The 70,513-nt window shown below is 32.0% G+C and overlaps 8 protein-coding genes and 1 non-coding gene across 16 annotated transcripts; 4 read left to right on the forward strand and 5 right to left on the reverse strand.

Annotated features, from left to right (window-relative positions):
* The first annotated feature begins 478 nt into the window (after nt 1–478).
* Nucleotides 479–3,829, forward strand: LOC11440392 (pentatricopeptide repeat-containing protein At5g08510). The gene is made up of 2 exons (XM_003627479.4): nt 479–1,493; nt 2,972–3,829. The coding sequence occupies exons 1-2, from the start codon at nt 576–578 to the stop codon at nt 3,572–3,574; spliced, it is 1,521 nt and encodes a 506-aa protein (XP_003627527.2). The 5' UTR covers nt 479–575; the 3' UTR covers nt 3,575–3,829.
* A 125-nt stretch (nt 3,830–3,954) lies between these two features.
* LOC11439860 (calcium-transporting ATPase, endoplasmic reticulum-type) lies at nt 3,955–8,981 on the reverse strand. 2 transcript variants are annotated; one of them, XM_013589129.3, is made up of 8 exons: nt 8,687–8,981; nt 6,710–8,197; nt 6,489–6,610; nt 5,950–6,228; nt 5,479–5,862; nt 5,244–5,353; nt 4,927–5,155; nt 3,955–4,756 (listed from the first exon to the last, which is right to left on the reverse strand). In XM_013589129.3, the coding sequence occupies exons 2-8, from the start codon at nt 8,184–8,186 to the stop codon at nt 4,196–4,198; spliced, it is 3,162 nt and encodes a 1,053-aa protein (XP_013444583.1). In that variant the 5' UTR covers nt 8,187–8,197; nt 8,687–8,981; the 3' UTR covers nt 3,955–4,195. The 2 variants fall into 2 exon arrangements, with proteins under 2 accessions (XP_013444583.1, XP_024629680.1); XM_024773912.2 differs by lacking the exon at nt 8,687–8,981 and adding an exon at nt 8,571–8,660.
* Nucleotides 8,982–18,728: 9,747 nt separating this feature from the next.
* Nucleotides 18,729–21,638, forward strand: LOC11445062 (serine/arginine-rich splicing factor RS31). 3 transcript variants are annotated; one of them, XM_024773617.2, is made up of 6 exons: nt 18,729–18,881; nt 19,019–19,132; nt 20,328–20,440; nt 20,562–20,785; nt 20,889–21,164; nt 21,248–21,638. In XM_024773617.2, exons 2-6 carry the CDS (start codon nt 19,027–19,029, stop codon nt 21,276–21,278), a joined length of 750 nt encoding a protein of 249 aa, XP_024629385.1. In that variant the 5' UTR covers nt 18,729–18,881; nt 19,019–19,026; the 3' UTR covers nt 21,279–21,638. The 3 variants fall into 3 exon arrangements, with proteins under 3 accessions (XP_024629385.1, XP_003627532.2, XP_024629386.1); XM_003627484.4 differs by having other exon boundaries at nt 18,752–18,908; XM_024773618.2 differs by lacking the exon at nt 18,729–18,881 and adding an exon at nt 19,761–20,201.
* A 2,477-nt stretch (nt 21,639–24,115) lies between these two features.
* On the reverse strand, nt 24,116–24,780 carry LOC11439861 (calcium-binding protein KIC). Its single transcript, XM_003627483.4, has one exon. The coding sequence runs from the start codon at nt 24,647–24,649 to the stop codon at nt 24,272–24,274; it is 378 nt and encodes a 125-aa protein (XP_003627531.1). The 5' UTR covers nt 24,650–24,780; the 3' UTR covers nt 24,116–24,271.
* Nucleotides 24,781–29,876: 5,096 nt separating this feature from the next.
* LOC25500647 (protein yippee-like At4g27745) lies at nt 29,877–31,983 on the reverse strand. 2 transcript variants are annotated; one of them, XM_039829610.1, is made up of 3 exons: nt 31,965–31,983; nt 31,131–31,256; nt 29,877–30,392 (listed from the first exon to the last, which is right to left on the reverse strand). In XM_039829610.1, exons 2-3 carry the CDS (start codon nt 31,221–31,223, stop codon nt 30,165–30,167), a joined length of 321 nt encoding a protein of 106 aa, XP_039685544.1. In that variant the 5' UTR covers nt 31,224–31,256; nt 31,965–31,983; the 3' UTR covers nt 29,877–30,164. The 2 variants fall into 2 exon arrangements, with proteins under 2 accessions (XP_039685544.1, XP_024629387.1); XM_024773619.2 differs by lacking the exon at nt 31,965–31,983 and adding an exon at nt 31,514–31,661.
* A 1,247-nt stretch (nt 31,984–33,230) lies between these two features.
* LOC25500648 (probable serine/threonine-protein kinase WNK10) lies at nt 33,231–38,101 on the reverse strand. Of its 4 annotated transcripts, none has more exons than XM_013589133.3 (7): nt 37,375–38,101; nt 36,573–36,610; nt 36,119–36,346; nt 35,813–36,033; nt 35,547–35,704; nt 34,715–35,111; nt 33,231–34,369 (listed from the first exon to the last, which is right to left on the reverse strand). In XM_013589133.3, the coding sequence occupies exons 1-7, from the start codon at nt 37,489–37,491 to the stop codon at nt 33,522–33,524; spliced, it is 2,007 nt and encodes a 668-aa protein (XP_013444587.1). In that variant the 5' UTR covers nt 37,492–38,101; the 3' UTR covers nt 33,231–33,521. The 4 variants fall into 4 exon arrangements, with proteins under 4 accessions (XP_013444587.1, XP_024627903.1, XP_024627902.1 ...); XM_024772135.2 differs by having other exon boundaries at nt 37,385–37,520; XM_024772134.2 differs by lacking the exon at nt 36,573–36,610 and having other exon boundaries at nt 37,385–38,101.
* A 1,202-nt stretch (nt 38,102–39,303) lies between these two features.
* Nucleotides 39,304–39,377, forward strand: TRNAV-AAC (transfer RNA valine (anticodon AAC)). The gene has a single exon. It is a non-coding gene; the product is annotated as a tRNA-Val (tRNA).
* A 2,954-nt stretch (nt 39,378–42,331) lies between these two features.
* Nucleotides 42,332–48,464, forward strand: LOC25500650 (ORM1-like protein 3). The gene is made up of 3 exons (XM_013589134.2): nt 42,332–42,775; nt 44,426–44,574; nt 48,007–48,464. The coding sequence occupies exons 1-3, from the start codon at nt 42,590–42,592 to the stop codon at nt 48,143–48,145; spliced, it is 474 nt and encodes a 157-aa protein (XP_013444588.1). The 5' UTR covers nt 42,332–42,589; the 3' UTR covers nt 48,146–48,464.
* A 5,702-nt stretch (nt 48,465–54,166) lies between these two features.
* On the reverse strand, nt 54,167–56,335 carry LOC25500651 (dof zinc finger protein DOF3.7). The gene is made up of 2 exons (XM_024773701.2): nt 56,173–56,335; nt 54,167–55,510 (listed from the first exon to the last, which is right to left on the reverse strand). The coding sequence occupies exon 2, from the start codon at nt 55,498–55,500 to the stop codon at nt 54,691–54,693; it is 810 nt and encodes a 269-aa protein (XP_024629469.1). The 5' UTR covers nt 55,501–55,510; nt 56,173–56,335; the 3' UTR covers nt 54,167–54,690.
* Nucleotides 56,336–70,513: the final 14,178 nt, after the last annotated feature.

The raw sequence follows: 70,513 nt of genomic DNA on the forward strand, positions 1-70,513 counted from the left end.
GCACTCAAAAAAATAAAGTTCCAAACCTGCACTAAATTGGCCTCTTCAATGTTTAGGTGTCCGTGACTACTCTTGAAATTTGATTTTGATTTTTGTTTGGGTAGTAGTGCCGCTATGTTTTGGTGGTTTTTTTTTTTTTTTTTTTTTTTTTTATGCTTCAATCTTAACATTCTTATGCTTTGATTGTTGTGTTTAGTATACTTTCATTTTTTAGCCTAAATATATATCCTCTGCTATCTCCTTAAATAATGAAATGTGATTAAATAGGTACATAGAAAAAAAAAATTGTACTAATTGTTTACCAATTAAACAAATAAAGCCGTTAAATTCTTTTGACCATGAGAATGAGCACCTTTAAATTTTTTTAAAGGAGAGTTTTGTCACTCATTGCATTTTTATCTAACTCGAATGATTAGTGTTTGCAGTTGCGCGCAGAGATATCTGATTCACAAAAAAAAAACCTATTAAAACCATATTGAAAAATGTTATTTATGGCTTTGTTTGTCCTGTGAAGTACCAAAGACGAGACCAAAACTTTCCAACGTCTTGGGAACAAAAACTAAAAAAACATTGTAATGAATCAAGTGAAACAATTTCATGGTTACACACTAAGAAATAACATAGACAACACCAAAATCCTCATTGAAAAACTACTTCAAATCCCAAACCTAAACTATGCACAAGTACTGTTACACCATTCTCAAAAACCAACCACTTTCCTCTACAACAAACTCATTCAAGCATGTTCCTCAAAACATCAATGTTTCACCCTTTACTCCCAAATGTACCTTCATGGTCACTCACCAAATCAATACACTTTCAACTTCCTTTTCACTACATGTACCTCACTTTCCTCACTTTCCCTTGGCCAAATGATCCATACCCAGTTCATGAAATCTGGTTTTAAACATGATGTATTTGCTTCAACTGCTTTGCTTGATATGTATGCCAAATTGGGTTGTTTGAAATTTGCACGCAATGTGTTTGATGAAATGTCTGTGAAAGAGTTGGCTACGTGGAATGCGATGATGGCGGGGTGTACAAGGTTTGGTGATATGGAAAGAGCGTTGGAGTTGTTTTGGTTGATGCCTTCGAGGAATGTGGTGTCATGGACTACTATGGTATCAGGTTACTTACAGAATAAGCAGTATGAGAAGGCTTTGGGATTGTTTATGAGGATGGAAAGGGAGAAAGATGTGAGTCCGAATGAAGTTACGTTGGCGAGTGTTTTGCCGGCTTGTGCGAATCTTGGAGCACTTGAGATTGGGCAGAGGGTTGAAGTATATGCGAGGAAAAATGGGTTTTTTAAGAATTTGTTTGTATGCAATGCTGTGTTGGAGATGTATGCAAAATGTGGGAAGATTGATGTTGCTTGGAAGGTGTTTGATGAGATCGGTAGATTCAGAAATCTGTGCTCTTGGAATTCGATGATCATGGGTTTAGCTGTTCATGGACAATGTCACAAGGCCATTCAGCTTTATGATCAAATGTTGGTAAGCTACTCGCTTTACCTGTTATTCATTTCCTTCGCATTTATCATGATTAGGGGTGGGCATGGTTTGGTTAACCATATTAACCGAACCGAACCGAACCTAAGTGTTGAAATGGTTCGGAATAACCGAACCGTTTAAGGTTTGGAACTAACTGAACTGAACCAAAGTTATGGTTCGGTTAACCGTTTACTTGCTTATTAACCGAACCGAACCAAAACCAAAATTTTGAACCGAGATGTATTTTTTTATCCTTTTGCTAATTTAATTGTGTTTTTTTGTCTTTTTAAATTTAATTGTGGGGTATTCAAAACATTATTGTTATATTAAGTGTAATCCATTGATAATAAATTAGCACTGTGTTGATAAGCATAGGCTGATGAACTCATTTACGAAAACTACAAGTTTCAGATTGTTATACATAATACATATAAGTTATACAATCAGCTCAAAGTTAATTTTGCAGGAATTATAAATCATCTAAGCTTGAACAAATAAAGCTAGAAACTCAAAAAGTTGTTGTCACATAAAGCCAGCTACTATGTAATTTTATATGATACTCAGAAAATTCATATCTACGGATTATCCCTTGAGATCAACTACCTTCTGCAGAAAAGCATGAAGCTACAAGCTTCACTTACCTTACATCATAATTCATAGCAGGACATACCACAAAATGTTATTTGTTGACACATATGTTGGTGTTTTTTTAAAATGATTTATCCAAATAAAACTAGAGAAAAAGAGACATCCTGCATACGAAAAACAGTATAGAAACTCAAACTGAAACCAACACTTGAAGCAAAACACATGACATCCTGCATCCTTTATTAATAAGAGGTGTTGTGTAATTGTGTTATATGGTTATGGTTTGGTTCGGTTCGGTTTGGATAACTGTGGTTATTAATGGTTCGGTTCGGTTAATTAACTGTTATCAAAATAATGGTTCAGTTCAAAAATTTGTGAAATGGTTCAGTTAATTTTGATATGGTTCGATTCGGTTCGGTTATTGGTTAATTTTGCCCACTGATAGACCCTTTTTTGAAGTAATTTTAGGGTCAGTTTGGATTGGCTTATTTGAGTCTATCTACTGTGTTAGTGTTTGGGAGAGCTTATGGAAACATCTTATGACATGTCCATAATTTGTGTTCAGCTTATTTTCAAAAGCTCTCTAGGATAGCTTATGAAAATAGGTTGACTTCAATTTTATCTTTTGCTATAGAAATAGCTTATTTGAGTCTATCTACTGACATAAGCACGTGTATTACTGTTTGGGAGAGTTTATGAAAACATCTTATGACATCCATAATCTGTTTTCGGCTTATTACCAAAAGCTCTCTAAGATAGCTTATATAAAAATAGTTTGACTTTGTTATAAAAATAGCTTATAAATAAACACTTATATGAAGCGCTTAAGCAAACCTTACGAATTTCTATGTAATACTAACATTGGTGTTTCTTTGTGTCGCTAATGGTGACAGCGAGAAGGAACTTTGCCTGATGACGTGACATTCGTGGGGCTTCTCTTGGCATGCACACATGGAGGCATGGTTGAAAAAGGCAAACATGTATTCCAGTCAATGACAAGAGACTTCAACATTATTCCCAAACTAGAACATTATGGCTGCATGGTTGATCTACTTGGTCGTGCCGGGCGATTAACAGAAGCTTACGAGGTCATAAAAAGAATGCCAATGAAGCCAGACTCGGTAATATGGGGTACTTTGTTGGGGGCTTGCAGTTTCCATGGTAATGTTGAATTGGCTGAGGTAGCAGCTGAGTCTTTATTTGTACTTGAGCCTTGGAATCCAGGAAATTACGTCATTCTTTCGAACATTTATGCATCCGCTGGGAAATGGGACGGAGTTGCAAAGCTCAGAAAGGTGATGAAGGGAAGCAAAATTACAAAGACAGCTGGACAGAGCTTCATTGAAGAGGGAGGTCAACTGCATAAGTTCATTGTGGAGGATAGATCACATTCAGAAAGTAGCGAAATTTTTGCTTTGCTAAATGGAGTTTATGAAATGATAAAGTTTGATAAAAATGAATATGAATGGCATTTGGATTTTGATTTGAACAAATAGTCATAGGGAGTAGGATTCATGGTTGATGCACTAAAATGAAACCATGAAGTTTTCTACAAACCCCATTTTTGCCAAGCAAATGAGTTGGCTTAATCAGTTTATAATACTCACAAATGTAAATGAAAAATATTAGAATATCCATCATTGTGCCGTCATAGCAGAGTCATGGATTTTATTCTTTAAAAGAGCTCAAGGCCTGCCTTGAAAGATAACCATCTTTTGGATATAATGAAATTGTTCAATATTGCTACCAACATGATTTACTATCCACTATATTGGCTTTCTGATTTGGTGCTTTATGTGTGTTTGTGAAGATAGAATCATAATCCTTGTACTATAGCATAATTGCAGGTACAATAGCATGTTAAGGTACAGTAGCATTTTAAAACTGCTTTTATTGGTGTAAAAAATTTATGAGAACTTAATTGTGAGAAAATCAATACTCATGTTTTAGTAAGACTTTCTATAATGATTACAAAAGGTGACAAATTTCTTGTCGTAAATTAATGAACTGTAATTTTCCTAAAAGTTAAAGTAAAAATTTATCAAAGAATTTGGCTTTATACTTCCAAGTCTTGTGTTGCACTTGCATTCTGTGGTGGCCATTGAACTGAGATTTCATCATGCTTCTTTCTCTTTTGTCTTCCTCCTTTGACTCCTCACCGCTAATTTTAGAATCTCATCAATAAGAATAACAGGTGCTGATATCAGAATCACCAAAAACCACTCATTCAAACTTAGTGGAGCAACACCAAACACCTCAGAGAGGAAAGGGATGTAGAGTATGAGACAGTGTAGAGCAAAAGATATTGTCATGGCTGCCAAAAGCCATGGATTCCTCCAAGGTGGTAATGTCCTCAAACTATTCTCTTCTGATAGGGCATTCAAAGAATTGAACATCTCAATTGCCACCAAGACAGAGAGAGAAAGAGTCATTGCCTTAACTTTGCCAACTGAAAAATAGTCACAAGGATTTGAAAACGCGATCACGCGACCGCCACCAGCGTCAAATGAAGAAACATTGAAATTAGACCATGAAGGGCACTCCCTCCAGTTGAGAAGCTGTGTCAATTCTATAACTGTGTGTCCATCACTAACAAGATTGATGCCAAGGAAAGATGCTTGTGTGTACCACAATACAAAAATGCCAACTGTTGCAATTCCGACATAGGAACCAATTACCTGATATGATGAGCATTAGCTTAATGAGTTTATGACAGGCTTTGGTATAGACATGCAAAAGGATGTTATGATTGATTGACAATGTAAAAAATCTTTATGCTGACAATATATATGAATTAAATCCTGCAAAGTTAATTGATGAAACTGAAGAGATTTTGAGCTGAACTTACTAGGTAGCGGAAAAGAACCCATGCACTTATAAGAGCATCGTCACTTTTTCGAGGTGGCTTCTGCATGATATCAACATCAGCGGGGTTGAAACCAAGAGCTGTTGCAGGTGGACCATCAGTGACCAAATTCACCCACAGAAGTTGCACTGGTATCATACATTCTGGGATCCCCAAAGCAGCTGTCAAGAATATGGATATAACTTCCCCAACATTTGATGATATCATGTACCTGAAGAAGGTTGAGTAAATTTGAATGATTTGTATAGATCAACAAAATGTAAAACGTGGAAGAAGAAAAAAAAAACCAAGAAGCATACCTTATAAATGCTTTCATGTTATTATAAATAGCGCGACCCTCAGCGATAGCTGAAACAATGGTACTAAAATTGTCATCTGCAAGCACCATATCCGAAGCTTCTTTTGCAACCTGTGGTAATGCAAGGTTATAAATAATATTTTGATGAGATGGTGAAATATTATTTTAACCTTTAATACCACAATAAATAGGTCAACTGCATAATCGCGGCTGCAGTATAACAAAAGTCAGGTTACCTCAGTTCCGGTTATTCCCATAGCAATCCCTATGTCAGCAAGCTTAAGTGCAGGTGCATCATTCACACCATCTCCAGTCATTGCAACAATCTCTCCCATTTCCTTCAGTAGTCTCACAATTTCTTGCTTGTGTCTAGGCTCGGCTCGCGAGAAAACCTTGCCTCCATTTCTCAACAATAATTTAACTTGTTCTGAATGAGAAAGAGACATGAATTCTTTACCTGTCAAACTTTGACCGGTAAGATCCTCATCTGTAGAAAACAATTTGATTTCCTTACAAATAGCCTCAGCTGTTGACTTATTATCTCCGGTTATTACCATAACTCTAATACCAGCTTGCTTACAATCTTCAATTGCTTTATGAACTTCCTCTCTAGGAGGGTCCTAATCAATTCAATTATAAACTAAATTAATTAATATCCTCTAAAAGTTGCATCACAAGAAATTGATAAAGGTATAATGCAAACTTACTCTTAAACCAACAACACCAACAAAAATTAAATCACTTTCAATGGAAGAATAGTATGTTGGATCAAGCAATTTCTTGTGTGCAGGATGAGTATCTGCATAATAGTCTGAAAATTCTCCCAACTCATCTTTACATGCCAATCCCAAGCAACGCAGTCCCTTCGAACTCATCTCATGGAGTCTTTGAAGAAGTAGTTCCCTACATTGATCATCTATTGGAACTAGAGATCCATCGGCAAGTTGCACATACGAGCTTCGCTCCAATAAACTTTCAACAGCACCCTGTGATTCAATTACTTTAGAGCTTGAAAATGTAGCACTATAATGAAATCAGGAATAGAAAGAGGTCACATTTTATATTTGGAAACTTGTACTGATGCATATATCTTAAGCTATATGCAGCATAGCATAATATTATTTTGGTAATGGTGATGTACTAATTCGAAATGATTTGAATAAGATTCAATTTGAATAGATATTTTCTGATAAAATTTATTTTATGATTAACTTCAATCTAGTGATAAAGCATCAAATCAAATCACCTTGACAAGAAGCCGATTTTGTCCATCTGGTTCGCGAACAATAACACTCATCGACTTCCTAACGCGGTCAAACTCCAATGTAGCTACTCTTTTGGATCTTCTATTCCACCACTCACAACAACCTGAACAATAAAAATCAAATAGTACTTTGTTATTCTTAGTACAATAGTATTTTGACAATTAACTTATCTAATCTTTCATAAATTAGTCCATTTACCAACCTAGCTTCAAAGTGTTGCAATCCACCATGTTGTTTGTCGCAACTAGCGCATCGTGAGTTTTGTTCCTTGATTTGGTATCTGGAAACCCCATTTTTTCAACTAAAACTTTGAGAGCAGCTTCAGTAGGCAAACCTGTGGCTCGAAATAAGCGACCATCAAAATAAACACCGGCATCATTACAAACAGCACAAATTTCCGCCATGGCTAACAAGTTAGCATCCATGTTATAGCAAGTCCAATCAACAATCCCTCCATCTTTTGGATCATATGTTGTCCCTTCAACACTAATGACTCTACAAGCAGTTGTTTTCCCTCCCAAAGTAAAGAACTCCGTCGCAGACATTTGATTTGTAGTCAGTGTACCGGTTTTATCTGAACAAATCACAGTGGTACATCCCAAAGTTTCAACACTTGGAAGCTTTCTCACAATTGCATTCTTTTGTGCCATTTTCCTTGTACCAAGTGCTAAACAAGTTGTAATAACCGCCGGAAGACCTTCTGGAATTGCAGCCACAGCAAGAGCAACAGCAATTTTGAAATAGTAAGTGCATTTCTGAAAAGAAAATTGAATGTTTGTAGGCCATCCATCAACAACATCCCAAGATATGAAATTTTTGTAGTTTATAATCCAAACAACAAGACAAACTATTCCAATAGAAGTTGTAAGCCTGCCACCAAATTCGTCTAACTTCTTCTTCAAGGGAGTATCGCTTTCCTCCAACGAAGCCTCGTGTATTTGCTTCTGTATCTTTCCGATTTCGGTGTTCATTGCCGTGGTAATAACAATGCAAATACAGCTTCCATTGACAACAGTTGTGCCTGCAAATACCATATTTTCTTTGGCCTGCAATTCACAATCATCCATGAAAATAGGATTGGTTCCTTTGAGAACCGGCATTGCTTCTCCGGTTAACGAGCTTTGTTCCAATCTCAGTGTTGATGTTTTCAAAGCTGCAACTCTCATGTCGGCCGGGACTTTATCTCCAACGCGCAACTCAACAATGTCGCCTGGAACAAGCTCCCGTGCAGGCAAATCAGGAACAAAATATCCATCCCTTAACACTTTTATAGATTCACATTGCAACTCTTTAAGAGCCTCAAGAGCCTTTTCAGCATTGTTCTCTTGCCAAACTCCGACAATTGCGTTAAGTACTAAGATTAAAATGATCACGAGCGGCTCTACATAAGCCTCGAATCCAGATTCACTTCCTTCAAAGTATGCCAAAAGAAATGATATAAAGGCTGCTGCCAAAAGTATCTTCACCAACATGTCATCAAATTGTTCTAACACTAGTTTCCATAACGGCTTTCCCTTCTCTTTTGCTAGCTCATTCCAACCGTATTTCTCACGCCGCTTCTGAACCTCATTAGAACTCAAACCCTTTTCCAGTTTCACACCATACTCTTCCAAGCACTCATCAACTGACCATGACCATGCAGGGAATGGCTTTTCCTCCATTGGAACTTTCATGTGCATGTAATTCACAACTAGACATCAATAAAAGACAAAAATTAAAATAAAGATTTGTTACAACAATTGACAAACAAATAGTAAAAAAATCTTACTGCTATCTTTGGTATTACAGTGAGTTTGCCATAATCACGGTGGCTCACATGATTCTGGTAAACTCATTGTGATACCAAACATAAACATGTTAGAGAAGCACAAATAACACGTATTAGATTGGACACGGTCACAAATACAATCACAAGAAAGAATAAACAATATTTTATAACAAAATTAATTTTGTTTTTTTAAGATGAACAAAGTAATTGTTACAAGGCAAACATAAGAGGACAATATCATATCATACATCAAAAAACATCTTGAAAGGACATGAAATAAAGACAAATTGCATACATCAATCACTCTTATAGAGATACAAAAATATGTTGTATGATAAAACAAGAATTTGTGTTGAGTATATATAAAAAAAGATATAAATATAAAACAAAAACAAAAACAAAAAGTTGTACCATTAGAGGAAGCAGATAAGGTTAGAATTTGTCAGCTTGGAAACCAAGCAAAGGTAAGGAATTTTCCTGGTGAGTGAGGAAACCTTTTGTGCAAGAAATTAATTGTACTTTGTGAAGACTAAGGACAAGTCACTGGTCTTTGTGTTTGAACAACTTTTAGACAAATTGTGTTATGTTTCTGAAAGAGAATTTTGGAATATGATGCTTTCAAAATTCTTCTTCTTCTCAAGTGGAGACAGTTACTTTAGAATTTTCTAAAGAAATGTGTGAGTTGGAACAAACTGCACAACCCCACTTTCTCTTCTTTTGACTTTCTGTACTATTTAATGGTAACGTTACACACACACTTTTTTAAATCTTGTTTCTCTTTTTATTTTCATATATTGAATCATATATAAACACTTTATAGTTTATATTTATTTATCATAGAATTCAAGCACATAGCTTTATTGCTTTCAGATTGGTCAAACTCAAACATATATAATATGAGTTATATTGTTTCTTTTTTTACAGGAATATGACTTTTATTGTTATGTAGCATGCAGTGTAAATATTTTTCACAAATACATCTAATAAAATTATACGAACCTTCAACCCAAAAAAAAATATACGAAATTTAACTGACAAAAGAGTTGAGGTTGTTAGGTCAGAAATTGTGATCAACGTTCGAATCCTGACTCTTTTACATGTGTCTGACTTTTTAAATGGTTATCGTCTATTTTGTCAATCTATAAAAAAAAAGAAAATTATATGGATGTACTTTGACAAAAAAAAAATTATATGAACTATATTAGTTTTTAAAATATCTCTTTATTATTTATATGGTCAAATGTGATTAAATGAATGTTTTTGGTGGTCTAAAACCATTTTTCGCAGTCGGGAAATGTGATTAAATGAATGTGTAAAAGGGTTTTGTACCAAATATAAACAAATTAATTCCATAATATATATTTGAAATTCAATATTGGTAAATGAAATACTCTCTTCGTCCCAAAATGCAAGAAAAATGAGTCAACATAAGTTGATGTATTTAGTACAAATTTTGAACCAAATATAATAATTTTTGTTGAACAATTTTTGTTTATATTTTAAGACAAATGGAGTAGACAGTTATGAGATATATTTATCCTTTAAAGAAGGTTGGTAAATTCCGGTTGCAAGTCGTAAACACTACCAATCTGAAAATGGTTTTGTTTTATAGTTCTATGTTGTGATATATTTTTAAAATTTGTATTTTATTTGACTAAGTGTTAAAAAGGAATTTTTGTTAAGAGTCAATCATAATGAAATGGGATCCAGTAGCAAACATGTGCAATATTAAACTTATTCGGTTTCAATCTAGTCACATAACATTTAAGAGTGTTTTATCATGTATTATGGTTCTATATCATTCGAGTGATTAATGTCTACCGTTACGCGTAAAAGGTGTCTAGTTCACATTAAGAAAAATTAGTCACATAACAAAATGGCAGGAAAAAGGTTAATTAACGACAATTTCATTAAACGTGAAATAAAAAAAAATTGTATCATGTTAATGGTACGGACTTTTTCACATCTCGTCAAAAAATTAGTCATCACATTAAAGATGAATTCTCCCCATTCAATTAAATTTTCTCCTCATCCAAGAGTCAATTAAAAAGTTCTTAATTCTTAAGCAAATATGATTATCTCTTATTTTTATGCGAACATATGATTATCTTTTATACTTAAAAACATGAATGTTGGCACGTTAGGCAAGTCATGTAGCTACCAAAAAATATGTTAGGCCAAGTGTTACTGTCATGATTATGATACCTTATTCTTATGTAGTGCTGCAACAATGAGCATGTAATTTCTTGAAAAAAATAATGATTTTTTTTTATTAAAAAAAAAAAGGTGATTGCTTTTGCTTATATGCGACCAAACTTTATGGAGGAAGTTACATGCTCTTTTTCTTTTTTTTTTGAATAAAAGTTGCATGTTCGTTTACCACAAAAGTGTGCAACACAAAAATAATAAGGTATGCAACACTAAATAACATTATGTGAGTATTATTTCAACAATTATTTGGTTGACAACTTTTTAGACAACCATAATTTACAAAGGAAAAATATGTATTTAAACAAAAATCAATGCAATAGAGAGATAAAGTAAAAAATAATGTGAGTATGAGAGAGAAAATTGTCACAAAAGTTGTCACAAAATGGATGTTCAAATATCATTTTTCTAACATAATATCAATTGTTTACTAAAAAAATCATTATATCAATTGTAAAAAAATATAACATTGTATTTTCTTTTTCTTTTTTACCGAAATAACATTATATCTTTGACTTTTTTTATTCTCTCTCCTCTTATTTTCTTCTTTTTCCCCTTCTTATGTGTTTACATTTTTCCTTTCAACCGTTAAATATTAAAATTTCTAATTTGTCAAAAAATATATATATAAAGGTCAGGTTAACTTGTGTCCTAAACACACAAGTTAAACAATACAAAAACAACAATTTTACATTAAAAAACATAGTATATTAGTAACTTTAAAGAAGTTGAATCTACGACTTTTAAATTCCTTAATATAGATCTTGCATGCACAAGTTAGTATTTGCCAAAAAAATGAATCTTTTATCAAAAACATAAATTTACTCCCATCCAATTATTAAATATGGTCGTGTTTATATAATCACATAAATTTAAATATTTAACAAGTAATTTCAAGTTCCTTCAAAAAAGTAATTTCAAGTGTATTTGACTAATAGCAGTACTATATTTAATATTTGTCGTGTCTATCTTTCTCACTTGTGGAAGCTTCCAAGCAACTTCCTTAGCCATCACCATCATGTACTAGTACTTCTTCGGCCATTGTGCTCCCATTTTTTATACCGAGAATAATCACTTTAGTTTTTGAATGAGAAAGAAATAGTCAGTGTAGTTCTTGAATACAGAGAAATAATATTTATTTTATCATTAAAATCAACACAATTAATCATTTCATTAATTATCGTGCATAAATCTTAGTAAACAACTAGTCCTGAAGAAAGTTTACATTCTTACTAGAAAAGATAAATACTCCCTCCGGTCTTTATTATAAGAAATAATTGATTTTTTAAATTCATTGGGTAAGTGATGTATCTAGTCTATATTTATTACGAGATACATTAGTTATTCAATAAATTTAAAAAGTCAATTGTTTCTTATAATAAGGCCCAAAGGGGGTATTATTTAGAGACGAATAGAGTAAGTCACAAAATATATGCATCATTATCCTATTGAGTAGTGATATATGTACAACTCTTTGATACAACTTTCATGACAACTTTAATTTTCTATCTTTTGATAGGTCAAAAATAATAGAGAGAGAATAAGAAGATAATGTGAGTATGAGAGAGAAAGTTGTCAAAAAGTTGTTAGAAAATGATTGGACAAATATCATTTCTCTATCTTATTTCTATCAAAGTCTGTCAAAAAATGCTTATGTGGATTTTATTGCTAAGTTGACAACTTACCTCTCTCAAAACTAGGATTCATAAGTGTAATATTTAGTCTTATTTTGAAACAAAAATCATTTGATTACTTGATTATAATGTTGTTAACAAAATATTTATCTCTAAAATTAGGATTGAATTAACAAACAAAAGAAGAAAATGTATAAAAGTAATTATGTTTGGTGTCATAAATATTTTTTAACCTTCCACCTCAATGTTAAATGGTCATATAATCACTTTTTAACAAAGTTGTAGAAAAAAATGATCATTTTGTTAAAAAAAAATAATAATTAAAGGACTAACTTGTTTACTACTATAAAGGACCATTTTGAAACTAAAAAAACTAAAATATGGTATAAACGTTAAAATTAATTGACCCTGGGATGTATTTGGCCTATATTTATTTATTTTTTAATCAGATCATCTTTGCGTGAAATAGAAAAGACTCTCTTTTAATTGGTTAGAATCATGATAGCTGAAAAAGTTATTCCTCAACAAATTCTCATAGTTGAATTTAAACTCAAAGGACCTCTGGTGAACCGGAAGAAATTGGTTATAGTCTCATTCAAGTGATTATGGATTAGTATCTTTTTATGTTTTTAGTTTTGTGGCCGCATAAATTGATTTTGGATTACAATGTGTATTTTAATAAAACATAAAACAAAATTACTAAGTTTTGTGCGTTGGTTAATTGGTCATATCTTTTTGAGAAAATGTATTGGATTGATATTATTAGTTTGGTCAAAGCAAAAAAAAATTCAAACAAACATAAGTTAACTATGTGATTTGATATGTACATTTTGTTACAATTGCACAATTAGGTGAGTAAAATATTTGTTGTTTTTAATTTGTTATCTTTGTCAACTATTTAGACGGAACACCGCTTCCATATTTTTATTAAAATGAAATCTTAGAATACAACGAGAGGGAAGTGGATGAAATCAACATTGAAAGAGAGTCCATGTTGAAATAGATCTGGAAACGGAAGAAGCTAAACAAGAACAAAATGGCTCCATCGTAGACGAAGGAGATCTTACTATTTGTCTTTTTTCGGAAAAAAAGATAAGACTTTTACTTTGAAAAACATTGAGGAAGATAGTAATCTCTTCACATTGAAAAAACCTCTTGTAACTACTCTTTTCTATTATAAAAAATGGATTAGGCCATTGCGATATATAAAAAATGATCGCTTTGAAAAAGTCATACGAGATGAAAACTCACAATTTTTTTTCATATATGTCAAAGTGATGTAAAAGAACCAGTATCTTTCATGCATCCATCTGATTTTGTCTAGTTTTTTTAAAATCATACAAAAAATGGATCTCTTCACTAGAGATAAAATCTCCTATAATGATAATGAGTTGTCCAATTATTGAAGCTCCACTAATAAAGAAAAAAGAAAGAGTATATCTTGATCATTAGAGAAGAGCTATATCTTTGATCGTATTTGCTTTTTCACTCTCATGAAATAATATCAGTTAGGCTTCCTCTAACTCAATGTCCGATTTTGGTATTATCAAAGTTTTTAACATCAAAATACATCCTCCTAATGCTCCTTCTATCAAGAAGGTGACTTGGCTGGCATCCTTCATATCTTTAATTAGATAAATTGTAATATCGATGGTGCCTCGTCTGGTATTTCTGCTAAAACTTCTTGTGAAGAAATTTATAGAAATACATATGTGGAATATTTAGAAGAATCAAAAGAGGGAAGACAAGAAAAAAAAAATGAAAAACTAGTCCAGTGCAGAGGTAGGGTAACACGTGAATAGGATTGGAATTTTGAAATTTATGCAAGGATATTTTTGTTTGAAACATCCATCTTTTGAGACTCATTTTCTCTCCCCTTAAAAAATATATATATTTTACAAATGTACTCGTAACTTGGGGTGGGAATAGGTTAGTTCGACTTAAGCTTTGCAAGATTTAACCTTTTGAAAGTCTGATAACCAATACTAGTATGTTTAAAATTTTGTTTCATATGAACATATTTAAATAAACAATGTGATCTAAGTTTAAATAAACTAACGAACTAATAGACGAATGAGATTAAACCCTTTTTTATATTTAATATTTTTTAAGAAAATTTAACATGAATTATTAGAGAATTTGACTATATATTATATCATAATTCAATTTTAGTTTATAATAATACATTTAAATATGCGAAAAATGAATACACACTAATAAACGTAATTTTTTTTTTAAGGAAATAAGCGCAAATTATTAAAAAGGTTAACAAATTTATAATTTAATTCAAAGTACAAAATAAATATAGTAATATTAGTGGTAAATAATATTATTCATATTTACATAAGTAAAGCTGCCCAATAGATCTAATAGGTTTTTTATGACTCGTGACGTGACATTTTTAGCTTAATGGGCTTCTAAAAAGCCTAATACTGCACTATTTAAGAAGAAGAAAAAATGACATGTTATGGCTTGTCATAGGCTAGATCGTAGATCCTTGTATGTCAGTTTGACGTATTATCATCCTTATTCACAATAACTTCCCATTTAAGTTGTTTTTTCGGTTTTTTTATATATTCGGATTTTTCAATAAAAAAAAGGCAACAAACAAATGCATTACTCTTAAAAAAACAATTATTTTTAATATATATATATATATATATAACTTTTCAATCAAAAAGTTGTAACAAACTGACTGTAAATTATATAAAATAATTAAATTTTAATATAGTATTGAAATATTATCACAAGTTAACTATTTAGCTTATACTCTATAATTTGATCATAAATGAAGTCTCGAGTATGATCCATCTCCGACAAAGAAGCTACATTGAAACTCTTGTTGGATCGAAGTTAGTTGATCTATGATAATCATCGTGGTGAATGAGTGTAATTTCATCTTCATAAAGATTGACGTCAATATCCATTTCAACATTCCTTCTGATAAATTATATATTGTCATTGTTGTGAAAACAACTTGAACTTGTGTTTCATATTTAAAATTAGGTATCTAACGAATGATAGCAAATGTGTTCTTTCATACCCCTAAAATTTCTTTTAATTGCGCACCTTAAACTTGAGTGGTAATAATTGCATACTTTATTATGATTTTCAAACCCACTTGAATACCTAAAATCAGGAAGGCACCAATGTTCACAACTATACGGACTAATGTATCTTATTGGCGTTGGATAGCCAGAATCCACCAAATAATACTTACTTAAAAATAAAGTAATTATTAGAATGTGAAAATAAAGTATTTGTTAATACAACAAATCGTTCCTAGTCAGACAAAAGAACATACCTGGAAGAAAATGTGGAAAATTAAGGTTTGTAATTGTAATAGCTTGGTCAAAAACATTGATATCATTCGCAGTACATTCCCATTCAGCTAATACAAGAGTGAAACATATATTCCTATCACATACAATCATTATATTTTGTGTTGGATATCATTTTGTTACAATAAAATTTGCTAGCTCACTGGCATTGACTACACATAGCACGTGGGCACCATTAATTGTTTTAATAACATTCTTAAAAATGGTCAATAATGTTGATTAATTTTTTTAGCATGATAATCACAAAAATATAGGATCTTCGGGTTAATATGGTCGAAGGACAAATTAAGGCAAGCATAAAATGTACAATAGAAATGTCTAACAACATCAGAAGAAAAGAAAGGAGCAACGAACATGTGTTAAAAGCAGAGAAAACTGAAAGTTGCGTTGATGAATGAAGGACCAAACGACACTTGAAGTCTAAAAGGGAACTCTGAATACCTTAGGTTGCTAAAACAAAAAAATGCAAAGTGTTCCAAACATACGTTTGAAACATATTTATACTTCCTTCGCAACCTTTCAGAAACCAAACGAACGCGATCCAGTGCAATCCTTCACGTACGACTCTTCATCAACTAAACATAACAACACTCCAGATCGTCCCAACCAACGAATCCAATGGTTCAAATCAAACTCCTTTGGTTCTCAAACGTTAGGAATAGATCAACGATTCTGATAACGTCTTGGAAACACAAACCGAGACGCCCTCAAGGTGCTAGGTACTCAAGTACCCACATAGCCTTTACACGTGGCATTTAGAAACCAAAGGTCATGTCCCCTCAGTCTCATCCTCGAGACACTGGCATTAATTGCTGAATGACAAACGACCAACTCTCTGATGAGGGAATCTATTCACTTCTGATCAAGCATGGACAGCTCAGACGGGTCGGGCGTACTTTTCCAAAACAGGACAATCTTGGCATAATATGGCGAACAAACGGAGGGGTCGACAAGCACGCATCCCCACACATTATGAGCTTGACCCCCGCAACAAATCACCATGAATATCCAAGTCCCTGGAAATGCTCGCCCAACCGAGCAAAAAGGTCGTCCACAGCGAACTTCAAATCAACACTTCCTTAAGAGAACTTTCCAGCTTCTCCATGTGTACTCCCCTAAACACATTCATCACACGTGTGCCTTATAACAGCTTTGCATTTACCCACCTCTATAAATAGGAGGCTCCTCGCAGCCTCCAAGGTTGAATCTCTCACACTCTCAAACCCCCATTCTGAACTCTACTGACTTGAGCGTCGGAGTGTATGCAGGTACACACCCCCCTTTTGGTCCAATCCTCACTGGAAGTATAAACAACCATCGTGAACCACTACATTCAATACAGCGTCGACAGACACCTTCTGGTAAGGTACGATCACAACTTAACATTAAACATCCACATAAACACTTTTTGATTGAGTTTGATGAAATTAGGATACTGGTGCAAATATTTTATGACTTAAAAGGATCAATTTGTAACTAAAAAAACTTAAAAGAGTAACTTGTTATAATCATGTAACTTAAAGGATCGCAAATGATATTTGCCTATTAATAAAGAGCAATTTGTTATAAGAGAGGAATATGTTTTTTGAAGAAACTAAATTAGCCGACTTAAATTGGCACAAGGGAGAATCGAAACCTCGAGGAGGAGCACACTCCTAGATCCCAAACCAAGACCACCGTACCAACTCAAATGGGTTAGGGAGGAATATGTTAATAAAAGACGTTATATAAGATAAAAAGTTTCTTAAATAAAAATGTAAGATAAAAAGTAGTTTATGACCATTTACAACATTGATATGAAAATTCAAAAAATATTTAGAACATCAAACATGATAATTTACATAAATTTGATCTTTATTGTTCTCAATTTAATTTGAATTTTACATATAAATATTTAATTAACAATATTATTAATCAAATAATCGATTGTATTTCAAACTAAAACTAAATAATAATATATTTTTTTGGTCAACAATAACTTTATTTTTTAAAACGGTAAATTTAGAAGGGTTAATATGTCTTTACCCCCTGTAATTTGGGCGAGTTCCGGTTTTCCCCCTGTAAAAAAAAAGTTTAGATTCCAACCCTGTAAAATAAAATTCTTTGATTTTAGCCCCTGACCCATGTGACTGTGCATAATTGCTGACGTGGCGAGCTGACTGTATAATTAATTTTTTTTATTTATTTAAAAAAATATATAAAAATTAAAAAAAATCAGGATTTTTTTTTATTACGAAAAATATTTTCTGAAATATATATTTTTCGAAAATTCCAAAATTTATAATTTACGAAAAATATATATTTCAAAATTTTTTAAAAAGTATTTTGGAAAATGTTGAAATATATATTTCAAAAAAAAAATTCAAAATTATTTTTGAAAATTTGGAATATAAATTTTTTGAAGTTTAAAACAGATTTTTTTTCGAAAAATAAGTTTTTAAAATTTTCTCAACAAAAAAACAAATCTGGATACAAATTTATTTAAAAATTTAGGAAAATTTAGATTTTTATTACGATGTGTTACAGATTTGAGAATATTTTTTAATATTTAAAAATTGAGGATAAAAAAAAATCTGGAAATTTTTTTAATATTTAAATTTATTCTTATCTATTTGTTACATGTGTTATTTGTATTGAAAATTGTAGGCATTTTTGAAAAGAAACAGCCAACCCAAAAGCTAAAACGGGTTGTTTTCTTTATATATATTTTCAAAAATATTATATAAAAAAAAATTCATACACTTACTATATTTTGAAACTTTCGAAAAATAAAAAAAAAAAATCCGAATTAAATTAAAATTTTAAAAATATATGAAAAAAATAATATAAACTAATTTTTGAATGTTTTGGTAAAAAAATTAATATTTTTTTTTTGAAAAAAATCCAGTTTTTTTTTTCGTTTTTTAAAAAAATTATTTTTTTTCTTGATTTTAAATTTTTGAAAATTAATTTTCAGTTTTTTTTTATCTTTTTAAAAATAATTTATTAAACAATTACACATATGTTAGATTTAAAAAAAATTAAAATTAAAATAATTACACAGTGGCGTGCCACATCAGCGTCTGAATGGGGTCAGGGGTGTTTTGTAGAGAATCTTCATATTACAGGGGTGTTTTGTGGAGAATCTTTATATTATAGGGTTGGAATCTAAATTTTTTTTTTTTACAGGGAGGAAAACCGAAACTCGTCCAAATTACAGGGATAAAGACATATTAACCCAATTTACAACAATAAACGTCTGTATAAACACTTTTAACCATGTTTATTTGGTCTAAAAAAATAAACAAATTAACGGTGTAAAAGTTAAAACTTGATTTAATTTGGGCTTGGTTTCATGTTTTTCGAATATAAAATTCGTCTCACCTATCTCGCTGCGGAACCCTAATTTTCAAATTACGCAGATTTCTCATTCCACACCCTCTGGTACTCTCTCTCTCATCGCTAATTAGGGTTTGTGCGATTCCCCTTCGTGAATTTGTTAAATCTTCAATTAGGGTTAGGGCATTGTGTACTAGTTTTGTTTGATTGATTTTGTTTCATTTGGTTTTGATTTTGTGAAGGAGGAAAGATGAGGCCGGTTTTCGCTGGAAATTTGGAGTACGATACTCGTCAATCAGAACTTGAACGCTTGTTCTCAAAGTATGGAAGAATTGAACGTGTTGATATGAAATCTGGTATAATCTCGTCTTTCTCAATTCACATGCTCAAAATTTACTTGTTTAATTGCTAGTTTTTGTTCTTGAAGATTTTAGTTTCATTTTGTTGATCAAGTTTCAAGATTATAGCTTAACCCTTTAACGGTTTCCTGGTTAATATTATAATGGGGCATTCTGGGTTTTAATCAAGTACTAAGATTATAGCTTAACCCAATTTGTGTCACTGTGGAGAACGGTAAATAATGAATTTGTTAGTGTTAGATTAGGTGTCATAGATTGTATGAAGTTCGTGTGTCAGTTCGAGGAAAATTGAGTTGTGAACTTATGGTTTATGGTATGAGGTGATTTAGGCTATTGTAAACTAGGCACGAGGGTACTGCGAACACAATCATGTTCGCGAATTTGGATATGGAGTTATTGATATTGCAATGGCGGATTTTTGGCTTTCCTTCATGGCCAATTTTTTTGTAAACGATGGCGGTGCAATGGCGCCATACTCGTATATGGTGGTGCCATATGTTGGCTCTCCGCCATCGACAACACTGATGTCTAGTTCCTATGTCTCGATGGAAAAAGAAACGGCAGACGCGGAATTGCAATGCCTTTGAAAAAATCCTTTGGTTTTTAAGTTTTTCTTTTGACGCAGGAACTTCTACTAAGGGAAAATATGCTGAGCGTCTGTCTTGGCTAGCCAACCTCTGCAAATTTTTTTTGGAAGAAAACCTTCCGCTCCCCTTCCATCCACAGATCTGCATTTTCTCATGTGATCATTCGTCACTCACTAACATCATCACTCATTACTCATCACTCATCATTGACATTTCAATCAGAACTGATCTTAATGGGATCATCATTCAATTTATTAAAGCCATGCCTAGCTTCACTGAACATAGGGGATCAATGAAATTCTGTCAAGTCATGCCCTTCTATTTCTGAAATCTCTTGTGCTGTCTGAATGGAGAATCATGCTTGGCAATTACAATCTCAGACCTGAATTTTGGATTTAAACCTTTAAAAGCAATCATGATTTGTTTCCTCATTCAACACCTCTACAGCTTCATGTGCATCAGTCCACACTTATATTCAGGTGTTGTATTCCTTTGTTCCTAACAGGGAAAATGATTTCCTGGTTTGGCTGATGTACTTGGTGAGGTATAACATGTTGCTATGTATTTTATCTTCATTTATGTCTCTAATTTCAGTTTTGTTGCAGGATTTGCCTTTGTCTATTATGAAGACGAACGTGATGCTGAAGAAGCAATTCGTGCGCTTGACAATATTCCATTTGGTCATGACAAGCGACGGCTATCTGTGGAGTGGGCTAGGGTATGCCAGTACTTTAGCGATCATGTTTTGGTTTTATTTACTTGTCAATGAAGACATGTGAATATCACAATGCCCTGCCTGAGAAAAATATGAACTTACTGATCTGTTTTCATTTTGGCAGGGTGAACGTGGGCGTCACCGTGATGGCTCAAAGCCAAACCAGAAGCCCACTAAGACTCTATTTGTGATTAACTTTGACCCGATTCGCACTAGAGTTAGTGATATAGAGAGACACTTTAAACCTTATGGGCCGCTTCATCATGTTCGAATTCGTCGGAACTTTGCATTTGTGCAGTATGAAACACAAGAAGATGCTACTAAAGCCTTAGAGTGTACAAATATGAGGTCAGTGTCTCATTATGAGATTGTAATATCTTATGCTATAATCCTGTGTTTCTTATTTTAACATGTACAATTAATAACCAGTTTCTGCTCATTGCTTTTGCAGTAAGATACTGGATAGGGTGGTGTCTGTAGAGTATGCTCTGAGGGATGATAGTGACAGGGTCGACAATTATGGTGGCAGTCCCAGAAGAGGAGGGGGTCTTGCTAGATCTCCCAGTCCAGGTTATCGCAGGCGACCAAGTCCAGACTATGGCCGTCCACGTAGTCCTGTGTATGATAGGTATACTGGACCGGACAGGCGGAGGAGTCCTGATTATGGCAGGAACAGGAGTCCCGATTATGGCAGGAACAGGAGTCCTGAATATGGCAGATACCGCAGGTATTGTATTTGAAGTCAATTTTATTTATCTCTTGCAATTATGTTCCTTTTTTCAACTTATTTATTCTGTTATGTATCTACAGTCGTTCACCAGTGCGAAGGTCGAGAACTTAGGTGGTGTTTGGTTTGAGTAGCAGCGCTTCAGTGGCACTTTATTACTACTGTCTTGATGTTAGAAAGTGTGTGGTACATTGTTACGTACTTAAGAGTACTTTTCAGACTTATGTGGATTGGTCTGGTTTGGTTTGCCTCATTGCTATGTAGTATTCATTGTGCTTTTATAGAAACTGAATTCAAGACTGTTTAGAGTTGGAATGATTGATTCATATTACTGAAGAGACATCATGTTATGTTGTGACAAAATCTGAATGTTGTCTAACTAATGTGGATGAATTTTCGTTTTTCTAGCAAATATGTAAGCTAAGGATAGAAAAATTTCTACATTGGAAATGTTAAAATATCAATGGGCATGAAGTGGATGGTGTTCCATGTGTGTCTCAGTATAGCTCTTTGCAGGATCAGTATGTAGATCAGAAGATCCAGTACTGCTATGATTTATCATTTGCTTACTGCTAGGATCAGTATCTTTAGAGTTGGAAATAGTTTGAATTTCATTTGCTTACCGCTATGAGCATTGGTTCAGACTTCAGATGCAAGCAAATTCAATAGCCCCTTATGCACTCCACTCAGCCAAGGATCATTTTCATTTCTCTAAAAATTGAGAAGCTCCATTACTATTCATATTTGCACATTTATTTATACACCCAAAATTTAGAGGATCTATCTTCCTCCACTCAGCCAGCTCCAACTGGCAAAAATAAGAGATTAGACCCTTAATGGGTCAACAAAACTAGAAACCCCATGGGAAAACTGATTCCAACATAACGGCCATTAGGAGAACAAAAAAGAGAAAAAAGAATAACAATCAATAAGCTGAAAAGAACGAACGATCTAAACTAAAGCAATGCTTAGTTAAAGAGTCATCCACTAGATTGGCTTCTGTGAATATGGTTCCATGAAGTTCCATTCAGGCATCAACAGCACGAGTGGAATTGTGGTGGAGTTGAGTTTGCATGAAATCAAATGAGCTTTTAACAGTGGAAGGTTCGAGTTAGACCAAGGGGAGCCTATCATGGTGCACCCAACCAAGAAAGACAACATTATTGGGGCTACAAGCTTCCATAAATGCCAAAATAAACCCTTATGCAAACGACTTTATATGAGATTGTATGGTATAGGATAAGAGGGTAGTGAATGTGAGGAAGAGCATGTAATTTCCTTGGTACCTTTTTGAATACGATATCAGAGGGTTTAAAACAACAAGTGGTCCAAACTAGGAAAATACTCATGGGTTCAAGTTGTGGAATTCGGTTCCAACATTATGTGTTTGAGTAGAATTGAACTTGGATGTTGGAAGAGGAGACTCAACTAAAGACGGTCAATCAGATTTTTCAACAAAAATTATTTGTGGATGAATACATCACACCAATAATATATTAAAAAAATTGAGTGATTTAGAGTCCCCACAAACTTGTGGTCTTGAATTTTTTTTTTAAGAACTTGTTGTCTTGATAGAATGTAGTTATTGCACGCAACGATATATATATCGTTGGATTAACGGCAAATAATTTATATATTTTAATTTTGATTTGTATTTTGAATTGATAATAGTCGACACTTGAGTTTGTCCAATTTTTAGCTATTGTTCAAATTATTTAGCACATTTGTAAAATGTTTCAAACAAGAAAAATACTAGCCATAGGTTTCCTGCTCAACGACGGCACAATATTTCATACGCTTGGTTGTCTTATGACATGTTATTATGTGTGTATTTTTTTTGTTGTGAATAAAGTCAGAAAGTTCCGGTGAATTTAACTCGATTGATAAGAATATTTTATTGTATAAATAAAGATCGATGTTTAAATTCCGGACACTCTGTAGTTAATAGATCAGTTGATAAAAAAAAATGAAAATTAGCTAGTGATGATTGGTTCAGCTGGTAAGGAGTTAACTCATCCCCAAATAGTAAGTTCAACTTCCGCCGTCAACATGAAAATCTCTTTAGTGGATGTTCCTGATGAGTCGTTGGAGCTTAACTCATCTAAATTTTTTATTAGAAAAAAAAAAAAGTCTACATGGAAAATCTATCCAAATATGGTTAGCCTTAACTGCCGGGTTTCTTTCTGTCTTCAACATGGAATATAACAGTTTTAGGGGAAAGCATATGACTTAAGCAACACAGCCAAACATATCTAGACAAAATTAGACCATGGATTGTAAAAGATCAAAGCTGATTCTTAGATACGCCAAAAAAAAACACTTTAATTTAAAAGAATTCTGGTTCTTTAGCATTTTTTGAAAAAAAATTGGTAATTGATTAACATTAACAACGGAATATGCTGTTAAAGAAAAAACCATTCAACATTATTCCTTTGGTCCTTAACCACTGAATGATGAATCAAACATTGTCACTTTCTCATCTAAAGTAACTGATTTTTTTAGCTGAAAGATAACGCAATAACTTGTTCTTTGACACTGATTTCTGCAGCATCTACAAATAATCAACAATATTATGCATATATATTCTAATTTTGACTTGGTTTGAGGAAAAGATTATTGACTTAGAACCTGGATCGATTTATTTGAGTTTATTTACTACTACAGATACTTATGAAATTGCGAAACTGTTTGGAAGAGCTTATGAAAACAGCTCATGACATTCTAATAAAATGTTTTTCAGCTTATTTTCATGAGCTTTTCAGGATAGTTTATGAAAATATCTTATAGTTGATATGAATAATTTGTTATTTGATAAATAGTTATACTATAAGCATTTGATTAAGTTGTTTATGTAAACAGAACCTTAAGTTACCCATGTTTGAAGCACATGAAACTAGAAAATGATGTTAGTATCTAATGATGATCTAGAAAATGCAAGAAAAACATCTTGGTTCTTGTACCATAAGAAATTCATTTCCTTAATAAAGAAATACCCTTAAGACAAATTTCTTACATAAATTTTTACAACTTAAACTGACAAATAATATATATATATTTAACTTTGAATAGATCATAAGAAAAGTAAAATAAAATCTAAGATGAAGATTTTAATTTCTTAGCTGTTCCTCAATTGCTTTCTCCAACCAAGTTTCAGCATCTTCCATCATTCCAGGACTAAGCCTTACCATCAATATGCAAAATTCAGTCTCATTCAGCTTTCCATCACCATCAAGATCACCTTGTTTAACCATAGCTTCTGCATCTTCTTTACTCATTCCTTCCATGCCAAGCATGGCTGAGTTTTTCCTAAGACTCTCACTTGTGATCAAACCTGTTTCTTGGTCTGCAAGAAGATTGAAACCACCACATAGTTCGGATACAAAGGTTTCTACATCAAGCTTCTCTGCCATAATTGGGAGCAAGTCTTCAAATTCTGCTTCCATGGTTGTGGGGGTGGTTTGCTTCATGTTCTTGTTGGTTTCCATTGTAGAGGAAGTTTTTTTTTTCCTTCCTTTTTGTGTTAGTTGGTGAATATGGAAAGAAAGGTGGATGAAGAAAGTGACTTTTGGAAGAGTTGTATATTATATAGTAATGAGAAATGAGAATTCCATGAGAGAATTAGTTAGGAAAATGGCCTTTTATATAGATGTAAAAGTCCTTTGCTTTTTGGAATAACTCTCTTGGTGGCTTTTTGGTACTTCTTGGTGTCAACTTGGGGTTTTGGTTGGTACCACGATTACGTTGGTCTGAGAAGAACTGAACTCAAATCCCTTAAGCAAGGTCCCGTGTTCGAACTTTATGGATAAAAAAAAATGTGATTGCAAGGGAACACTTCATTAAAAGTGGTTAGTCGGATTCTTCAACGAAGATTATATGTTGATAAATATTTCGCACCAAAGACATAATTATAAACGAATTTGCGTGACTAGGATTTCCTATGAAGCTATAGTCTCGATAGGATGTTGTTGTCGCACGCAACAAAACAAGTCTGCACTCTTAGATTAAGAGCATATGATTTACATTTTGATTTTGAATTGATCATAATCAAATGAGTCGTCTAATTTTGATCAATTGGTTAATACTTGTTGACTTTCACAAATAACACCCTTGTATGAAAGTAGAGAATCTATATTTCAAACTAGTCTTGTTTGAGTTTGTGTTTATGATAAACCGTCCAATTAGAAATTATGGTTCAAATAAGTTTTGGTTAATTACAATGAACCAACTTGTAATAACCATTTTTTTATAGGAATTTGTAATAATCATTGTTATACTATAAAATAATAACTCTTGATTATTTTATAATCTATCAATGATTATCAAAAGTTGGTAAATGATTATTAAAATTTATTTAGATTATACACTACTCATTTGCATTTTCCTCATATCATGTTGGTGAGATCTTCTCTATTTTATATCTCAATTGATTCTCAACATTATTCAAGTTTTTAAATATTTTAAAGTGTATAAAAAAGATTTAAATTTATTTAATGTCACACTTTTATATTTATATTTCAAAAACTATAATAATAAAGGAAATTACGAGAATAGAAAATGAAGAGGATTCTAACCCTTCTCTAAATATGTATTTTGCGGAGATCCTCTCCAACAAACTCTTCACAATCAATCAAGCCACATGCATTGGTTGTTAATTATTATAACTTGTGAAGAGGTTCAAAAGAGAAAATGTAGATAGTCAAGAACTTGAGGAATCAATCTTTGGAGAAAGCCATCTTGTCACGTTTCAACTTATACAAGTAGATGTATTTTTATGGCATTGATTTTTAATTTTATTTTTAATTTGTTTAATATTATATCAATCTATTTCATGAAAGTTTCTAGGAAAGTTCCTTTGGTGGGAACCTAAGGATATTCTGAGTAAGACATTATCTTCGTTGATTGGAACTGTTTGAGAGTTTGGTTTCCATGAAGCTTCCTTTCCTATTTCTATCCACCAAATTCTGATATTTCTGCCTTCTTTTGTCGGGTTCATATATTATGTATTATTATATCAATCATGTTAACAAATTTTTCCAGGACACGACATTGGTTAAGAGAGTTAAAAATTTAATTTTTGTATCAAAAAAATAATTTTAAATATTTAAAAAGTTGAATACATCATTTTCTAACGTAATATTGTTGTATTTATTTTCTTAACAAATGTCTAAAGAATATTTTTAGTATTTTTCTTAACAATTGTCATAGTAGTAATTCATTTTTTTAAACTATTAGCCGACAAAACTTGAGCATCCTTTTCACACGGGTAACATTTTGTTTTTGACGTTCCACAAACTTAGCTCAATTGACAAAGACAATGTATAGTATATATAAGGTCTGAGTTCGAACCCTAAAAAAAAAAAAAAATTTGTTTTTTGCACTCAGTTTTCTTCCTTTTGGTTTTTTTTAATAATAATTTTCTGAATTAGGTCTTGTTTGGATAATCACTTTATTTTGAAGATTATAACATAAACATTTATCATGATAAACACTTGTATATAGTTAATTTTACGACAAAGATAAAACAAAATAAAACTTTTTTTTTGTATAAATTATTTTCGTAAGATATGTTGGAGAGTTTATAAAAATAAGCTGAAAATGTCTTGTAAATAAGCTGAAAATGTCACACTGTTTTTGGTAATAGATAACTGCATCATTGATGACAATGATTTTAGTCTTTTAGTTGCTTTCTTACATATTCATGGATCGATCCCCAGGTCCACTGTTTAGAAAATAGTTGTACGGTTGAGATCAATGAATATGTGTCATGTATTTACCAAGAAAAATCCAATTCTATATTAGTCATTTCTTGATTATTTTCTACAATATATTGTGTATTAGTCTATGTCTATATAATCACATGGTTGAAAATAAATTGTTGAATGCCTATTTAGTAAAGTATAAATTTAAGTGTGGTATAGACTTTTTTGGAATGAAATTTACAAGCAACGAGAATTTCAAAATGTAATATAAGCCGTTCAATAAGTGACACGTTGGTTCAATTATAATATTGACAAAAAGAGAAATGTTATGGTCACATTTTCTATCACACACTTTCAACACATTTGAATCTTATTGAAGAAGGATGATGGCAGCCATAAGTTTGGAGGCAGGTGTTGGAGTATGTTGAAAGAGTGTGTTAGAGAGTGTGTCCCTAACATTTTTCTTAGTGAAAGTCTATTGAAAAATTTGACAAGTTTCTCAAAATAGGTTGTCACTAATGAGTTACAAGGTCTTCTGTAACATATGAAAGTAGAAAATTGGATTGTATGGCTCAAGTTGTTAATTGATTATACATTACCATATTCAAACGTGAAAGATAACTGGTTCGATGCAATTTCAACTTAGTGATGTGAAAAGGTTTGTTTTGAGTTGGAAGAAATTGCATTTTTCACACAAGAAAAAGAAAAAGGTGCAAAAATTGGGTAGGTATAATTTTTATTTGTTTATTATAATGTTGTAATTGTAAACTATTCGGTGTTTACGAATGATCGACGAAGATATGAGATATAAATTTATAATCATGCAATTGCACACCGGACTCATATGTTCGGTTTTTTTCTTCTTCTTTCTTTTTAAATTCTAATGAGAGTTTATGGTCTCAAATTCTGATGTTGAAATCTGGACCTTTTCGATCTTGATCAGACAATCTCAAATTCACCGATTACACGATTGAACTATATTTCGATTGCAATGAAACCCAATCCGAGAATATAGGACATTGTACCTACTTTCCCTGCAATGGTATCCCTGACAACCAACATTGATTGTGAATCAAAGAGAAATGTTCAAAACGAATCAGTAGTATTCATTTGTTAATTTAAGCATGTCATGACTAATACACTAAACAAGGTAAATGTGGCAAACATAATCAGACCAGTACTCATTATTGATTACACTTGTATGAGTAGTATATAGTATTTAAATTGCAAGATGCAACATACAACATGGAGGGTTGGATATGTCGTTTGAAACCTAGACATATGAGCTTTCCTAAGAACAACTAATCACTCAAATCCGTGACATGAGATTAATCATTTCTTGTACAAAAAGCAATATAATACTAATGCTGAAATTCTTACATCCACTTGTTGGTTGGAGAAAGCTGTTATTAGGACGAAATTTGTGTATGTTTTTGTGGATCGACAAATGTTATTTGTCCCTCGCTTCTTAATTATAAACAAAAGTAAGTCAAACAAATTGACGCATACATGATGAGAAGTGCTAGCAATATATATATATTTTTTTATTTGTTGAAATTTAAACGAATTTCACTAAATTATTCATGTAAGCTTTACATAAATTTAGTAGGACTCGTATGAATTTCAACTAATAAAAGATTAAGGAATGTAATGCTAACATAATTCAACATGCTATTATATACCCCATTCTGGTTGGCCTAATAAGCCTTGACTGCTGCTAACCTTTGCGATTTTATAAAACTTTAACAAAGTTCAGAAAATTGAAATAGAGATCATATTAGCGTATGTTTGGTTTCGATTCTTTTCACCACCACCGCACAAGGCCTTTGGACGTGAAAAAGTGAAGCTACAATTTGTAGGGTTTGAGAGACGCGTGTCCAGGCGTCATCCCACGGCGGTTCCAAATAGAGGCTTATCGATGTTCTTTCCTTCTGTTTCTACTATTATTTATTTTTGTAAATTTTTAGTGTCTTTCTTGACCAAAGAACAGAAATGAGTGTTTTCTTCAAATAAATACTTCAAGATTAGTTCAGAGAGTACTGCTGCTAGCTTTTCACAATTGGACAACAGTTTGTAGTGTACTATGAAAAGAGCCAACGCTGACAACTTCTGTCTTTTGCCAATGAACAATTGACTTGTCACGAAAAAGCTCAGCAAACATCAGTTTCTTAGGGTGGCGGTGTCCACCGTGGACCGATAGTTGCGAATTGATCAAGAAATCGACGACAACCAATATCGTCATTTTTTAGTAGAAGTTCAAGGTCCTTACGTTCTCATGGATGAGACAGTGACATGATAGGGTTGATTCAACAAAATCAAGAGAAAACCGATATAAGGTTGAGCTTTGAACCAGCACCAATTGAGTTGTCGTCTCAGTCATGAGGATGAGATGAATAATATCACAAGGTTCTGCTGATAGAGAACGATAATGATTGTTGTTTACGTTTGGAACAATTTTCAAGCATCGGTCCACCGTAGATCATGTGACACAATTCCATACAATAGAAGAGCTTACTACCAGCCTCTACAAGTGTAATAATATGCATAAAAACTGTATTGTAACTGGTCTGGCAACTTAAAGTGCATGTTTGTGTTGAGACCATCGTAACATAATTCCTGCACTAGGCAGAGAATTGCAAACCAATTTGCAAGCACCAAATTCGAGTAATTTTGTGTATTCGTACGCATGAATTCACGAAGAACTCGCACCAGGTGACTATGGTTGACACTGAATTTGACAAATCATATGCCACTGTAATTTTGGCAAGAGTTGCCCTTTAAAGTTTCAGCAAAATCAAGTTGCTGCCATGGTTTCGTCAAATTCACTGTGATTCCAAACAAATCACAATAACAGAATGTACTTATATTATGTTGGTTTTTATCTGCTGAAATATGCCAATATTTCTATTATCAAATGAAATTTCAGTTTTACATAAATAATGCTCTCAAGTGAATTTCATGCAATGATATAGGCAATCTAATCAGTATCTGACACTCTTAACTGATAAAAAAGTATAAAACAACAAGCCTTCTCTGTACAAGGCTAATAATGATGTTTGTAATTTTCTTGAAAAGAATCTTTTGTACAATATGAACAAGGACCATTCAACAATTAACATGAGGGGAAGACAATGATATCTTTTGACAACTTATTTGATTTTTCAATTTTTTTGAGTGAATAAAATCGAGCTTTTTCCCCTGATCAAGCAACATTTACAAAGACACAAAATTCACAATTATACTAATGTTGTACTTGTGGAATTCCCCAATGAACAAGTACTGTTAAAATCAATTTTGTTAGCTACCCATTTCCCAAAACAATCTTAAACTTCTCAAGCACACATTTTCCTTCTTTATACTTCTGTGTTTCCTCATAAGCTTTAAGGTATTTCCAACCAAGTTCTTCACCACAATCAGAACAAAAAACATCAGCAACTGTGTGAAGACCAGTCATAAGCTGTCTATCTTCTTTAGGTCCCAAAAATATGTTCATGGCATGAGAAAACAGAAAAGCTCTTCCATTGCTTGCCTGTTAAACATAACCTTTGAAAATCTTTGAGGTTAAAAAGAAACTTCATATATCTTCACCAACCACCCTCTTATCCAATTAACATTCAACAAATTAATTCATTTCAGTAGAAGATAACAACTAAACTATCAACAAAAGTATCACATGTTACAAACAAATTTGAATGAAAATTTATAATATGATTTTTTGGTTTTAATTTAACCCTCCGGTTCCTACAGGAAATGGACATAATCTAGAGTTCAATCACAAAGTAAGTAAAGTCTGACCGATGATTGTTTCATTTCTTCTGATCAATTCGGCCTTTATTGAAGCTCGTTAAGCATAATTTATAATATATGAAATGAAATGATTCCATTGAGACAAGTGAAATTAATTTCAGGATCATGATTGAAAAGCTTTCATCGTGATTATACTGGGTTTAGTTATTATATAAATCTGAATATTCATCTCAGCAAGTAAACTTCAAAGTCTTGTTCTTTACTGATTCTATTCTAAACCCAAAAAATATCTTCTAATGGGTATGGATGAACGAAATTGGATCATCCACGATTGCGAAAGACCCCATAATGGTAGGAAACCATTTGATTTAAACAAATTTTCTCTCTAAATCTAACGGTTCCTACCGTTTCAGCATCATTCCGCAGTATTAGATGATCCATTTTCATGGATGAACCATTTTCAACAAAATCTAGCATAAAGATGAAGAAAAAGTCAAAATTGCAAGAAAGAAAAGTTCACCTGAAAATCTTTGGAAACAATATCATCATGGAAAGCAACAAGGTTTTGGCACTTGAAGCAGCAGTATGCCCGTGATCCCATCAAATCGGCCATTAATGAATTTCCCTAACACTGCCACCTTAGCTCCTACTCATACATAAATAATAGATATAAAATCAATATACTTTTCAAAAAATAAATAAAAAGTATATAAAAGAAAAAGCTTGGTCAATCGAAGTCTTAGCTCAACTGGCAAAATGCCGAAATTGTTAGGCCGGATGCCATGACCGGGGTTCGAACCCCGGTACCTCCACTTGTGGGTGTGAGTTTTATAATGACTTTGCCATTTCGTCTATCTACCAAAAAAAAAAAAAAAAAAAAAGCTTGGTCAAAGTTTCTGTTACACAGTTTTGACAAAACACTAGCAGCCAAATTTTTCATGTCAGAGTTTGATAATTGGTTTGGTGCAAGATATGTACTGAATTAATGAAAAATAATTTGAAGCAAAGAATATGAATGAGAAGGGTGATTGAGTAAAGAAGATTCCAAAAGAATTGGACAAAAAATATTGGTTAAAATTTAAAGAAGTTGATTGATGTGGAATTAAATAAAGTTTGGCAAGAAAATGATGCCATTGTTTATGAAATATTTTTATGTTGCTTGAAAAGGTGGGTTTTCCTTTTTTTTAGCAATATACAATAGAGTAAACAAATACAACCAAATTGTAATAATAAATTAACCAATAGAAAGGAAGATTCTACTGGCTAGAAGAAATATTATTGATTGGTTAAAAAAAGTGTTTTTATTTATCTGTTTATCATCATATTCTAGTTCTTGAGTCAAAGGGAAACATACCTTCGCCCTTTTGGTTTTTGGTGTGTATGTACGCCTGTTGGTTTATGCATTAATACATGCTTATGAGTGTGAGAGAGAGGGGGAAAGAGTTGAGTTTGGATAGGGACTCCCAACTAACTGATAACTTTATATACAATTTTGTTGGGTGTTTACAAAAAATACAAGTTTAGTTGAGTTGAGAGAATATATTCTATTTTAACGACGCAAGTTGGTCCAGTTGATAAAAATTCAACTCAAATTTCACAAAGATCTGGATACAAATTTCATTGTCGATGTAAGGACCTCGTTGGTGAGTAATAATATATAAATACTTTTATCAGTGCTCTCTAAATCTTTAGACTCGCATTAGTTCTGGTGAGTCCCTTAGACCCAACTCGTAAAAAAAAAAAATCTATTTTGAGTGTTAATTACAAAACTGTCACATAACTACTACTTTGTTTTAACTTTATTTTCTGTTTTTAGATGTTGTTTTCACTGTTAAATGTTGTGTTACAGTAATTCATCAACTCCATTAATTGTTATAAACAAAATCACCTAGTCCCTTGAATACATTATCATACATGAACAAAGGGGTCCTTTTTGACTTTACCTCTAAGAGAGTCCTTTTAGAAATTCTCAAAGTAAACCCAAGCCTTTGACATAAATTTAAAGCTTATCCAAATTTGATTTTCTTTCTCTTACTTTTTGAGAGGTCTGAAACTCTGGTTCACAAATGTGTCTCTCAAGTCTCAAACACATAGTTCACACATCACTTCTCTTATTATTTTGATTCAGCTATTGATACTAAATCAATACAAATGTGACACATTTGAGAATGAATCCTCTCACGTGAAATTTTACGTACGGAAAAGAAGTGTAATCTCGTCCATTCAAAGTTTAGTAACGGTCAACAATCGCAGCATACAATGCTGCAGTCTATTAAAGGGACACATTCAAAGTTTAATAACAGTCAACAATCGCAGCATTCGTGAAATTTTACGATGATATGAAAGGGACATCAGCAGAATGTGTCCTCAATAACAATTTGTGTATAGAACATGATATGGAATTGGATCCAATTTAGATCACATTTTGTTTCACAATAATATCACAAATTTACTTATAAAGAGGTATATATAAACTTAAAGATGTTTAAAGAAAAATTAATGCAGATAATTTTGAAAATATTTGAAACGCAGAAGCTAATTTTAACGTACACAAGCTGTTTCTAAAAAGTTTGACTCTTGGTATATTTTTTAGGGAGGGGGTTGAATTGTATAAGACAGATTATTGTGCATAATATAATGAGAGATCCATAACATATATCCAAAGCATAAAAAATATATGCTGAGATTTGAGAGTAATGACGCCGGCTTCTGCAAAAAAAGAGCCACATCCAATATACAAATTAAACTTTACAATGAAATAACTTCGACAAGGGTAAAATGAGGTTAGTTAACTATGAAGCACTGACACGGACACAAACACGACACTGACACGACGACACATGATGGACACCAAAACACCTTCAATCTGAATTGTCGGTGCTACATAGTTGGTTAATCAACAAGCTTAAAATCAATGAACAGCTATTTTCTTCTTGGACATCCATTTGCTTCGGGTGGCTTCCAATGCCTCCAACTTCATTCTAGTGAGCTCCTCAATCCAATGCTGATATTGTGACTCAATTTCATCAAGTTCAAGCTTTAGCTCATGATCATTATCCTTTTCGGTTGAAGACACAGAAGAACAACAACTACTTATCAAGCTCAGAACGTTTGATGATTCTGAGATCACATTGCCTTCCCCAACATTGTAATCTGCGGCCTGCAATTTGCAATCTTCGAAATACCTGTTCCCAACTTCAACCTCGGGTATCGACCTTATTAGGCATTTAAAAAATCCAACACCCATAACTTTGGAAACATGAGAATTGTCGGTTTTCACAGAAGCATCATCAACAACTATTTCAGAAGCTCCCGATCCTTGTGAATGTTGATCTTCGGAGTTAACCAAACAATGAGAAGCATCATAGGCACCCTCAGAAGTAGCGTTATCAGTGTTTAAACAGCTCTTTCCAGCTGTCTCAAAACCTTCCCTAGAAATTGTATCGAACTCGGAAAAGACATCTTGACCACTAACTTTTTCGGAGGGAACATTAGTTAAGATAGAACTCCAAGGGCTTGACATTAAGGTTTGGCAATCTACATTTGTAGTACCACTACAAAGACTTACTTCTCCAGTTGAATTATGATCAGGTGAAGGTTTCCACCAAGGAAGAAGTTTCAATATCAAGTAATCAATAAGCTCAGCTATGAAAGCCACATCATGATCTGCCAGCTCCAAATGTTCAACCATCTCCGAGGCCACGGAAACTGCAGTATCTGCATCAAGGTAAAAGAGAAAATGTATATTCCGTACTCGACCTGCAAGTAACACAACAAGAACATTTTAGGCACTGTTTCGATAAACAACTTAATTGAGTGTTTATAGCATAAACTATTTCAATAACAAAATAAATTCAAACTGTTCTCATATAAGGTACAAGTTGTTTTCATAGGTTATTTCTAGAAAGCGTATAGATATAAGGTAAAAACAACTTATGGACATGTCATAAGTTATTTTCGTAAGTTCTCACAAACAGTCTCAAAAATTCTTATGCAAGTAGATGAGCTCAAATCAGCTAAAACAAACAAACCCTCAGTATCAACTCAATATCAAGGCACAAAGAAGTGTGTCAAAAACTAATACAGGAAAGGACACATGCTTACCACTTGTATCAGCAATACGCAGGGTCAATGATACCGAGTTATCATCATTTTTAGTCCCTTTTAACCTAAACTCATTGTTCTTATTAGTCTTTTGGACTTCAAAAACAGGATAATGTGGACTTCCCTGGTTGCTTTCAGCATAGGTACTCATACTCCCATAAAACTGTTTGTACTCAGCATCGATGTCCATAGATGGAGTACCCGACTTTGGCATATCGGTAGCTGTTGGAGTTTTAATAGGAGTCAGGAATGGACCCTTTGGACTCTCAATTTGTAGAAATGGGTCTTTAAGAAGCTCTTCTGCGGACAATCTCTCAGATGCTGGAACCAGGCATTTCTCAATAAAGTCCTTAATTTGAGGGTCACTCACCTTACTAAGGGAACCAGGTTTGATACCCTGCAACGAAATACATCAAGGTTATCAAGTCGAGATTCAAATCGTTAACCAATAGAAATATCATTTGCAAGTAAAAAAAAGGTGAAAAACACAATTATAAGTTGATAATCATTTATGAACCTCAATAATTTAAGATCCAAGTCATATTTCAAATGACAGAGAAAGTGGTTGACTATATTAAGTTTAGGTTGTGAATCAAAAGAATAAATCAGAATTCACCACAGTGAATCCAGATTCATCATAATAAATCATGATTCAAGATGAGATTCATGTCCAAAGTAGATACATGCTATAGATTCGTATCGATTAGGTTCGGTTTAGTATCGAATCTATATACGACTAGTAAGATACCGATAACCATGGAATGCATCACAATACAGCACAGATGAATACAATAATAATTGATAATGATATGCCGATGATTGTCATACTTACCGAGGTAACTTTCTTATATATTTGAGCTGGGTTATTGCATTCATTGTAGGGATACTCAAGAGTAACCATCTCCAACATTGACATTCCAAAAGAATAGATGTCAACAAGTTCATTGTACTCCTCTTCATATAATTCTGGAGCCATAAACTCGGGCGTCCCTTTTAAAAATAGAGATACGAAAAAAACAGAAGAATATTTGAGTGTTGTTCACAGAACCAATGTGATAAAAAAAAACCTTCACATTTTAGGAAACGAAAATGTGTTACCAATAACACTCCGAGCTGTTGGCTGCTGCATGACGATTGCCAATCCGAGATCACCGATCTTAACTTCTCCTTGGTTTCCGTTCACAAAGATGTTGTCGCATTTCAAGTCTCTATGAATAATAGGCGGCCTGTGACCGTGAAGATATGCTAAGCCTTGAAGAATCTGCCTGGCCCAACCTTTTATGGCTTTCATTTCAACATACTTATGCTTCTTACGGTACCTGTAAGCCAAAGTTTCACAAGAGTCTCATGTGCACAATGCAGCGAAATGGCATAAAAAAAAGGGTTAAAATCGAGAGAACATACTGTCTTAAGTTTCCAGATGTGAAGAGTTCGGTGATCATGTTAACGGTTTTCTGCTTATCATCGACCCAGGAATCGTAGAACTTAATGATATTTTCATGTCTTAAGGACTTCAATATATGAACTTCAGAATACAATTTTGCAAGATCATCTGTTGAATGTAAGAGACCGTCAATCCTAACTTGGTTCCAAGCAACTTCTATTCCATCAACTTCATCAAATGCCCTATAACTGCAAAAGGAATAGAGATTTAATAGCGCGCTTTAACAAGAAACAAATGCCATAACCCTATCAAATATCATTGATGACTGAATTTTCTTATGAAATAATTCTTACCAAAAGCATAGTTCTGAATTAAAAAAAACAGAAAAGAAGGAACCATATACAACAAAATAGATATAATGACCAAAAACAAAATTCAAAAATAGTAAATAGAGATTAGGCGTCAGAATCGTACACAGTCTTGAAGGCACCCCTGCCCAAGATTTCATTGTACTGAGACAAAAAAAAAAAAGAGGAAAAAACGTCAAATTAAAAAAAAATAGAAAGAACAGGTGAAATATAGAATAACTGGATACAATTAAACAAATCTCCCTAGCTGAAGGACTAAAGTAGCAATGAATCTTTGTGCATTAACAACAATAATCAATAACAACATTGTTTACAAAGACGATCTAGCACAGCCATATCAAGATAATTCAAACATCAAAAGGTCAAGTTATCAAGCAAATTTTTTTTTGGATAAAAGTTTCCCTAATTCCAAATAAAGGTAATAGTGCATTTTGGCAAACAATACAGATTCTCTAAAATCATGAGACATAAGAGTCATCAATTCAGCTTATGTACATTGCATAGTTACACAAGAAAAACATATCTAATCAATATCAGTTACTTGGTGCAAGTTTCGGCATATTCCTAATTAGAATTGATTTTGCCTCTAAAGTTGATTCTAATTTAACTTGAAGTCATAATTTATAGCTTTTGCCTCCAAACATGATTTTTACATTTAAATTCACGGTTCAAATCACTTTCACGTAAATGTATACAAACATAAATCATTTAACTTTGAACTAAAATCAATTTTGGCCGCCATAGAACCTAACACGCACTTAGTATGTATCCCTCTAGCTCAATTAGCACCATTTCACCACATTAGACAAATGACACCACAAATCGCACACATTAATAAAAAATAAATGATAGCATAAAAAAACATAAATGAATCATGTCATGTCATGCATGGATGCATCCATACATACCCTCACGTACCGGCCGGTTGGATCTTTCTCTACAAAGTCCTCCTCAAAATCAAGAGGCTCCCTTGTTCTGAAAATATTGTCACTAGGATGCAACGCTAAAACAGGACCAGAATTCATTTCTGGTTTCTGAATTAAAATCCAACACAACAAAAAGCACAATAATAATAATTTTTCAAATTTGAAAAAATTTGAAAAAATTTAAATTCATTGGATGGACTTGGAGTTCTGATTCTGATTGAAATGGAGTAAGGTTGGAACTGAATGAAGAACAAGAATGAATCGAATGCCGAATATCGAAATCGTTCCGGCATTCGATAACAATTGTTAAATGCAATGAAAAAACATTCAAAGCCAAATAACAACAACCTTTCATGTTAACAACAAAAAAAATCCTCAGACAAAACCCAACACAGCCATTTTTCTCTCAAATTCCATTTTTTTTCTTCATACCCACAAACCAAAACCTCAAAAAGGTTCAAAATTTGCAGTTGGGTCTCCCATTACCCCTAAAAGAAAAAAAGGAAAAAAAAAAGGATAAAAAGTGATTTTTTTTGTTTTGTTTTGAGAAGTGCTGGTTGGTGAGGATTGTGGAAGAGAGAGAAGATTAGAAAGGGTTTGATGAGAAAAAGAAGGTGAGAACAAACAAGTGTGTGGTTAATGAGAATGCTATTTTTGTGAAGAGATTTTGTGTGTTGGAGATGAAGACAAGTTTGGAAGATTGAGGTTGTAACTCTAACTAACATAACGACTTGAAGCATTTCAACAAAGTTATATAGAATAAAATATTTCTTAATTTGTGAAATTTTTAATAAACTATAAGCATGAGTTTTAAATGAAAGTAAAAAATTGAAGAATTTGATTGTAGAAATTAAAATTGCTCTTAAATATGTTGAGAACCAAAATCTCATTTAGCCCAAATTAAAAGATTAAAAGTGTGCCAACGAGGTTGGGTCTAAGTCTAACATAAGATGTTAGACTCTCACAATATGACAAATCATGTTTTAATCTTAACTGAAAGATGTGTCAATATTTAGTCACTTCACCTTGAATTACTTAAAAATAAATGTAGGCATTCAAAATAAGAAAAGCATATAATAAAATTGAATTTTAAAGAATCCTTTTGAAGAGGCAAAAGAAAAATATAAAATACTATTTAAAATATAATCAGCATTCAATACAAGGATCGATCAATTCGAAAGGTTCAAATCCACCTTTCATTTGTGAAGGTTTGATTTTATGTCATAGTAAAGCTTTGTACTGATCTTTTAAAATTGACATCATCATCCAACTAACCCAACTAGGTTATAAAAATAGGTAAAATACCTCTTTTAGTCTTTTAAGTTTGACAAAAATATCGGATTAGTCCTTTAAGTTTTAAATATATCTTTATTATCCTTTTAAGAACCAATTTGAAATTTAAAAACTTCAAATAAGTGCATTAAGTTAACAACTTATAGGACCTATTTAAAATTAAAAAAAAAAACTTAAAAACCTATTTGAAATTTAGAAAAACTTAAAGAACATATATAAAATTTAAAAAACTTAAAGGACAAACACTGTATTTTTGTCAAACTTAAATGACCAAAATATATATTTTTCCTAAAAAATACTTATGGTAAGATTTTTTTTAGAGGAATACTAATAATAAGATCTTATTTATTTATTTTCAATTCCGTTCCATTTCCTATAGGTATTATACATTTGGTAAAATAAAATAGAATGATATGACTAAAAAAAGGTCCAAAGGTGAATAAAAATATTGTTTTGAGTTTAAATGTGAACAACAAAATATATTCTCTCAAAAAAAATAAAATCAACAATATATATGCAAATGCAGCCGAAAAACGTAAAGCTAATATTTTGTTATTTATAACCAATAAATATAACTACTTAGGCAAATTCAATAAATTTAAGCCCAATAACAAGCATGGTTTCGTGGTGTAGTTGGTTATCACGTCAGTCTAACACACTGAAGGTCCCCAGTTCAAACCTGGGCGAAGCCAATCAACTTTTTTTCTTCTTCTTTTCAATCAATTTGATGCATTTTTCTGTTAATTGTTAATCGCGTGCGCTCTAAACTGATAAGTATATTAATCGTTAGTAAAATATATAAACGTTATTATCCAGAAGAAAAAATATGTTATTCATAAATTATCAACTTTTTTATTTTATCTACGAAAATTATCTGTTTTAATCTATTTATTTATATTTTTACAATATTAGTTTGACTTGGGTTTTTTTTTTTTGTCAGTTCACCTTATAAGGTGAATAAGTGGGGTGTCGGGATTCGAACCTCTGCATATAATAATGCATTGTTCTGCCAACTGAACTAAGCTCACGTTACAATTCATTTAGTTCAATAAATAAAAAACTCATTTAGTTTTTTTTTTTAAGCCAAAGAAAGAATAATTAATAAATGGCACAAGCTATGCCATGAAAAATTCGGTACAAACTATGATATGCTTCCATACCTACGAAATTAAGGAACATTAAAAAAAGATGTGACACAGTTCCTCTTTTCCACAATCGAACGGCCATAACACCTGAGACTCATTCAAAGTTCCTCTTCTAACTAGATTGGATTTCATCATAATCCTATTTTGCAACAATCTCCATGCTAGAATTTATACCTTTTATGGAACTAAATCATTACATACAACCGAAAGATCCCTTGACTTTTCTGTGACTTATCCATATAAGCAAATTTTACTTTTTAGGTTTATTCAATTAATGATGTATGTGATCCATAATATGTATTTCTTCACATACATCATTCAATTAATGAGTAGTGGGAATTTGCTTCAATGATGTCAGGAAACAAACGCGTTCGACTTCCAAAGATGTATGCTACGATCGCAATTGTGGTCGTACCGTTGAAGAGACACAAAGTGGGGGAGTTCGATAATGCAATATTATGTTGAGGGACAATCAACATAGAACAAAAGTAACAAATTTTGCTCACTAACACTCTGTTTGGTAGGATAGAAATAGGGAAGAGAGAGTGAAGGATGAGAGAAGTTGAAGAGAGATGGTGAATTTCTCCTGTTTGATAGTGAAGAGAAATAGGGAAGAGAGGCTAAAAAGTTATGGATCCCACGCAAAATTCTTTCTCCTCAAAACTGAGAAGAAATAGAAGGAGAGAAAGGATTCTTTGTTGTATTCCTATTATACCCCTCATTTCACTTTTCATTCAATTAGTTTTGTATGCCTTTATTAAACTTTTTTTTTTCAACAACTTTGTTTCGTTCCTTAGAAGAAAAAAAACTTTATTTCATATGTAGATTTTTTTAGTATAAGTATAGAGTATGTGCTATTTTACACGTGTACGTGGTACACTTTTACGAAATATTGTACTTTTATTTGGAAATGCTACACTTTTTTTTGGTAAAAAAAATACTTAAATTTATATATGAAAAAGACTTATGTTCCATTTAGAATACGTAGTTAAATTAATTAACTGAATTTAACAAAAGAATTAAATTAGTTTGAATGGAAATGTTATTTTAACATAAGGGTATTATGGTACTTTTAAATATAAACAACACTTCTCTCTTCTCTATTTCTCTCTTATACCAAACAATCCGTTAATCTATTCTATTTCTCACATCTTTCTCTCTTCTCAAACTCTCTCTTATTTATTTCTCTCTTCACAACTTCTCTTCTAAACCAAACACACTCTTGACTTAAAAATGGATAAGTGAAGAGGTTTTTTATGAATGAAATGATTTTAATTGCATATTCTATTTATTTTTAGTTAAGAAGATGGGAAAGAATGAGAGGAAAGGAATATTTTGGTATTTGTGGTAGCATAAGATATTTAAAAAACCCTCAAAGCCAGAAGAAAACATTTCAATCCTCTTTATTTTTCTTCCTCACAAAAAAACCTCTTTATTTTTCATTTTCTCAACTCCAAACAAACAACTATCAAAATATACACACAAAAATGTCTATCTCTAAAAAAATTAATGCAAAACTGCTACACATGTAAAAATTGGGTTTGTATCACATCACTATCAGAACTAGCTAGTAGCTAGAGGATGCATTCATCGTGTTAAATTGTCATTCTAATTATTTGTCATCCTTATCATCATTATGCTAAAATTGGCATTTTCTTATCAACAAACAAGTCGGTGTTTCGTTATTGCAGAGAAAACGACAAAGCTTCGTGCAATAAGATATTTCTTTAACTAACTAAAATATATTTATATTTTCTTTTCCGTACGAAAATTTATATCATCATCATCCAATAAAAATTATATGTTATTTAATTATTTTCTTTTTGGGCTGAGATTTGAACATCAGGCCTTGCATATATTATGCATTGTCCTACCAACAGCTAATTTTAAAAGGGTTTTTTTATCATGTGCAAATTTACACATGTTAAGAAGTTTAAAATAGAAATTTTGTATTGAAACTTGTACATTTAATATTAAATATAATTTTTTTGAATAAATAATTGTTGTTTTCCAAGAAAAAGTTACTACTATTAGTTGTTTTAACATGTGCAATGTTGCACATATTAGACAAACCCATTTTAAAATTACAAAGAAAGTTTTTGTCAAAAAGAATTATAAAAAAAATAATTTTTTTTAAATAACTAATTTCAGTATATTAATTTGTTAGATTTATCTTAGGGTGAAAATCAAACATAATATTTTTTTTTATCATTTCACTCGTTACTTCTTCCATCCTAATTATCAAACCAACCTTATATAAGTTTATGCGACAATTAAAAAAGAAAAAATAGATTCCTTTATCAAGAAAAGAAAAAATAGATTCCACTTTCTAACTTTCTCTAAACAAACAACCCTTATCCTTCAAAAAACGATGTCGTTTTCAATTTACATCAAAAAATTTCTTTATCTTTTTCTTTATATTTTTATTAATAATATTAATATTTATTTCTTTCTTTTATTACTACAAATATTTATATTTATTTATTACCAAGCAAATCAATTTTAGCTCATTTTCAATTTTCAATTTCCCAATTTCCTTCACATTTTCACACAGACACACACGCACGCTAATATCATTGAATCCAAAATCAAAATAAGGGTTACGTTTTTGGGTTTTGGAATTTTCATTCACAAACAACCCTAAATCAAACCCATCAAAATCAAATTCATCAAGTTTCAATCTTTTCTATCTAGATTTATTCTATTCAACGTTTCAATCAAAAGGGTGTATTTAGATTTTCCAAATTTTGCAAAATTTGATGGCAAATCTCTATGTCAAAGCTGTGCCACCTGCGGATCTGAACAGGAACACAGAATGGTTTACGTATCCTGGTGTTTGGACAACATATATTCTCATCCTCTTCTTTTCATGGATCATGGTTTTGTCTGTCTTTGGTTGTTCTCCTGGGATTGCTTGGACTATTGTTAATCTCGCTCATTTTCTTGTATTCTTCTTCTTTTACCCTTTTCTTGTTATTTTGTTTTTTGTATTATTTGAATTGTTGTTGAATTGTTATTGAATTTTGTGTTTTTGATGATTTGTTGTTTTGTTTTTGTTGTTGTTGTTGCCTGATTTGTCCTTTGATGATTGATGATGTCCTATTTGGAAATTTTGTAGTTTAAGGTTTTTTTAAGTGTGTTTGTGTTTATCTGTTGTGTTGATTAATATGTTTTGAATTTTGTTGTTTTGATGGATATGAATGTTTGTACTATGAAGCACGGACAATGACAGGTCGATACCAAAAATAATTTGAAAAAATTAGATAATTGATAGTAATCATATGTGTCGTGTTGGTGTCAGGCACTGGGACATGTTGGACACCGGGACATGCTTTCGATGAGAAGTTTCCGTGCTACAGACTGTATGTATGAGTTTCATGGGGTTTGTGAGATGAGAGATTGAATGTGATCTTGAAGTTAATTGTGATGGACATGATAAGGTTTCAGATGTTTATTTATTGAGTAATGACTTAGCCTGCATAGTTGTTTAGTGTAGGGCTTGCTACTTCTTGTGTTAATTGTAAATAGGTCAGGATTTTATTCTTAATATTTAGAAAAGATTAAATAGAGGACAGAGATCTTGGAAGACATATATAAATTAGAGGTATGCTATTAGGAGTATGAAGCACTGCCAAATACATGGGCACCTGACACATGTTAATATCAGTAATAGTTTAAGAAAATGAAAGTGATTAAATGTAGCCACATGATTTGGTGTTGTATCAGTGTCAGATACCAGACATGCCTTCAATCCAAAGTGTCATCTTTACTAAATCCTAGTGTGCTATTGGAAGTAAACAATGCTCAATTTGCTTCTGTTGTCTCTTGTTATGGGTGGTGAGTGGCTCCAATTGCTAGTTTATGTTAACTGCAATTGGTATTCTCCTCTACATCCCATTAATCCTTTGCCATTGGCATTTGGTCTGTCACAGTCTCCTGTGAGCCTCTCCTTGTCGATTGGATATTCAGCACTGTTAGAGTATTTGCTTGGAGTGTCCACTATCTCTTGTGAACCTCTCCTTGTCGATTGTTGTGATGAGGACTGGGTAGGGGAGTCCTTCAGTTCTTTGCTCCTCTTAGATTCAGTTTATTGCCGCGATTCTTGAACTACATTGGTTTTCAATTGTCATCACTTTCACAGTTCCTGTCATCCTTGCAATGTTCTAAATTTTCTTACTTGCCTCTCCTCTGTTTGACTTTAGAAGTACACTAGTTCAGGAGCATTATACGTTGTGGTCATTCCGTGTTAAGTAGGAGTAGTTTAGTTTATTCGTTGGACTGAGAGACAAATACTTGATATGATTATGATTTTGTGTCACTTAAAATGAATTGACTGTCATATTTTTTCTTCATCTTCCTTCGATTTTTTTGGTAGGTAGACATATTATTATATGTCATAGTCAAACATAATAACAAGGCAACCCATTTTAGCTCATTTAGCATTTAGTGAGGCGAGGGGTGAAACTATTTTTTTATAAAAGCTATGTGACTGGGTCAAGTTATAAATTAACATTTTGTTGTCAGATACTGTTTATGAAATGTCATATTAATTTGATCTCTTTACATGGCTTGATTGATTATGTTGTGTGCATCAGGTAACATATCACTTTTTCCACTGGAAGAAAGGAACTCCATTTGCAGATGATCAGGGGATCTACAATAGATTGACATGGTGGGAGCAGGTCGACAATGGAAAGCAGCTCACTCGTAACAGGAAGTTTTTGACAGTTGTTCCTTTGGTTCTGTAAGTTCTCCTTTAACTTGCATACCTGTAGTGGTGTTTGTTCCGGCTGATATCACAGTTTTTATTTTTTAGGTTCAGTCATGTTATATAAACACTAGCAGTAATTGGTCTGCACTAACTAATACATTGTTTACAGTGATGCAGACAAACTTATTTGTGTCTCATCTTGATAGTGTAGTTATAACTTTTACATTTTATGCTTTTTTCGTCTCTATCTTAATGTGGTACGTGAGCTTGCAAATAAATGTCACGTCTATGAGGAAATCATGAGTCATGCATGTCCAATTTAATTGACTTGTGAGTACCGATAGAGTAAGATTCTTTTCCGTCTCTTCTTATATGTGGGCATGATATGGCCTATGTGTTACTCCCTTCTAGTTGCGAAAATAATTTCTCTCAGCTATAGCCAAGGTTGTCAGGATCGCGATATAGATCGTGAAATCGTACGATCTCGCGCGTCACCAGGTCTCCACCGAGTTGGAGCGGTTCAAAGATCGGAGAAGACGGCGGAGCGTGCGGCGAGCAGAGGAAGAGCGTAAGATCGTGAAATCTTCGCTCTGATTCGCATCAGAGAAGAACGGTTTGACCCGGTTGTTTCGCGCGAAGAGTGAGGTCGGAATGACATGAGCTGCTCGTTTGTTGTTTTCTGCGGCGGCTGGTTGCAGAGGCGGCTGTGTTATGTTGAAGGAGAAGACTAGGTCTAGGTTAAGTTAGTGGAAAAGACTTATTTGGGCCTAAACTTATATAAATATAAATAAATTATTATGACTTATATGGGTCTGAGAACAAAAAGAAAAAAGACTTATGTGGGCCTAGACCTATAATTTAATTTTTTGGCTACAAGACGTATAATAAACTATTATGAATTTATTTTTTTAAGGGAAAAACTATTATGAATTATTAATTTAACTTAGTTTAATGTTGTAATTTATAAGTTTTTTTTTTATGAAAGGTTATTTTTCTTAGTTATTTTTATAATTTTGTCTGTTTGGTGGGATCTTACGATCTTACGGTCTACGCTTTTTCTGTACCCCAACGATCTTTAGTGAGATCCCGATTTTGACAACCATGGCTATAGCTATAATAGAGTTGGTAGGTTGGGTTTATTTGGAATTACTGTTGCTTGTTCAGAAGTTATGTTACTTACAAGGTTTGTATCTGTATGGTTTTTAGTGACTGTTGTCACAATTCCTTAAATATTTGCTAGAAAAACGAAGTTTGATTGTTGGTGAGAGGAAGGGAAATATATTAAAATTTAAGCAGATAAAATGGCGTTCATGTGAAAACTCCCATCATGTTGGTTATATATCCTGGAATTTATATCATACATAGTTGAATCAGATTGCATGCGGTGTTTTAAAAACCGGACCGGCTGGTCAGACTGGGAATTGGACCTACGGCCGGACAGGTCACTAGACTATATTAGACCGCTCATGCATTTGAACCGGTCAAACACACATAAGCCTGTATGAATTGATGTGGTCTGGTTCAGTGAAAATATCGCAGTGCTTTTATCGAGTAGCCTGCACCAGGATCAAACCAGGGCCAATAGTGTGCGGCAACGAAATATCGCAGTGCTTTTATTTAAAAAAAATTATATATTGAAAGTAGCCTGCACCATGGTCGAACCAGGGCCAATAGTGTGCAACAATGAAATTTCTGCCATTAAGTCAGTTGTTAGTTGGTGACACTCGTATTGCTTATAACATATATATACAGATAAAATGTTAGAACATCCAATCTAATTAATATATACAGATAAAATGTTAGAACATCCAATCTAATTAATACTTGCCTTATTGAGTGCATACATAGTTTAAAAATCCCAAATGTAGTAGCTAATTTTGAATGGTAAATTTAGCTAAAAACTGGTATAAAAAATAAAAAGAGTCAAATCAAAATTTGGAGGTTTCTATTCTTCATGGTGTCTGGGGTTTGACTTAATTTGTTATCTACATTATTTGTGGTGAAACTGCGTGGCTTCATAATATAGTTTCCCTTATGAGCTCTTCAAGAAAAAGAAAAAAAACTCTGGTTATGAGGATTAACGCTTAGCTTTTTTCTGCAAAATTGTTTTGATTGAAGAAATATTGTTAGGTATAACAAGAATTAATTTGACTCCTCTAAAGGGAAGAGTGTATGAAAAAAGTGAAGAATTATAACAATTGGTTCGGAAATCAGCGGAATCTCTTAATTATAATTTGCACTTTGGTCTTTAAAGGGCTCCGATTACCTTAGAGGAGCAAAGAAAAGATAACAAATAAGCCTCCATAACATGAGCCCAAAGGAGAGAAGAAAAAAAAATCAGTCTAACAAGTTAAAGCAAATCCCTTTTGTAAACTTTCTGATAAGGTGGGCAGGGTTGGCTGACTATCTTGTTTTGTATTGATGTGTTTTCATGAAATTTCCATTGTGCATCACTTTATGTCTCTAGATGGTTTTCTGCAGTGAGGGCGTTAATTAATCTTTGAGGCATCGGTATTTAATTTATATTGGTAGGAATGTGCATTTTGCATTATTTAGTACCAACATGATTTTTTTAATTTTTTTTCTTGGTTTTGAATGTGTTTACTGAGCGAGCATGTCCAAGAGCTAGTACCATAATGCATTGCATGTTTTTTGCTGGTGATGTTGTCTTAATTAGAGAGTTGATAGAGGTAAAAATTAGATATCAAACTACTCTATAAGTTGCAAGCTTTGATGTACCATACTAGATGATGCAGAAATTTGACACATGTAAAATACACGACTATTAGACCTGTGTCACTCTATGGTATTTGGATATTGAACTGTAAAAAGGTAAATAGTCAAAACATGTATGATAAGACAAACAAGACAAGGTAAATCATCCAAACTTGTATCATATAGATTTTTTTCTTTTTTGAATAAAGTAACATATAATGCAGGGACAACACCCATGTAGGAAAAAAACGATAGATTGTTGCCTAAGGTGGCTAGGCCATGTGTGAAATAGACTATTACAATCGTTGGAAAGAAGATTGGATTGGAGGGTAGGCCATAAGAGTGTGATGAGGGAGACCAAGAATAACTTACATCTAGATATGCTTGTTGAGGATCTAGTTGATGACATAACATTTTAATATCATTTAATTCATGTTGCTGTTCTATCTACTTGGGTTGGGAAAGGGTTTGATTGTGGTGATAGCGAGCTTACGAAAATCATTGGACCAACAAGAAACTCGACTTTTAACCTCGAACTCATTAGCTTGTACATACTTGATTTTATTATTTATATAAGATATGAATAACCTAACATTATTAAATATCAAAATTCAGATCTCTTTAACAACAAATAAAGAAAGCTTTGTTCAGCACTTAAACTAATCTTGTTTTTGCATCTTGAAGAGTGTTACTAAATGACTTATTTGAAGGCTTGAGCTGTCTTATTGAATATTTTCTTGTCATTGACAGGTACTTGATAGCCTCACACACAACTGACTATGAGCATCCAATGCTGTTCTTCAACACGGTTGCCGTGATTGTGCTAGTTGTTGCGAAGTTCCCCAACATGCACAAGGTTAGGATATTCGGAATCAATGCTGATAAGTGATAAAGTGTTTGTTTGTCCATGAAACTATGGTTGTTAGTAGCTCATGAGCCTCTCTTCTTTCTTCCTTCTCTTGTTCTGGAAAAAAGATAGCAACCTTTGTATAGAAAAGGCAGAACTGTGGAAGGAAACTCAAAATCATGTTTTGTTGCCAATTATTTTTTTTTCTTTTCTTTTCTTCTAAGCTTCTTCTTCTAAGGTGTTAAACAAACAAATAAATATCTGAGTTATTATTTCTGTACAGTAGAGAAATACGTGTACCAGAGATTATAACGGTGCTTTCAAATTTAGTAGTAACTAGTAAGTTCCTTTCTTTCATTAATGCCTTAGAAAAGTCCTAATACAAGAATCATCATTTGCATTTTATTGTTTAATCAAGAATGATCCTTTGCATTATAATTTAATTTTACTGGCCAAAATTTTCTTTTTTAATATATAGAAATCAAACTTCATATTAACAAAAAAAGAAAGGAATAGAAATAAAACTCTCATTCCATATCAGCACCATATGATTGGTTGGATGACTTAATCAAACTCATTTTCAATAAAGGTTTATCATGAGGTTTAGTTGTTTTCTATAGAAGGTAAATTTTGCTTAAACTATGTACACGTTCTTTCTTTGAACTATAGAAGGTAAATTTTGCTTAAACTATATAACAAGCTATGCTTTACATATACTTGTGGTGCTTGTTTGGTTTATTGTTTTGCTCGACATTTGATTATGTGTCTTTTCTTTAAAGTTAAACAAACCTCAGGTGTTCAAACCTATGTGCAGGAAATCAGTAAAATATTCACAAATTCAGAAGCTAAAATCTACTAATAACGAGTCATGTTATTTTGACACAAGTTTGACATTATATTCGAACATCAACTTGAACAATTCAAAGATGTGGCTAGTTAGATGGTTAAGTTGACATAAGAAGGTGTTCCATAATTCATTAATCATCCAATGCACACAATTAATCATAATTTTGAATGTCAATGGTTAAAAATGGTGCATATTTGTCCCGTGAGTGTAACTCAGTTGATGTTCCGTGAGTGTAACTTAATTGATGGCTATCAGCGACATTGTCATTATGTGCAAGGGTCGGGGTTCGAACCCTAAATTCCTCATTTCTCTACACATAATAATCTATGTGAATCTAAGCCACTAGACAACTTTGGAAAAAAAAATAGGGCATATTTATTTGGGCATAAATTGTGGTTAATGAACATTATTGTACATTAGACCATTTGAAATGATGTAGTGTTCTTAAACAATTCGGATGATGTATATAAAACATTAGTTAGATGTAATTAACCACGTATTAACTATTAAATTTGATGTTTCTTAAAAAAAAACTATTAAATTTGATGTCGATTATTTGTAGGGATGATAAAATGGGTTGGATCCATCGGGTTGACCCGTTTAACCCCACTTTTTAGCGGGATGAGTTGAGATTTTGAACACGGCACTTGCAGGGTGTGTTGGGCGGTGAAGGTTGGCCCGTACGGTTGATATTAAAAAGAAACTCCCATTTTCACTTCTTTTATTTATAAGTCACAATCAATTTTTCAATTTTCTCCTTTATATAATGGAGAAAAAATTCAATTAATTTCATCACTTTGTTTCATAATTTTAGCCTCATTTTTAACGGTTAAACACATATCTCAAGATAAACCTTATGATGATAGCTTCCAGCAAAGTCCTAACTGCTTTATCTTAGTCAACTATAATATGAAAAAGGGTGTGTGAAATTAAAATTAAAAAGACATGGGTGATAGAATATTAGAATCTAGTCTATTTAAAAATAAATAAATAGACTATAATACAAAGGGTATCTTCAAAGTTAAGAATTTGCTGGGTTACAAGTTGGATGGCGCTGACTGCTGTGGAAATTGGATGACAAAGAAGTCAAAGAATTCACACCTTATTGAAAATTTAAGCATATTTTAATTTGAGATTAAAAAAATGTACCTTAGTGTACAATTATTTTATACCACAACCAATTACAGTTTGCCAATATAAAGAGTTATGTTATCTATTTTAGGATAATTTATAAGACAACAAAAGATAATACAATTTTTCAAAAAAAAAAAAAAACTAAAGATAATACAAGGCAATCTGAGTATTAACAGAAAAATTAAAACAAGTAAAACATGATTAAAAATTATATTGTCTTATATATCTTTAGCTATTCCATACATTGCTCAAAAATGGTTAATCAAATAACATTTTTCATATAAAAAACTCATTCTAGTGTTTTTTGTTTAAAAATTGTCATATGTGTCGAGACAATTTTAGAATTCAATTCATATATAGTGAGTGTAAAATATTTTACATTGTCAACCAATTACTACCTTCGAATCATTAGAAACATTTAACATTTATCAAATTTTGGATGGACAAAAATTATTATTGTACTGCTGCCATGATAGCAACAGAGATGGAAAGTTGGGGGCTGCTAATTTAATTGTTTTCATTTTTCACCATACTTAGTAATGGACATTTTCCATGCTAGAGTCCTAGATAAGCAGTGGAAGAGCTATGTATGCTCACTCTAAGCTATGTGCTTTATCTTGGATGTTGCTTTTCGATAGATTTTCCATTAATATTTTTTCCTCTCTCGGTTAACCCTTGGGAAATGAACAGTAATAATTTGAAGTTTTGTCGTAACATGGTAGTTAAAAGTCTGATCAACAACCAATCTACTAAGAATTAAACTTGATTCTTTCAAATAGTTCGTATTTAGCTCAAACATCTTTTTGATCTCTTATCTTTATTCGGGGCTCATGAGTCATAAAAGGCTAATAATGTTCAGTAGAGTATATGTGACACGGGAGTTCACATCTCTTTCTTTCCACTTTACCAATTTCCCTGTAAATCGAAATTAGGGTACATTGAAACTCATTTTTTTCATGTTGCTTTTCGATAGACTTTTCATTAGGATTTTTTTCCTCTTTCAGTTAACCTTTGGAAATGAACAGTAATAATTCGAAGTTTAGTCGTAACATGGTAGTTAAAAGTCTGATCAATAACCAATCTACTAAGAATTAAACTTGATTCTTTCAAATGGTTCGTATTTGGCTCAAACACCTTTTTGATCTCTTATCTTTATTCGGGGCTCATATGAGTCATAAAAGGCTAACAATGTGCAGTGCAGTATAAGAATTAAAATTGATTCTTTTAAATGGTTCGTATTTGGCTCAAACACCTTTTTGATCTCTTATCTTTATTCGGGGCTCATATGAGTCATAAAAGGCTAACAATGTTCAGTGCAGTATATGTGACACGGGAGTTCACATCTCTTTCTTTCCACTTTACCAATTCCACTATAAATTGAAATTAGGGTATATTGGAACTCATTTTTTTTCTTAAATCAGGGATTGCAGCCAATTTTCTTCCCTGTATGAGCTAACATGCCAAATTTGCAAGGATTCTTATCAGTTTCCATTCTGAAATCGTTAAACAATGGTGCAAAGGGTGGATCCAACATGAATTTGCATGGATCTCGTACTTCAGAACCATGAATTCACAAGGAAAGGACCAACATGTTACCGATTAAATAAATTAAAGGACCTATATGCACCATTTTTTTTATAAATACAGGACTAATATGAACCTCGAAATAAAGATAAGGGACCAAAAAGATGTTAAAGCCTTCGTATTTTGATAAAATTTATTATTCATTTGAGTCCAATTAACTTGTTTGATTCATAGGAAATTCGTGAAATTGATATAATCACTTCGCTACAAAATTTAGCTCCATCTTTAATAAACCAGATTCCAGCCAACTTTCATTAGAGAAACTTTGTTAATACATCATCTCACTGACTTCAAGCCAAGATCACCCCAAGTTTTAGGCTTGCAGAGATTTTGCTAGTAAGTATGCACATGATACACATCATCCCAAATGAACTAAACTATAATAAAAATAAAAAATAATATTGTTTGTCTCCATAAAGAACATAAAAAAAATTCTTCATCATGTAAAGCAGAACAATATGACTTTGAAAGCAAAATGACTAATACATATTCTAAAAAAAATCCAAATTCAGAATCAGAATTGGGGATTCAACAAAGAAAACATTTAGAATTGGACATTCGAAATTGGGTTGTATACTATTGGTGCCACATTTAAGTACATCAAACATTATAGCTTAGAGGTAAATGCTTATATTTTTCACTTTATATGTCTCGTGTTCCATTCCCACATGCCACAGTCATTTGGGTGTTGAACCAAAGGATTGCATGGCTGCAAAGCACATACTCTTCCGCTGGACGGCCATCTCAGGTGTCGTTATAGCCACACTAAGCCATAAGGTGGACTCTTTCTTTTGCTCACCATAAATAACCTTTTAGTTTTTCAATTACTTGGCGCACTGTTGATCAAACCTTATCTATAATTAATTGAAAGGATCTTCTATTCATTTTGTTGAGTACGACTCATGTATAAACAATGAAGAGGGGCAGGGGAGCTGAGCTAGCAGGCATGAAGCTCCCCTTGTCCATGTCCGTATGTTCGACCAAAACATGTTGTTGGTGGACAAATTTTTTTTTTGGGGGAGGGGGGGATAGCCTCGGTTGTTAGTGGTACAATTCAAGGGTAATATTGTAATCTGGATTGTAGTACTATATATATACCTTGTAACATTATAAATAGAGGAACGCACCATTAGTCAAAGCGCGTAAACAAATGATCATATTTCATTATCTTGTGATTTTTATTTTTTTATATTCTTTTTTTACTAGTTGTAGTTCTAACAATTTTTCATGTGAAAAATGGAAACTCACAAGTACTTTCCCAAGTCTTTTGGAGACCAAAATTTTCAAATATTTAGCTCTTGTTATCTTTTCTTCTTTTTTGCTTTGTTTGTTCTCTCATTTTTTTTTTTTTTATATATTTATATAATCATAACTTTGCTTGTTAAAAAATGAACATAGACCAGAATAAAGTAAATGCTTCATCATTCATTCATGTCAACTTATGTTAAAATTATTGCATTACCTTGAGTTTACATTTTTTTTTTGTTGCCAAAACCTTGAGTTTACATCCGTACCATAATTACTTATACACCTGAATAAATTACGTCATCAATTTCAAGATCAGTTATCATTTGTTGAAAAATACTTTGATTTTCAATTAGCCCGTGGAAAATAAAAGGAGAATAATTAGTAGATTGGCGTAAGAAGAAAGCCAACACATGAAGAAGAAATTAAAGTTATTTGTCCCCCAATATAACTCACTCAAAGTGAAAAACATAACACACCAAAATAATAATTAATAGTATATAGTAGTTCATATATGATCGTTCACATGTGAAGCCATTGACCTAGCTCTAGTGGAGGAAATAGTTTCCACTTGTTCCAAAGGAATGTTTGAGGACCCCACAAAAATACCGAACCAAATTGTGATCTAAGATCTTCACAATATTTTCCTATAGTCCTAACATATAGTCACATACTATATATTAATTAATTATAGTGGATGAATGACACAGGACACTCTTCATGAAAATGAGGTTTTCAAATTAAAATTAAACTTCCAAGTGGATGACGATTGTATATATCTGGTTAGTGTTTTAGTTGGGGGCAGGTAATCCAATTTTCAAGATTTGTCTAATTTACTAATTATGAGGTCTTATATAGTACATGTAATTAAAATGTGTTATATAATTCTATAGCTTGCATTAAAAAGTGGTTATGACATTCATTAATTAATTCCTGATTCAGCTAAAACACTAAGATCTTAAAAACACTCTCTTGTCCTTCCTTTACAATATTCTTTTACTATTTATTCTTTTGAATAATGCTATCAAGTGGTTTCATAGTTGGAAGAATCTTAGATGTGATAATTTTGACAACAAAGCTGCCAACCCACTAAATTTATTTTTTTAATAACGGAGACATAGATAGAAAGAGTAGCTGGAAAAAGTTTAGAAAGTAACTCAAACAAATTTATAATTATGGTTGTGCACTTGGAAAATTTGAATCAAATCTTTTAAAACAAATTAATGTCCATAAGATGTTGATTAAGAAGGAGGTTCAAAGTTCAAACTTTAACTACTAACATAACATATATCAAACCAATATACTTCTTAAAGAAGAATTCATGAATACAAGGTTGCATGCCATGGACAAAAACAATGCCTAATATTCACCTATTCTTCTATCCCTCTACATATATGAAAACAATCCTCACATTACTCAAATTAATACCAAAGGCATTAATTGTATACAAAACAAAGTAAAATCATCACTACTAAAGAAAATAAATTTTAGGTAGAAATATTAGAGACGAAAAAAATATATAAACTCGTCTCTAGTTTTAACGTCTCAAATATTTAAGATGAAATTAGAGACGAATTTCATATTTTTCTCTCTTTAATTTTTCGACGCAAATCCAGTTTTTTCGAGTAGTGCATGTGCATTGATCCTATTGTTAGTTTTGAACAACTTAAGACAAATGATACCTATTAAAGGAGTAAAAAATAATAGAGAAATAAAGAAGATAATGCATGATGTTTATCTCACTTTCCTTGTCCTTCAACTCCTTTCTCTTAATTAATTACCATGATCCTTCACCCATCATTCCATTCCAATATCCAGTTGAATTTCCTTGTTGATCTTTATTGTGTTCCACTTCAACACCACTTGTAGAAAGCTGTTTATTATTAACATTAACATCTCCAAATGGGAACAAAAGTCTTCCACCACCACCACCACCACCTTCTTGAACTTGAACATGATCATATGATCTATTTCCATTAATTCCATCAATTGAAAATCCAAGACTAGGTTTAACTTCTTGCATGGTGAATCCAGATGGATAAATAGCATTTGAGTTTGGCAACCCTAAATTATTGTTATTAGCATAAGGGTTCATGCCTCTAGATGCCATGCTTGACCTAAGTAGGTCAAGAGCTGAAGAAGATGATTCATTATTGTTATGCATCTCAACATATGAAGATGGCATACCATGATTATGATGATAGTTTTCCATAGATGGAAAAGCTAGGTTAAGATCTTGGCCTCCTTGTATTTTAGGGTTTTGAGATGAAAGATGTGAAACTTGTAGGGTTGGTGGATTTAGGTCAGGAATTTTTGATGAACTATTATTAGGGTTGGCTAATGATGATGGAATTTTCTTGTTCTTTCTTGAACCACCTCCAACTGGAACATTTCTTAGAGATCCTCCTTCAGTCCAATACCTTCTACATGTCTTGCAAAAGTATCTTGGTTGTGTGAGACTGTAGTTGTTATAATAACAAAATTTTGTGTTGGTTGAATTGCACCTTGGACAGTTTATTTGCTCTTGTGGCCTTGCTTTCTTCTCTAATCCTTGCCTTGGACATGAATTAGGAGATAACCCTTCCATGAGTATATACCTATATAGTTATATATACTTCATCATGTGACATGAATCCATAGAATATAAACATATAAAAAACATTCAAGAGCATGTAGATATCATGTTTGCATAACATATTTTTGGATTTGGACATAATTTACAACAAAATCAAAACAAGGTATACTCAAACAATTGAATTATATGGTGAAAATGGTAAAATAAAATGTAAATATTAAAAAATAACAACATATAGTATCATCTTTTATTTATGTTCTTTAAAAATTATCATATGAGCAAAAAGGTTATAAAGAGAAAGGAAAAGGAAAAGTTGAGTTTTTGATATTAGGACATGATCAAAAGTTTCCTTTTCTTGGTAGAAAAAAGAGAAGATATATAGAATATCAACATATATATAGATGGGTGGACCTTAAATATATTTATATATAATGAACATATAGTAACCTAGGTATAGGTAGAAAATGAAAATCAAAGATACAAACAAGTAACAACATATAAATCTAGTGAAAGTTGATAGATGTGTCAGCTTTGGAACAACCCTCAAACCCAGAATAAATAGCTATAAGAAAGTATTATGCATCAAAGAAAAGACACATGAAAAATCCATATCCACCTTTCTTTGGTCATGAATTCAAACAAAAGAAAAGAGAGAAAAAGCAAAGAGAGAGAAAGAGGATTCACCTTGTATGTCTACAAGACTGCACCTGCTCTATCCTTAGTGCAAGAAAGAATGTTTTTGTTTTCGTTTGTGGGATGACTTTATGTTTTAGCTTTACTTTATGAATGATATATAAAGGAAAAGAGAAAGTGAGAAGAAAGAAAGAACAAGAGTGTCTGTTTTGACTACACAAGCATTAATATTTTTCATTAATGATGTTTTTGCCTATGGTACACTCACTTTATTTTAATGATGATTATGATGTTAGAAAATGCTACTTTTGTTTTCGGCACTCATTTGTGGTGGTCGAGCCTTTTAATGTGTTTGAGTATTGACTAGCACTGTTGTTGTTATTATTATTATGACAAACAGTTTGTATTTGCGGTAGTCTCTTTGGTACATCTTATGCTGAGGAGAATGCCTTGTTAATAGTATATAATCTATTTTTGCTTGTTAAAAAAATTTGATAACTATGATGCTATTTAACTTTTTTTTCTATTTATTTAAATATAATTCTATATTAGTTTCTTTTGGTTTTTCTTTATGGTGATGCTTTTTTTATATTTTTATGTGGTGGAATAATAATTAAGTATGTACTGTGGTGGGTTTCTACTTTTTGAACGATATAGGCTCTTATTTGTGGTTCAAATTGTCAAACTTTCTTTTTCTATAATCAAGCACCTTTCTTTATTTTTTTGCCAGAATCAAGGACCATTCTAATTTAATCACTCATTTTTATAGGGTCACTTTTATGAAATATTTGATTTAAATTTGATTGCCTCAATTCAGGCTTTTTTTTCCTTTAATTGGGGATTTGATTAGTAAGCATCGATTCTGTAAATAAATTTTGTATATAAACATTCAACCATATTTACATCGTTAGAAAAAAAAAAGAAAAAAAAACTAAAACAAGGTTATATAGTGGAACAAATTTCCCTCAAGTCCTTATCAAGATGAGTACTTATACTAGCAAGAATTATATCTACCATAACAAGCAATGAATCAACATCAAGACCTCCAAGAGCAAGGGCACCTGAACAAGAGCAACGCCAAAAACCTTTCACAAAGTGACCATGATGATGATCTTAAATGAGGCTACTGCATGGCTAAGTGGCCATGGTTATGTGTTAATTTTAACAAATCTAGGAGGAGGTTTTATCCATAGAGAATTGTATCTAGATATATTTTTATTTTGGGATGCAAGAGAGCAATTTATCTCTTTAAATTTGATATGCCATATTAACCATGTAGTTATAAAGATCAATCTCTCTAGAGAGAGTCTAAATCAAAATACGCAATAATGGCTTGCCAATTTGTTGTGTGTATTTTAAACATGTCCCTTTCTAAGATTTTGGTGGCCTAGAGCAAAACTGTAATTTGAATCACCGACATAGTTAAGTGAGTTTGATATGCAATTGAAACATTTGACAAACTCAAATATTTTAAATGTACAAAGCCGGGGTCATAAAAATTATTTGACAAACATGTCCCAATTTGTTGCGTGTATTTTAAACATGTCCCTTTCTACATTTGACAAACAATTATTTGCAATACTTTCAATATTGTCATAAAAATCGGGGTCTAACTCATCCTTACAAAGCCGACTTGTACTGTGAGGAGTGCCTCCTCTTTATAAAATATTCTCAAGAATCCTATCTATCCGATGTGGAACTAAATCCCACCGAGTGTTGGCCGCTAACACACCTCCTCATGCTTCAAGGGGGCCAATAGGCTTGAAGCGTGGACGATGCAGGAAGCCCAACAATAGACCCGATAAGCTCTGATACCATGTCACGAAAATCGAGGCCTAACTCATCTTTAAAAAACTGGCTTGTACAGTGAGGAGTGCATTCTCTTTATAAACTCTTCTCAAGAATCTTATCTATCCGATATGAGACTAAATCCCACCGAGTGTTGGCCACTAACATATAGAAAAAAAAAATCATTTACAACATACATTCGACAAATCCTTATTAGGAAACGTGGCATCAAAATTTGTGCAAGATTTTTTTAAATTCATTATTATTCGATGATTTCAAGGTTCATGCGTCAAATAAAAAACCAACAATACTTTCAAATACTTCTAAATGCTCAAATATATTTTTGAATGAAGTTATTATCATATCAACAACCACCAAAATATGTCTAACTCTAAAAGGTTCTTCGGGTGATTGTATTTGCTCATCATTATCATTCTCATCATATTGTCTTTTTCTAAAGTTATGACACTTATTTGAATTTTTAAAATATTAGTGACATATTGTTTACTTTCTTTACCGCTAACACTCTTATTTACTGTATTGTAGTTCATTCAACTATTTTATTTATAAGAGTATTTTGATAAATAAATATTTCTAGTTTGAGTTTCTTTACTGAAACAAATTTATATTGGAGAAGACATATATACCTCATGCATGATCAATGTCAACTACCAAGCTCATTGATTATTTACAATAAAATTTACATATATTCTATTAATTGCGGAACTATAAACTAAATTACAGTTTATGTAAGCGGAAAATCTAACTATTTGTGCCAATTGTATTCGGTAAATAGATTTTATTCTACGTGAAAGTTATAATATTCATTGTTTTTATTTGTATGAACCTTAAAGACATCAGCATGAGATTGAATGAGTAAATTACATTAGAGAATTTGTGAATATACACCTTTATATACAAAGTAATAAGCATATACTATACATTGAGGTTTTCTTATAGTCAATTGTCTTTTGTGTATTGGATTAGAATACATATTTTACTTTGTTTATCTTTATCGATTTTTGAATATATATTCCTTCAAGGTTTTATATACTAAAGATAGGTTAACAAAAATTGATGTTTTGGTCTAAATTTAAAATTAAATATATCAATTTTTGCTGATCCGACTTTTTCATATATATTGAACAAGAAGAGTGTGTGTTTAGAGTGAGATTAAATTATACCGATATAATGTTACACCGTTTGATATCGTTTTATTTATAAATATTTTTTTAATGTTGAATTGTAAGTTTATATATATATATAATATTAAACATTTATTTGAACTTTTACGAAATGTGTTACACCGTTGAATATATAAATTTATATAATATTGAATATAAAGCGGTGTAACATAATTTTTATTTTATTTTTGGTACAAAGGTGTAACATAATTTGATCAATCATCGGATATTTTTTTGGTAGTGTTCATTCATTCATCGGATATATATATATACATATACAAGTTAGGGTCCATTTGGACCATTGGTCGAGTGGTAAAGCACAATTGGTTTTGTTTTTCATGAGTCACCTAGCATTAGGACGCACTAGGCCTAGAATGTTCTTGCAGTTATACAAAACGTTTGTTATTGCTCTTATAAAAATAATAATATATCTTGATAATATGTTGAAAATAAACAAAACCTTGCTCATTATGGACGTGCATGGATTGGGTAAACTAAAAAAATAAGTCGAACTGGCTCGAGTCGACTCAATTTGACGGTTTTTATTCGGTAAATGAGTGCTTGTGGTTTGTAAAATTGAAAAGCTAGTAAAGAAATTTGGGTAAGGAAGAACCCTAACTTTGATATTTTGTAATTGCTATTTAGGCTTTTTAACTTTGATATTTTTTTAATTCGAATTTAGTGCTTACGATATTTTTTAACGTTAGAGACTATTTTGATTAATGAAGTGCATAATCAAAAATTATTTTAAGATTTCGATGCATTAAAGGATTATTGTGGCTACTTGCTACACATTCAAGGACAAAAATAATTTTGTCCTAAAAAATAAGGTTGTGCCATCTTTTTTAGAAAGAATATAATGGTCCATCATTTACAAAATTACCGTTAGCTTGTTTTATATAGTTTTTAAAAATATGTGTAAATCAAGACCAACTAAAAAATTGGTGATTTGATTCAACTCGACCCAATGTGGCAAGTGGCAACAAACAATTTTAAAATCAGATCCAAACTAGGGTTCTCCACATGGTTCGATTTCTAGTTTTTGCCAAAACCGGCTCAACTGATGGCTCAAGGACAACTCTATTGCTCATTACTTGTTGGCGAACATGGATGAAAATAGATTGGGCCAAACCAAAAGTTTAAGTTTGATTTGTCAAAAAATTAAATACTAATGTGTCACCTAATCACAAATTATTTTTTGATTTGATTCTCACCATTTTAAAAACAACGATGTTCTCGTGAGCTTAACTTAGTTAGTATGAACAATACATAATGTATCCAAGGCCCGGGGTTCAAATCCCGACCACCACAAAAAAAAACATGACATAGCATCCACAAGTTCTAAATCAACTAATAAAATACCAATATCTTTAGGATGAGACTTTGTGATCGGGGTTCAAATCATACTTCCTCAATTTATATGTGTGCATTTTCAATAACTATTGTTATTTCGCCTACCTAAAAATAATAATATAATAGTCTAATTTTTTTTTTTGAAGGAATAGTCTAAAAATTATGTTAAGGGTGATGTTTGAATATTTTTATTTGTTTCTATTAAATGTCGTATTTTTCTATTTTCATTTTACAAATGCTAAGAATGATTAGAACAGTGAAAATAGATTTGATTTACTATTTATTAAGCAAGTCAGAGTGTCGCCATAGGTAGAATTATAGACTTAAACTTGTATTATGTCTTAACCTCATAAAATGAGTTAGGATTTCCCCTCATAAACTTTCATGAAAGAAAAGAGGGGGGTAAAACACACTGTGTGTTATTCTTTCATCTTTTTGGTCAAAAATACTAATAAATTTGCATCCTAAACACGACTACACGTTGCTTTATGAGCTATGATTATGTTTCTTCCTAATCCATGTGCAAATGACATTACTAAAGAAATTATGATGGAAGGTGTTTTTCAATATTTAAACTAGTGAGATGAGATAGCCGACAGAGGCGACAAAAAGATATTAACGTGGGCCTAATTATACTCCAAGATGGGATAGAATGGAAAAAATTGAGAAATAGTCATTTTGATCGTATGAGATGTTGTTTTTATAGTATTTGAATGTATCGAAATAGTACACACATTTTTAAGTGTTTTTTATTTAGTCATTTCGATCTTTAAATATATGTGTAAGTCAATTTGATCCATACGCTTATAAATAAAATAGATGTTTAGAGATGTTTTTACAATTTTGAGACATTAATAGTTTTTAAGGGGGCATAAAAATTAAGAATTTGTCATTAATAACTCATCATATGTTTATTATTAATATTTTTTATTGAAGAAACTTATCATTCACTTTATTAATAACTCTTTTATTTTTATCAAGTAATCTAGTGACTGGAATTCATCTTTAAAACGAATAGGTGCAGTGTTCGGAGTATAAACTTCCACTCATGCATATTATAATGCAATATCTATAGCAACTGCTAACAAGAACTAATAACTTATTTTCAATAGCATGTATTTTTTTGTGTCAGAGAAAATATTGCATTCATTCAAGAAACTATAACAAGCATGTGTAGATCACAACCCACCAGTGGCGGATCTTGCCGAAAATATTGGGGGGAGCGGTAAATATGAACTAAATATTATAATTGAAATTCATAAAAGTTATATACAATTTCATCCAAAAAATATCACTGCAATAGCTCAAACACGAGACTAAAGCTTAAAATATACTATATACCAACTAGAGAGGTGAGAAGAATGGTGTTTTGATATGTGATGATGGAGAGGAGAGGGGGTACCGAGAGAGAGCAGACAAAAACAATCAGGGGAATTCAAGGGTACTATAGTAATTTTCAGTATACAAATTTTATTTTATTTTTTATTGGGGGGTGCCACAACACCTGAGGGTCTCAATAGAGATCCGCCCCTGCAACCCACTATTGGGGTAAAGTATAGAACTTATGCATAATCAAACAAATAGAACTTTATAGCACGGGATAATGCTTCTGATGACTTATACATCTACAAAATCACAACTAACTTTGCAAGCTAGGAATGAACAAAGGCAACCCCAACAGAAAACGACAACCAAAGAATAATACACAAGAGCTAAAATTTATTCCAAGAAATTTAAATTCTCCCACCAATATTAGCATTATAACCCTAAAAGTGTTACAAAGAAATCTTGAGTCCTAAAGAGCAGATACTCTTTTTTAGATACACAATCTTAGTTTTGAGAACTCATGGATATTGAAAAAAGAGAGCAATCACCCTAAAAAGAATCAAATGAAGTCATTCCGATTTCGTTGGATAATGAATATGAAGAAGAGGAAGAATTTGAAGAAGATGAAGAAGCAATTTCACTAAGATAGGATATGCCACTTTTTTGTTGGTGTTCATATTTTTTTGTTGATAATATACGAACATATTTTATGTGGTCGATAATGCACCAACATTTTTTTTTTGTGTCCAATATCTTACTAACATTATATGAATATATGTCTTTTCGAAAATGCTATTTATCACGAGAAAGAATCTCGCGATTTTATCCCGACTGTGTATTTGATTCAGAGCATTATTTGTTGATTTCCAAATATAATGCAACCCTTCCGTGAATTCTGGCCATCCCTGATTTCTCATTGGTCTATTTATATTCTTGAACCGATCGCGTGATAAAACATGTCGCTGTGTATAGCATAACTGATGTCTTTTTATGTTTTATGTGATGGAGAAAGCACCGTCCGTCATTTTATGTGGATAATATCACCGTATTTTATATAAAGAGAAATTCTTGCATAGGATCGTACATAACACGTCATCCTTGCAAACAACCATTAAAAATAAGACATGTCATTTACTTCATTTTTTGGTGCAACAATGTAATTATTGTTTTTAAAACATTTTAAATAAAAATGAAAAACCACCATCATCATCCTCCACGATGTTGCTATTATTCCACTCCAACACCAGGTGAAATTTCAAGTTTCACATAAAGCTTAAAAGCCATCTTCATGATCCTTAAAATATTGATTTAAAAAATCATCATTAAAATATACTTCCTACCATCATACCGAACCATTTTCTCCGCATCCATGGAACTCATTTCCATCCAACAAGCACCTAGAGAATTGTAAAAGAAACCTAGCACCGTCACCATTGAAGCCTTTGCTTTTGTTTCTAGTGTGCATGAACATGATATCTTAAGAAAATTGCAGGTAATAAAAATCTTAAGAAAATTAATTTTTGATTTCTTCATTTTCCAAATTTTAATCCTTTGCTTTGTAAAAAATTTAACCTTCTGCAGTTTGTTTTTGTGCACTGTGTTTTTTCCTTCATCTCATTTCTTCTTATCCATGGCGGTTGATTGAGAGAGAGAAACAAATTACTGCTAAATTTGTTTTTATTTTATTTCATTTTTATTTATGAAAAAACGTGGCATTTTTTTATTGGATGTTCATAAATTTGATGCGTTAGGTTCGCTTCTACCTAAGTATTTCTCTTATAATAAATATATGTTTCAAGTTATCCTGCAATTCATTTTATCTTTTCTTTCATTTCTTTTTATTCTGATATTTTCTCTTGTATCAACTTCTCTCAAGTGATTCATGTCTCAGGATAGGAAATTGGAAGTTCATGTAAGTTACGAAGCTTTCAAGAAGACAGATAGATTTTTTTAACCCCCACTGATAAGTTGGATGAGTTGAAAACACAACTTAATCAATACTTCGTTCATGTTGATGAAAATCAAACCACGTGTCATGTTGTTGTATATGTATGCATAGTTATGGAGGATGATGGTGACAAGGAAACTAATGTTTATCACCATGAGATGCTTAAGGATGATGACGATGTAATGTCTATATATTTTTCTTCATGGTTGAAGATAATAATCTATATCTTTGGATTCGTTCAAACCGCAAGTTCTCAAATTGTCAGTAAAGATTTGGTATTATAATTATAATGTAAAATTTTATGTTTTTTTGATGTTATGTTGTGTAATGTTGTCAGTGTTCTATACATTAATCAAACCACTTTTTTGACACAATACTTTAATGCACGTAACTCAATTCTGAAGAAAATTTTAGGTCGTCCCATTAATTATAGTGTGACATGGGTTGCAAATACGTTTAGAAGTCAAAGCCAAAATAAAATGCAAAGAGGTTTGGTGTTTTATCTATAGGAAGCTCCGTCCAAAACAATCAAAGGATGAATGTAAGAAAATTGAGATGACAAAAAACTAACATGAGTAGAAAAGAAATTGAAAAGGATGAACAAGAAGCATTTAAGGGCAAAGTTGATGAGAAAGAAGAAGAAAAAGCTAGGGCAATGTGGGATTGTGGCAGCCCTTTATATGATTCATATGAACTGGTCTCTCTTGATTATCACATCAACCGGAATCTAATGGCATTTCCATCTCTCCATGAATCGAAACGCATAATCACAAGATGTATTCATGAATCATGATTCTCATGATATGGTCCATATATTTTTGTTGAATTATGAGCGATAATTGTTGTTGGGCAAATTATTGTTTGTTGAATGGTGTTTCCGACTTATTGGTGTCTATACATGTCTTTTTGTGGTCTGACCGCCCATTCCAATTTTGCGGACTATGTTTTTCTCTGTAACTGACGGTTAACTGCGGTTCTTGGAAACAAAACTTGATTGCCGTTTTTGGACGGCAATTAACTACTGTTTAAGAACGAGCGATAATTAATTGTCCTTGGGGTAAAATGGTTAGTTTAGGGTGCTTGAGAGGAAAGTATGGGTGCCTAAAAGACAAGTTTCAACAAGAAGACAGCCCAACCTCAATGTCAACGCTCATTTTTTTAGCCCAACCTTAAACATCCGATAGTTTGTGCAACTATTAACACCTTTTTCTTTTACAAATTCCTAGTTTTCTAAGAGTCTTTTTTTTTTTTTTTGGAATACAAGAGAATCTAAGATCAAGAAAAAAAATTAACTCCTAAATAAGTGAGGTGTAGTAGCATTGACATAATCTACTAAAAACAAAGTACTAATTTGAACAAGACACCGTTCAAAGATAATCAAAGTAGAACTCTCTTCGTATAGCCCAATTTGCTAATGCATCAGCACATGCATTTGCTCCTCGATACATATGACAAATTCAAACTTTCCAGTTCAAGTCTAGCAATTTTTAGCAACAAACTCCAACATGCCGCATCCCCGCTTTTTACCGGTTTTCAGAGAAGAAACCACAATTTGAGAATCAACATGAAGTTAAATACGTTGAAAGCCACACTCTCGAAGCAAAGTACAACTTTCAAACACCTCCCAAAACTCCGCGATATAAGCACTGCACACTTTGAAAAACCACATATCCATTCACATTTATCATCCCACGATAGACCGTTTCTATAACTATGATCAACTTTTTTAATCCAGAGACCCATGTCAACCGGACAATACCGAAGCACATGCAATGTAGTTTCCTCACAATTGCCACAATGATAACAATATTTTGCACTATGCAATCTATCTATCATTAGTTAAAATTCTGTCATTCTGGAAAACTCACAAAACATCGATTGGAAAGAGGCTTAGTCAAAAATAAAAACTTTTAAAAAGTGGTGTTTGTTAGAAACAAAGTGGTGTCAATAACTGTTTCTCCAACGATTACAACCAACACACACTATCCATCTTCATTTTTTGAGGAAAACTTTCTACACCTCCCACTTCTCGACAGAAGTTTGAATTGAAAAAAAAAAACTAATAATCTTGTGCAGTCTAAAATAATTAATTTTGTAACGTTTAAAAGTGTGCTTTAAATTATTAGTTTTGTCTGAAATATATTTTCTAAAACATTAATATATATCTTGACAAAAAAAAAAATATAGCTTAGGTTTTATTAACTAGTGCCTCCCAACATTCTTTAAGAATTTTAAATTAAAAAAATATAATTTTAAAAGGTTAAATATTTTAATTTCCAATGCATAAAATACATAATTTTTTATAAAATATTACCATTTAAGATTTTTATGAATGTTAGAGGTACACTCGTTAGAATCTTTCGTATAAAATAAACATAAAATTGCGTTCAAATTTGTTCATGTTCAATCATTGGCAGAAGGGACCCTTAGAGCATCCACGACCACAATAGAGACATTCAGTTTTAGATTCTTAAATAGGTCTCACGTCTACGCATCACTAATTTATAATTTTTTAATAATAGTATCTAATAAGAACTCAATCCATCCAACCCAGCATCTCATAAAAATTTCTTAAATGGAACCCACTAATCAACTATCAATAACTTTATATCATTAGATTTCAATTTTTTAACATTAAAAGAGTGAGGATCCCGCTTAAAAATGGGGATCTTAAATAAGACCCCGAGTCTTGTAAGACCCTAAAAAAAATCTCTCACTTCCCCAATGGGCTTGAGCCTTCATTCAGAAATTACACAAACTTGATAATACTACTATTTAATAAAATTGCTAAATGCACTACCCTAATAACGGTAGAAACTCTTAAGCCATCCTGGTGTTTTAGTACTTCTTTTGTTCCTAAGTCCTTCTTCAGTTGGCTTGCTAACAATTTCATTACTTAAAATATGTTCGTTACGATCCGGTGTTTCTATCAAAATCTGAAAACTAACTGAGAATGTCATCGCCTTAACTAATTTATGGGTGGATCATCTGTTTGTCTCCTCACAAACTCAACACTAGAGTTGATATAATATTGTTTAAAGATAATTTTACAATTATGAATAATCATCACAAACTCTATAACATCTTGATGTGCAAATGAAAAACTATCCACCACTTTTTGGCGTCAAACTCAAAATTGACAGGTCCCAAATGTAATTAATGAAACCATTTTAAAGCTGATAACAATCCAAGAGCTTCGCCAAAACAAAAGTGTTTGTATCATCCCTTATACAAACTCTTATTCCCACTCTAATAAAAAGTTGGGAGAAAGAGTCATCAATATTGCACTTAAATATTCTTTCAGCTGGTTTGATCAATTTCACATTTTCTTCTTGTCCCGGTTGTGCACAAGATGTATTATAAATCCTACGAACATCTTGCCAATCATGAATCATAGCTTTTGCTCTCTCAACAACAGGATCTCAAGATAATTAAAATCTACTTAAATGATTGATATCTCTCCTGAGTTTTCTTCATACATCAACCCTACTAAAGATCAAATCCTGGACTAAATAGTTAACCAACTCAAACATCTATCATTTGTGTCACACCACATTCTGATACATGGAAGAGCTTTTTTCTATGTGTTATTTTATTTGGTTTCATTTTTATCCAATTAAAATCGAGTCCAAAACGAAACCTCGTACCAATTACACTTTTGAAAGCCAACATATTTTTTCTAAAGTGATTACTTTTCAAAACAATTTAACTGATTTTTTTATATGATTATAAAGTATCTTTTAAAGCGTGTCAAATAAATAAAACGGGGTTTGTAGGTGTTTCTTGACCTATGGGTTAAAGATGTTACAAAAAGTTATGAAGATGGGACTTATAATTTTACTTTTGATGACACCATTATCGTGCAAATTTTCTTTTATTATATGATGATACATTGAAAGAAAAAATTTCTAATTAAATAAATATTGGTCACATGAAGAAACATTTTATGGTGCATGTCGTTTTAACTTTTGGTGTTTAGGTGGAGGTCTTTTGATGCATATTTGTAAAAGTATAAAGGATAATTTATTAATGTTATTAGTCTGAAAATTTTACATGTACATTTGACCATATCTAATAATTATAACATAGTTTATATTAGATTAAAGAATATGTTATCTTCAATTAAATATAATTAAATTTTTAAAATTACGTACAAACTTTTTTCACATTAACAATACATATTAATTATTTGTCAAAAAACATATTAATAAAACTCTTATACAATCATAATTATAAATACACCGTAGATAACAAACATTTATTTAGGGAATAGATGACGAAGATGATGGGTTGATTGTTTGTACCATCAACAACTTTTTATTTCATACTCACATTATTTATAAATTTATAGTTATTTCATAAGTTGTCATGCCAATGAATGTTCAAATAATATACCTACCTCTGTGATGAATAATATGGGGGCCAAGATAAACAATTAATACATGCATCTAATGTGAAGGGGGTTTGGTTCATTAGTCTTAGATATCAGAGCCACCAGTTAATTAAATGCATGGCTGCATTGGCTTGGTTTGTCATTTTTCATTTGTCTCATATTGTGGAGGGTCTTCCAAATTGAAGCATATTAGGCATAATAAGGGCATCATAATGCATGTTAGTGATAGATACTTAAATACTTTAACACCAGGCGGCGCATTTGGGTGGCTGCTTAAACTCTAAACCTTCTTTTTAAAACTCTTTCCATGTTCTTTTTTTTATTTACCAACCAATCTATAATTTTGATAGATTTCTAGGTATTTCTTAAAACAGTAATATTTTGTGCACGGGTTAGTATAATATTAGATTTTATTTATCTATATTTTTTTTTTAAGAAAGATTTTATTTATCTATATTTATCAACAACAAAAAAAAGACTATTATGACTACTTTCAGTTTAACCAAAGAGATATTTGATATGAATCTAGCATTGAAAATGCTTAAACCTTATGAGAAAGAGTTTAACCAAAGAGATATTTGATATGAATCTAGCATTGAAAATGCTTAAACCTTATGAGAAAGAGTTTGATTTGTCGTTTGTTGTAGTCCTACATTAGATATTTTTTTAATGACAATTCATTGCAATACAAAGATTTTTCATAAGGTCATCCATCCTATTATTACTTTCGCTCAAGTATGTTTAACCGTGAAGTTTTGATAGACTGATGAATTAGTGTTGATATTATTTTACGTTGTAGATCTACATAATTGAGGAAATTAGTTTCTTCAATTACGCATAGAGGAAATCCGATTTTTTTTTTAAATATTATTTTCTCTTAGGAAATATACGTTCCGTTACGTTCCTTTTTTGTGATTCTTGATTTTCGTCTCCTTATTTCTAAATATGAAAATTTAGTTCTGATATGTTTTCAAAATCTAGGAAAAATTTTCACCAATGAATTTTATACTCATTTTAGTCAATGTATTGAATAATAGGTGACAACTGACAAGTCAAAGAGTGTGTTGGGATTAATACATATATTGATTAAATCTTATCGTTTTATTTTCTATATCATTAATTTTTTTATTAAAAATTTCTCTCTCTCTCTCTCTCTCTCTCTCTATATATATATATATATATATATATATATATATATATATTTAGATAATTATATATCATTAAAGTATTTTTCTAAAAAAAACACCAAAAAAAAAAGTATTGTTCTAATTTTTAAAATTGAGGGGCAATTTTTCTAATTTAAAAATTAGAGAATCAAAATGGTGAATCATCAAATTGAGGGGCAATTTTTATAATTTAGGAAGCAAAAGTGAATTTAAGTTTTTTCTCTTAATGGTGCAGTTGTTATTTTCAGGGTCAAGTTTTAAATTATTGGCTTTGTTTACACACTAATATACTCTGATTTTGCTATATCTAATTGTGGACTTGGTTACCTAAAAGAGGTTTGAGAATGTTGATAGTCTATTCATTTTTGGTGTCTATGCCTACATTAATTTTGGACAGTTATTGTACATTACGGGTCAAGATTGTTACGGCAAAGAAATTACAACTAAAGTTTCTAAATTAATGAAGGAAATATCAATAGTATACGTCATAATCATATATTGGTGAATTGAATATTCAAATAGTCAAACTAAATTTTTCTTTCAAATAACACGTACCGTACTGATAGAAAAACTTGTTCCACTCACATTGATATGTGTACATAACACAAGAAAGGAAGCAGCTTTAATTAGAAAGTTAAGTTCAATACTACTCTATCAAACTATTCTTTGTCAAAGTTTTTATGTACATGGATTCAATAACTTGTTCCTTTAAATTCATAGATGAAAAATGTGGAAGGTTGCAAGGAATTGCCATGTGGAAGGAAGGGTTAATTAATTGCATTGCAAGTTATTATAATTAGAAAAGTAGTCCACTACTTTGGTACGTGCTCGAAAAAGAAAAACAAAACATGATACTACTCATACCGTCATACGTAATACCATGATAAAATATCTTGGAAAATGCTAACATGTAGTATAAAAGTTTAGAATATTAAAAGAAGAAATTATCCATTGTGTATTTTTTTAGGTTACATCAGAAAAATGCAACGCAAAAAGTCATAACACTCGTAGATAACACATGTACCGTTCACCGTAAGTAATAAATGAAGCTCAGCTAGAGGTTTAAGCACAATCAATAGATCACTTGTAGATCTTGTTCCAAACTTGACTAAAAAGTCAGAACACATATTATTCACCCTGAGAGTGTGACATAATTGAAACGTCCAATCTATAGTCATGAACTTTCTGTTGTGTGCAAGTGTGAGTTATATGTCCCATATCGGATAGAAAAGTA

This window comes from Medicago truncatula, chromosome 8, assembly GCF_003473485.1.
Source record: "Medicago truncatula cultivar Jemalong A17 chromosome 8, MtrunA17r5.0-ANR, whole genome shotgun sequence".
In the NCBI taxonomy this organism is placed as follows: domain Eukaryota; kingdom Viridiplantae; phylum Streptophyta; class Magnoliopsida; order Fabales; family Fabaceae; genus Medicago; species Medicago truncatula.

What these genes read in the sequence shown, in the direction of transcription:
- LOC11440392 (XM_003627479.4), top strand. Translation starts at nt 576, where the DNA reads ATGAATCAAGTGAAACAATTTCATGGTTACACACTAAGAAATAACATA. An exon ending in AGCTTTATGATCAAATGTTG is followed by an intron (nt 1,494 to 2,971) that starts GTAAGCTACTCG and finishes TAATGGTGACAG; the next exon opens with CGAGAAGGAACTTTGCCTGA.
- LOC11439860 (XM_013589129.3), bottom strand. Translation starts at nt 8,186, where the DNA reads ATGCACATGAAAGTTCCAATGGAGGAAAAGCCATTCCCTGCATGGTCA. An exon ending in AAAATCGGCTTCTTGTCAAG is followed by an intron (nt 6,229 to 6,488) that starts GTGATTTGATTT and finishes ATTGAATCACAG; the next exon opens with GGTGCTGTTGAAAGTTTATT. An exon ending in TGGGAATAACCGGAACTGAG is followed by an intron (nt 5,354 to 5,478) that starts GTAACCTGACTT and finishes GCATTACCACAG; the next exon opens with GTTGCAAAAGAAGCTTCGGA.
- LOC11445062 (XM_024773617.2), top strand. Translation starts at nt 19,027, where the DNA reads ATGAGGCCGGTTTTCGCTGGAAATTTGGAGTACGATACTCGTCAATCA. An exon ending in TATCTGTGGAGTGGGCTAGG is followed by an intron (nt 20,441 to 20,561) that starts GTATGCCAGTAC and finishes TCATTTTGGCAG; the next exon opens with GGTGAACGTGGGCGTCACCG. An exon ending in GAATATGGCAGATACCGCAG is followed by an intron (nt 21,165 to 21,247) that starts GTATTGTATTTG and finishes ATGTATCTACAG; the next exon opens with TCGTTCACCAGTGCGAAGGT.
- LOC11439861 (XM_003627483.4), bottom strand. Translation starts at nt 24,649, where the DNA reads ATGGAAACCAACAAGAACATGAAGCAAACCACCCCCACAACCATGGAA.
- LOC25500647 (XM_039829610.1), bottom strand. Translation starts at nt 31,223, where the DNA reads ATGGCCGATTTGATGGGATCACGGGCATACTGCTGCTTCAAGTGCCAA. An exon ending in TTGTTTCCAAAGATTTTCAG is followed by an intron (nt 30,393 to 31,130) that starts GTGAACTTTTCT and finishes TATGTTTAACAG; the next exon opens with GCAAGCAATGGAAGAGCTTT.
- LOC25500648 (XM_013589133.3), bottom strand. Translation starts at nt 37,491, where the DNA reads ATGAATTCTGGTCCTGTTTTAGCGTTGCATCCTAGTGACAATATTTTC. An exon ending in CAACCGGCCGGTACGTGAGG is followed by an intron (nt 36,611 to 37,374) that starts GTATGTATGGAT and finishes TTTTTGTCTCAG; the next exon opens with TACAATGAAATCTTGGGCAG. An exon ending in GCGTATTGCTGATACAAGTG is followed by an intron (nt 34,370 to 34,714) that starts GTAAGCATGTGT and finishes TGTTACTTGCAG; the next exon opens with GTCGAGTACGGAATATACAT.
- LOC25500650 (XM_013589134.2), top strand. Translation starts at nt 42,590, where the DNA reads ATGGCAAATCTCTATGTCAAAGCTGTGCCACCTGCGGATCTGAACAGG. An exon ending in TTAATCTCGCTCATTTTCTT is followed by an intron (nt 42,776 to 44,425) that starts GTATTCTTCTTC and finishes TGTGTGCATCAG; the next exon opens with GTAACATATCACTTTTTCCA. An exon ending in ACAGTTGTTCCTTTGGTTCT is followed by an intron (nt 44,575 to 48,006) that starts GTAAGTTCTCCT and finishes TGTCATTGACAG; the next exon opens with GTACTTGATAGCCTCACACA.
- LOC25500651 (XM_024773701.2), bottom strand. Translation starts at nt 55,500, where the DNA reads ATGGAAGGGTTATCTCCTAATTCATGTCCAAGGCAAGGATTAGAGAAG.